Source organism: Homalodisca vitripennis, chromosome 3 (genome assembly GCF_021130785.1).
Source record: "Homalodisca vitripennis isolate AUS2020 chromosome 3, UT_GWSS_2.1, whole genome shotgun sequence".
Taxonomy (NCBI): Eukaryota; Metazoa; Arthropoda; class Insecta; order Hemiptera; family Cicadellidae; genus Homalodisca; species Homalodisca vitripennis.
In genome coordinates, this window is record NC_060209.1 from 135,080,157 (window position 1) to 135,152,245 (window position 72,089).

A 72,089-nucleotide genomic window follows, 5' to 3' on the forward strand; every position below is an offset into this window, starting at 1 on the left:
CGTTCAGCAGTCGACGTCTCCCTGCGCTGAGGCTCTCGTTGACATACACGACCACGGCAGCCTTGTCCGTCATCCCCAGATCGTGGCTGTTCAGATTACGCTTCACACGCCGCTTATGCAGAAGTCCCTCTGCGTCGATCCGTCGTACCATCTTGACGACAATGCCTGGTGGTCTGTCACTGCCGTCGCTGGTCCTCAGCCGATGACACGCGTCCACCATCATATCCTCCACTGGGTAGTCAAGTGCGCGGCCGACCATCTTCACCACTTTCAGTACATCCTCCCCCTTATTATAAGGTACGCAGTGGATCTCTACAGTATTCCGGCGAGAATACTGCTCCGCGTCGTCAGCCCTCTCCTCAGCCTGGGCCAACTTCTTGCGCAGGATGATGTTTTCACTTCTAAGCTCCTCAACGGTATTCAGCAAACTCTCCAACTGCTTCTTCTGCTGACTTACAATACCTTTTGTTTCAGATATTTCTTCGTGACACGCGTTTAAAGAAGCTCCCAAACTAGTTTCAACGCGTTTAAAGTCATCTTTCAACTCAGGAAACATCTTGAATATATCATCGTAAGAAACTTGTCCTCCAGTAGATTCCATCTTCATACTTTGGCATCGGTGGACATTCTCAATCATGCTCATTCTAATTGAAATCTGCAAAATAGGAATTGTTATGACAGTTTCGCTGCACATAGTTTAATATTTAAATCTGTGTAAATTGTGTCGACTAACAGATTACGTACCTTAATGACTTAAACAATGAAAAACCACACTGTATAATTCATATTTTTTTGCGATGTGGCATTGATTGTGGGATCATAAAAGTTAAAAATTTCAATCTCGGCGTTGATAACTTTATTTATATTTCATCGGCGAAACCACGACCACATATACATGCACGAGTTAATTTTGCAAGAAGTGATAAAAAGTTTTAACCAAATACTTTAGAAACTGAACATTTAATATGAAATACACGCAAATCATGCAACACCTCTAACGTATTAAAGTAAAATAAGTACTTACAGTTGAATATGTATGTTTGAAAATGCAATCGCAATTCATAAAAACAACTCCTCTCATAAGATCATCATTTTTATGTGATTCATTTATAATTCTGATTTTTTAAAGTTTTAAATGGTACTCTTTGCTTTTGTGTGTAAATCCAGTACAAATATCAGAGCATTCATTAAAAGTGAAAAGGTAACGTTTTTAACACAAATTGCCATTAAAATTTTATAGTATTTTAAAGTCTGTTCTCTAGGGAATATGTCAAATAAATAGTAATATACTATTATTCGTACCTATGTTTATACGCGTAAAAGTAAAAAATTCTATAATATTCAACTATGTTTTTGTGCTAAAATTTTTTACCGTACATTTCCTTAAAACTGATCAATATATACTCAAAATTTAAAATGGTATCCATGGGTTCCAGTTTCGCAGTGCAGGTAATTTTAGTCAACTTTATTGAATTTAAATTAGGCAAATATATGATAGGAAGATCAAATATCTGTCAAATAAATGTTTACATTCAAAACGTTTGTACAAATAGAAACTGCCAGTTTTGTTTTCAATAAATTTCGAATCACCAAAAGTACTTGCTCAGCCGGATCTCCAACTTGGATCTATCACTTACCGGATGAGCGTGCTACCACTACACCACAGTATTCTTCTAATAAGAGAGACAGAGAAAGTCTCCCGCAGCGATGCAGATTAAGAATACGTCTTTTACTTTTACAAAACATTTTGTCCGTAATTCTTAACTTTTGGTCTTTTCTTAATTCCTTTATGCAGAATTTAAATCCCGTTTTTTTCAATAAGCATTAATCTGTGCTGTATTGTGTGTATGCCACTGATACTGTGTAATGGATAATTCCTAATAATGAATGGATATTGTCTTAATGGGACAGATATTTTTCAGTTCGGAAATACATGTTTATAATCATATACTTCAGGGAATCTTACCTATTATTCTTGTTTCGATTATTGCTACAGATTGAACATGTTTTCCTAAGAAGTAAAATAAAAACGGTAGAATATATTATCTTTACTGTGTTATAAACCTTGCTTGCATCAAGTGAATACTGCCCCACGCACGAATTTTCTCATAATAATAATGATACTATCTTGCTACTGGCTTATATTTTTAGAAAAAACATATTTTAATTTACTATGTCAAGAGTTCCAAATCTTGTATATTCTCACTATAAGATTTGGGACGAACGTCATGTGTACAAAAATGTAAAAAAAAACTTGTAAACCCACGTAATTAAACTCACAAGTAAAAAATAAAAGGTAAATACGATAAATATTTTAAGAAACACATAACTAGTGGGGCTACCAGACACACACACACACACGCGCGCGCGCGCGCGCGCGCGCACATAACCACGAACACAAACCGGCCAGTCGGCACCCGAGACAATGAGGGCTGAAGGTTATATTAACTTCTTTTACGATACTCCCTGGTCCGTTCTTATCTACTGGAGTCTTATCAGTAGTTAAGAAAGTATTTCTGTGACCGAGGATCGTGGTAAAAATATAATGGGAACAGAATTGGAGCATTTCGTTTAATATTCCACAATTTATGTCTTAGGTTTGAAAGATTTTATAGATTTAATATTCACTCAATGTGTCAGCATGTTCGTGGTCGTGTGTGTGCGGTAGGCCTACCATTTATATATGTTTCTTAAAATATTAATCGTGTGTGTGTATTTATTTATAGGACTGTTACCACTGTAGAGATGACGTCCTTAGAAATTTCCTAAATATGAAAATAGTATACATCGATTATTAACATTTAATTTCGTTACTGGAAACAAAATAAATTATAACACATTTCTCCAACACCATCCTACAAAGTAATGCAAAATAGTAATGAGAAATAATAATTAAGTGTGCTGAAAAATAAATGTTATCTTATAACGTTTCGACTCGACTTCGAAATGTATAATTCAATCTGTTGCTCAAAAGTTTGTGGATTTAACGTACCTCCACTTCAGGAGAAAGTAAGAGCCACAAGATTATTTAATGTTTAGTTTGAACACGACACCTGATTTCCAGAAAACATATCACGTTATTCCCAAGATATATCAGGTCACACTGATCACACTGAGTTCTATAGAATCAGTGAGCAGTAACAGTAATCCTGAGATAGCGAGGCCTCACATAAAGACCCACAGGCAGCTATTACGTCACACTTTTGTCGAGTACTCTTCAGCCCCGGGCTAAATTGGAACTCCATTTTTAATAACCCGTCTCCCCTTTTTACACAGAGCGGCATTACCAGAGTTAATACTAAATACACATACCTATATTAACCAGTCGAGATAAACTGCGCAGAATCGGCAGTAATATTTAATCAAGTAAGCAGTGACATTAATAAAACATTATGAAATTTTTTATCAAAGTTATGTGTAAAACTAAACTCCATCTAAAATCAAGATTAATTATGATTCTATTCTTTTACTGATATTTTATATCATTATAACAGGACTGAATGTGTCTTATTATAAATATTACAAAAATGTTCTTAAATAAGTGATCTCTACGTGATTTTCCTTAAATGCTCGTAATCCATCCCTAATCATCAGGCACATTCGTCTACCTGATGATAGACGAACAGATTGTTAACAGCGTTTTAATGCCATTCATATCCCTTAAACTCGCACATTTTCAAGTAAAATATCTCTTATACTTTATAGGGAGGAAACTGAAGTGTTTGAAACTTATTGTCTTAAACTTTTTAACTTAAGTGATATTTAAAACATTTTAACCATAAAAAACTATTTGTGTATTTTTAAGTATAGGTGGGTGTTGTTGTAGCCTTGAAGTCATCGGAAAGTAACAAATCGATATAGGATCTGGTTAATAACAGTTCTCACCAAATTTTTCTACATACTAAGTCCTCCTCACTAGTCGTTAGACGTTTAAAATCTGACACTAAAAAGGTTACGTAATCATACATAATAAGTCATCATGTTTTTAATAAATTTTATAGTCGTAAAGGTGTAAATGTGTTAAACATTCACAACATGACTCAGGTTAGGTCAGATATCATGTTTGGGAAACAGAGAGTTTGCTTTTAACTTACTCTTATATAATATTTATAAATATTTTCATGTGATTTTTATATGTATTATTCTATGTATGTATATATATATATATATATATATATATATATATATATATATATATATATATATACATCAGGTCAGGTTAAATTGTAAGAGAATATTAAATATTAGCAGATACATTTTCTCACTCTTTATAAAAAACTGAAATTACCTACACGGATCGCATTCAATGTAAGTTTCAATAAAGGTACACAATGAACATATATAGCATTCTAAAACATCTCGATCGAAGTGACAGTCACTGACAGATATTCCAACCTCTTGATTAATTTTTTATTTAGGTAAAGATGGAGAGTGAAGTTTTTTTAAGCGTGACTTAAATTTCTCGAACTTATCTCCAATATATCATAATGTAATATTGAATAGCTCCAGCGATTTCAGTGAAAACTTAATTATTTTATTTCATTGTGGATAAATCCTAAAGTAAAAGTCTCTAAATTAAAGGTAAAGTCGAAATCCTTAGCTTTTGAATTGTCCGGAATAGATGTTTATAAATGAATAGGCCTATATGATAAACAAGCACCCTAACAATCTCCACGTATCCTTTGAGTACAATAGTCCAGTAGTTTTCACACACGCACAGTTTTGCACAGTAAAATACAGACCAGTGGTTAGACCTTGCTAGCAGGTTATAGTCAAAAACATATTCCTGAAGAGGATATAAGAAGCAATAGTGTAGTTTAATTTGGGGAGATTACTTAAATGTAAGGAACGTCAGTGTTAGCTGACTAATAACACATTTGAGGTAATTTATACATTATTTTTAAGCCCATGGTAAAGTATTACAGAGGCCTAAATTTCCTCTAAAAGACAATCTTTGACTTTTATAGTTTAATGATAACCCGGTAACAATATTTCAGTATAAAGAATTTATTCACAGATTCATAAATGATCTTTTACAAGTTGTTATACTCATTTTAATTTTCAAATGCAAGTAGCAAGCTAATGTAGGTGTAGAAACCGACTAAAACGTGAATGTATTTGGGATAAATGTGACCAAAGGACAAAGATAAGGTTATGAGTCAAGAACGTTATAAATAAGACTTAAGAGTTCGACAAGGGCGGCGGAGTGCAGCGGTGTTCACGCTTTACGCTCCGGAGAACAGCAATGTCGTGTCGTAAGCTATTTTTCTTACGATGGATACAAGTTCAGTAGTTTAATTTTGTAATAGTTGAAATGATATCACCTGGAGATAATATTAATTGGATAATACATTTTTCTGATTTATGTTCAATGTAAAAAAATTATAATTAAAACAATTTGAGACAACTTACAGAAACTCTTACTTACAAAAGTGACTTCATTATATTGTTAAAAATATGACGTGTAAAAATAATGAGTATCCATGCGTAAATGGTAGTAAATAATTTTAAACTATGACCAATAAAAACCAGTACTGGTTCTCTAATTAATACAATAATATGATCAGTAAGAATGGAATTACTATATTTCAATAGACACGTTTCTTATAAAACTTACACTAAAGCAACTTATATATGCAGGTAAAAATAAATACTGCATAAAAATATTAATATATATTTTACTATTTCTGTAGTTATTGGCCGGCTTACTTATTAGTAGTTTTCATGTCAATGTTTAAAAATGTTTATTTTACTATGCTAATTGAGGTAGATAAACATATAAATAATAAATATACAATCGACTTCAATGGTACTATGAATATTTAGCAAGACATAAATCTTTAAGGTCTGTAGCATGGCTTCATAAATAATAATTAGAGACTGTATTAGAACGATTCATTAAAATAATAAGATTACGTCAGGGATTAATAAATCAAATTTATAAATTATACAAGTGTTATTATAATTGTCGGTTTGTGGTCATATTTTAAGTAATTAGTTATCCTACAACCAACAATAACTTTCTTTTCACGTATTGTTGCATGACACGATATATTTTTATATGTAACCATATAATTGTTATGCGTTTTTACATGCATGTGTCCACTACCTGTTTAGCACCAATCACCCTATTTATTCCAAAACAGTTAGTGTCTCGATATTCCATGTAAATATGTGTTAAATTTAGATACATATTTCATTTTATTTACCAATATTTATTGCTATGCAACGCCCATTCTTGCATTATCGTACTGCTACACAAATTATACAAATTACTGACGATTTTGTATATATTCTACATCCAAATTACCTTACTTCTAAGTTACAAAAAGTGCCTAATGATCAAAATATATGTCAACATTTTACACTTTTTCCCGAGATATTTATCTTCCTTTGTCTTACGTTTGTAACGTTTTGGTATGCGTGTTTACTTCCTTATACGGCTTATATTGTGTAAAGCGACATACAGTAATTATATGTAACTATTTACAACGTCCGATCAGATCACTAGTCAGTATTATAAAATGACAGTCTTTACTGAGGATTTAGTTTTTATGGTTGCATGTGCGTTATATTAATATATCCTTGACTTTCACATTGCTAAACACTTACCAGTGTTCACATAAAAATGTGACATAGAATAAAAGTTTGCATGAAAATATTGGTATCATTTCAGTATGTTTTTAGTATTCTGATATTAAATAAGTGTGATTGATTTCCAATCGTAGAGTATGTGTTTTACTAACGACAAATAAAAAGGCCACAACAAATATTAGTGTATACATCTCAAACTACAGTATATCGCTATGGAACCATGCCTATGTTTCAATAAACTGTGGTTACCAATGCATTCTTAAATTTGGGAACCCGCAGGACTATATCATAAGTATATACAAATGCTGTAATATACAATAGATATATTTTACCAGTAGATATTCAAATACTGTAATATAAGAATTTTCTTTCATAAAAACGTATACAATATTCCATAACTATATTGATATTTATCGCTAAATGTTTTTATCCATTAATGTTTTACTATAAAGAAAATATTCAGTATTGAAGTAATTAATTTAAAAGATCGGTACAACCTGTATCAGTGCATTATTTTTAAATGTTTTAGGAGAGACCGTGAGGTAACAGCGAAAGCAGTGTTAGGGTTCGTCTTTATTATAGTGGAGAACAAGTGGCAACACTGCGTCGTAAAGCGTGGGAAATGTGGCTTGAGGGAGTCACGATTGTATGTTATGTCGGCCAATACACAACATACACTGTTCTTGGCGCATCACCAATTATATTTTGTATTGTGAAGTAAATGTGTATTGATACACAAAAACTATATCATCGTCTAAAAGTAATAAGCAGTACACATTAAAATACATAAACAGTTGAAAACACTTATTATAGTTATTGCTAAACAAAGATGCCAGTGAAATGTAGTGAGTGTTCTGGCCTCATCAACGATGAATGAATTGTGTATTGTAATCAATAAAATGTATTTCTGTGTTTGAAAGTGATGTTCTATGCTAGTCTGGGATATCGGGAAGGAATTGTGTATTGGAAAAATATTCAATTTAATACTAATTGTATAACCTGTATGATCTAAAATAGCAATAACTAGGAAAAGTAAAATAATACCTCAGGATCTGGCCATTTTCTTCGACACATTGCTTGTTGACACACAATTAATTCATAGTTTAAACCTACTTCATTATATTCAATATGTAAGTGTTACAAGTGAAATGTAATTTATCTTCATACCGGATAGGAGTACGCTCCACTAAGTTTCGCTTAACGGGCTACGCTGAAGTTACGTGCAAAGTTTCACGTCGTTATTTTGTTTGCGTATATCTTATCACGTATACTTATATTTTAAATAATTCGTGCCAACCTACGTTGGGTATTACCATTTAGTTGTACACATTCTGATTTTTAAATATTGCAAACACAAAAAGGGAGTTTCTTCATAAAACATATTAATAGTTCTTTCTAGTACAATTATTTTTTACTATAACAGAATTTGTATTTATTAGTGCAATGGTTGACGTTAATAAATAACTCAACTATACATCACGTCTCTGCACCAACACAAACAGCTCGTGTCATGCATTGCCGGTATTGTCGTTGTTGTTTACATGTGTCAAATCCTCCCGGTGGGTATGCAGTAAATCAACAACACGTTTCTCAGACATACTTTAACATAAATTATCCATATATTTTGATATTATTATTATTACCTTTATTAATAATTGTAATATTTTTCTTTTATTTCTAACTCAAGTGGAAGTAATTAATTCTATTTATTGCTTAGTACTTGTTTTAATTCATCGCATAAAAAGCACAATGACCAACCTGTTACATTAACGTCCAAGAGTTCACTAATTCCTTCTAATTGTGAGTTTTTATGGTTATTCAGAAGCGTTCAAAATACGTGAAATATTGTAAAGTAAGCTTGTATCATATAATAGTTTGATAATAAAGATTTTGATAACTGGTTGGCCACTCTAAAAATGTTAAATTTCAATATCTCAATATATACAGGTAATAATAAAGTCTAGAAAAATATTTTTTAAAGACTAAAAGGTGTATTGATTTTTTTTTTATATTTCCAATCCATAACAAGTATGATAACTAAAAAATTTTATTAACTACTATGTAAGTATGTATATATATATATATATATATATATATATATATATATATATATATATATAACACACACACACACACACACACACACACATATATATATATATATATATATATACACACAAACACAATAAAATTTACCTTTCCATGCAAGCCAAATTAAAATCCACTACCCTAAAAATCACCTTTGTATTAACCCCCAGATGCTTGAGCCATTTCCCAGAAATATCGACTATTCTAGGCTAGTGCGGTCTCCATTCCCTACAATGAGATTGAAATTTTGTTGCCGTTCACGAGAGTAAGGGCATTTAAACCAAGAAAATTGCAGATTTGTTTAGTGTAGGGGATGTTTAATTCATCGCCGCATTAATACAGTGTATGAATTCGTTCTAAGTGTTTGTATAAAGTGATTAGTGAAAACTCGCCTTTAAATAGTCTGAGACTTACAGAAAAAGCCGAAATATGGATTTAATAGGAGTGCTGCAGTACTGGAATTATCACTATGGAGCTAAGTTTTACACCTAACAAGAACAAAATATCATACATCACAAAAAACAAACATTTTAGAAATTTACCATTTACATTTACAAAAATTTTGCAAATTTCAAATTTCTTTTTAGAAACACTCAAAAGGCAATAAAAAACCTTTTCCTGTATGTTTTATTTTTATAAACAAGCAGGGTATTATAGTATTGTTTTTCCTTTCTTAATTGATAATTTATTTACCTTCATTATGATATCTGCCTTATATCATTTAATTTTAACTAATCGCCTGGAATTGACCAAATTTTAACAAATTTGTATTTTTTTAATTTATGTGTAAATGTTCTTTAATCAAACATTCTTATGTATATTAGACGTTAACCTTACAAATTTCAGACATACTTATCGACAATTAACCTATCCGTCACGGTCAATTATATAAAGTCGTCAATAAATTTATTGCCTATATCGGATATAAATTACTTTTTTTACAAACTCTAGCTTTTCATTTATCACAAAAGGTTTTTGTAGCTTAAGACAACAATATTTTAATAGCTTTGTGTCGTAAATGAATAACATATCCTTCCCCTAGTGACATAAATTATTATTGAAATCCGTCACTGTATGCAGCTAAGTTCTTGATGTCCACTTACCCATAAATCGTCACGATGTTCACTATGTACATGTTTCGATGAAAGATTGATCTACTTTTTGGATCTATACATTGTATGTATCTGGAAAAAGTAGCTATTTTATATAGTCACTGATGTATTTATGTTTTATTATATGTTTAACCGCTCCACTTCCAGCAAAAGAGGTTCCTTGGATTTCAGTAAATTCTCTTAGACAATTATAATCTTACCGTCCTCTTTTCACTACAGTTCTTGTAGGCGTGATTTAGCGACGTATTTTTGTACTCAGGCTTGGTAATGTATGTCTTAGAGATGAAAGGCTCGGCTGCTGTTTGTACAAGAACTTTTAGTGTCGCGTAAGACTTCCATAAACTGTGTCCACCCTATCAGGTGGTCGGCTTTTTAAATCTTACCTCGCACGAACTTGTTAATATTTGATCCTGTCAGAACCAAATTTATACCGACCGCTCAATCTTTGTTCCACTTTGTTAAAAACTTGTAAAGAAGAGTTCACCTTTAGTTATAAGTGCCTTTGGAAGTTTAAGTACAATCTTTTCTTGTAAACAGTGAGTCCTAGCAAAAATATATGGCTACTAGATGCTGACGGGATTTTGAAGAGAAATTAAATGTTTAGAAGGTAAATTCTTCCATAGTTCAGAGAGTGACGCACAGAATACACAAACCCAGACAGTCACAAAACCAGTTTAAAACGGTGCAGACAGTCAGAAATGTAATATTGACACATCCCTCCTGATACAACACTGATCCTATAAAAGTATCAGGTTAAAAGAGTGACTACATACATACTCATTATTGAAGACTACACAGGTCACACACGCAGCATAAGTCACAACAAGGTTAAAAGAGTGTCGCGCGACGTGTCTTGACATGCCCTTTCGAAATGGGCGTCTATAGCTTTCATGGAATATACAAGAGGCTTACGTGAATAGAGTCGCTCTTACCGCGGTGGCAGTGCATTAACTAACCTTGTTAGTGTGACGTTCTCACCTGGTAGAACTTTTGATACCATGACTCACTGACGGTAATGACACAACGTTACGTTAAAGCAATAATCTTTTTATTCAATGAACGGATAGGCTAAAACACATATTTATAATTATATTATTAATATTATTTTCTACATTAATTGAATTTAATTATCCATATACTTATAATTTTTCATTTTAATAAACAATTAAATTTGTCATAAGCTCACTTAATAAATTACTAAAATTAGTGGGCGGCGGTTGTAGATGTTCAATAAAAACGTAGAATTAAATATGTGAGAAATATGTCTATTGAGCTCAATTTTTTTTGCAGGTACGGATTTGTTTTAATATTTAAACCTTTGTTTTTCCACACAATAAATGATAACTATATGTATTATTATTCTAGGTGTAGGCCTTGAAATATCACTTGTACAGATTTAAACCTACTTGAATCAAAAACTGTAAACTATCAGATAAATCATAAAAATCTAAGGGTCTAGGAAAACCTTAACAAATATTTACAACGTGGTGCTTTTAGTACTGAAATAATATTTGTGATTTGTTTTTATAAAAGTAACAAGAAAATGCACGCCATATTTTGTTCAAAGATTCTTCTCTCGTGTATAGGAAGCCACACCATATGTAATTCATGACATGTCTTGCGTGTATTCTTGGGAGTGGCAGGAAACCTACTTATTTTACAAGAATATAATATACCTCGATGCCATATGAAGATTAGGGGAAAGAAAATATGTATTTTAATTGCAGATTCTGCGATGACTTCATATTTTTATAGTTTTTAGACTTTTAAGCGTTTTTCTGTATCTAAACTTTTAAAATTAAACCAGTCTGATAATAAAAGTCCATTCAAAGTTGTGTTGAAAATAAATTGTAGCGAATATTCCAACATTAAAAAAGCGGACTACAGCATTAGTTTCTATAGTTACATAATAAAATCACTTTAATTCAACTGTTTTTATCTGTAATAAACTGTGTTTCAAAAGTCAAGCTAAATAATATCGAATCACTATTTTAGTACAAAAAATAGCCAAAGTTCAACAATGTTTATACATCGATGTGGGATGTAATACCTTCTTTTAATCCTTCGAGATTTTAAATAAAAATGAGGTTATTTGTATACAAAGGATTTTCAGGCTCTATTTTTAGTCAGTTTCAACTAACATCTTGAAACGGGAATTTTTTATAAAACACTGCCGTTATTATTCTTTAAGATTATTATATCACTTAAGCTTTAATAGGTTTCTAAACAAATTGTGTACGAGTAGGAAACTAAATCAACTATTGACCATAATATAAAATAATGCAACAATAATATAATACAGGCGTACGTCGTTACGTGCCTAATTTAATAAATATCGTAATACATATTAGCTCTAATATAACAATAACTGTTGTATATCTAATAGTGCTTTATGGTATTTAAGTATTTTTATAAAAATATGAACGTTCGCTGTGAAGCGGTTAGAAATTCATGTTTGATTAACAGTCAAAATGCTTTAGTTTTGAATTTTCAGTTAGAAGTAAGTTACATGTATCTCAGCTTTATTATAGCCACAGATGCTGAAGACAGGATGCTGCCTGAAGGCGTGTAACTATTTTCATTATAAGAGATAAATTAACTTATTGCGGGTTGAATTGAATATACTTGTTACTGGTTTCAAATATTTCATGATATTTCGATGAAAAGTAAGCCAGTATTTATTTGTGATGTTTTATAACCCTAGCTACAGTTATTGCCTGGAGATGTGCAAATATAATCAAATTAAAGTATAACTTTCTCCTGCTGGAAATATACTTCCGAAGTAACTTCTACAATTATCCTTATATTTTATACAAAGTTTACCGCAATATTGTAAATTTAAAATTATCTCCAGTTTAAATTTACTTTCTGGAACTTAGTCATAAGTACCATTCAGTACCTCGTTTAAATATGACATGTGATATATAGTATATACTCTAGTTTATACTACGATTAGCTCTATTGTTACTTTAATAATATTTAATTTAATAAATACAGGGTATACAGTCCACCCCTTCTTCAACTTTATTAGACACTGCTGTCTAAGTTCTGTAATATTTAAATATTTTAACATTTTTCCATGTACTATCTTGAGAAAATATTACACGATTTAAACAATAGTACAGCGTATACTATTATTTTGTAACTAATTAAGAATTGTATCGAAAAGCACAGACATATGTTCCGGTACATCTTTAACAATTTAAAAATATTTCTTATGATTGTTTAGTTTACTAGAATATAGATTTTGTAAAAATGATAGTTCAAACTTCTCAATTAATTTATAGAACTTTATATTAATATATGAATATTATTACGTTCTTTGTACCATATTTTGATAAAAAAAACTACAAAAGTGTAAACATAAATGATATGATAGTTTTATAATCTAAATCAAGGTATGCGATAAGTTTTTTAATCTTTTTAAGAACACATGTACGGACTAAGTTGGTTTTTTCCCCAGGAAATTTACACAAATTAAAAACTTTATATTCATTAAAACCTTGTTTAATCATATGAAATTGAGTCGTAAGACTAAACAAATTCATCAAACAATTTTACACTATCAATAGTTGATATTTCATCATATGAGGTATTTTGTGCGCATTTAGACGATCACAGTTAACTTTAATTCTGCATTCTAATGTTCAGATGAATCTCTTTTTCAGTTAACAAATTTTGCCTGTCATTTTGCAATGTGTTTTGTCACTTACAGTCGCATTTATTTTTCTTTCAATTTCAATTAACTTTCCTTTTTGCTCGTCACACCAGCAACACGTATCTGTACGTGGATAGCCAAATCCGATATTCAATTCGGACACGAAAATCTCACGAAAAGTCTCATAATATAGTTCAATCCCAGAATTTTGACTCAGAAACATGCCTAGCAATGCCTTTGCATTCAAATCTTCAGGCAAATATACTTTCTTAGAGTCTTTAAGGCTATAGTGAACTTGGCACCTTTTAAAGAGCCAAGAAACCCCATGACTAAGGCTCGTTTATCCTCAGACAGCCTATGTGGCCGATTTAAATGCTTCCCTCTTTTTTTCTTTAGGTGCTTACCAGTTTCCATTAAGAAATCATTAATAGTATGCAACCTGAAAGGTTTGACCCCAAATATTGTCTCAAATCCCTTGAAACAGACTATAACCTCAACCGCTGTCCCCTCTCGCACGACCCTTACTTTGTAGGTAAATGAACCATCGTTTTGTTTTGCATCTGGTCCTCTAGGCCTTCTTCGGGCAACTAGTTGTAAACTTATCAGGCCCGCTAAGTAACTATTTTGGTCGTCCCGACCACCAACTAAGCCTAGTTCATTGAAATCTTTTATTAAGATTTTTCTTTCCTCAATATGTTTCTAAAACACTCATATCTTTTGCAAAAGCAATCAACGCCTGTCTTATGATTTGATGCTCTTATTCTCCTCATGACGTCTGTAAGCCGACCGGTTTTTTTGCGTTTTCTAGTTGACTTGACTTTATCACAAATAACCCCCTCATCGTCAATATCACTTTGCAGATCGCCGTCAATCATTTCAAAATTCACACAATACTTAATTGAAACTTCACTGTTAATGCTCAGAATTAAAGTAATTAACTACATCACTTAACCTCAAAAGAGCAGTAGCCACATCGATAACAAAACAAAACTGAAGCTAAACAAAACCATACAAAACAATCAGCTGTTGATGGACTTTGTTGGTTTTTATCCAGTACCAACTGGACTGAGTTGTTTCTCCCCTATTCTATAATATTTTAAATGGTTATATCTAGTGACTGAGTTAGTTCTTCCTCTGGAGCTTACAGCATGTTAAAATATCGACCATACAAAATCAAATGGCATCATAAACTGATTTTCGCTTTTTTTTTTTAGTTGTTTTTCTCCTGCACCCTTCATATACAAGAGATACTAATAAACATTAATACACATATATTATTTGTTAAAAAGAGATATTGTATTTATGGGGCCGTTTTTAATTATGTTTTTGCTCTTCTGAAAAATTTAGGTTTTGTGACTCAGTTGGTTTTTAACCTGAGCCCTTCAAATTTACTCTTAGGTAGGACATTTATTTATTAAATTTGGTAAAGCTATAAGGGTGGAAGCGAAATTCGGGGAAACTTTATTTGCCCGTAATGCATACAATATCCATCGCTAAACGTCAGCCACATCTGTCTACAGAAATACTTCCATATTATACATATATTTCAGCCTTACATTGCCCCTCAGATCCCTGGATCGCGTATCTAGTCACGTAAGAAACATAAATTACATAACAATCATTTTATTATCTTTTGAAAGATATGTCGGGAAAGTCAATTTCAGAGTGGTCTAAGACGTAGGAGTTTGAATCTGAGCCGGAGATGTGAAGGCAAAAATCTTGTCTGTAACCTTAGCACTTTTATTAAGTACCCGCAATATTGTACTGTAACGAGTCTCCCCTTGTTCAATTTGATGAGATACTCGCAAAGGCCACTAGGCCCATGAGGACGGCTAGAATAAGGTTATAAATGGTCTTTTCTTTAAATAATGTTTAAATAAATATAAAAGTCATATCCTGCAATAGAATAATTCTTATATCTATTTGTATAAATACACCTGTATGTGAGTGATCCCTATACACATAATACAATTTGAGATATAAAAAGTGTCAAAATGCTAAAACTATGTTTTTGAACTAATATGGCATTATCAAATTCGTTAACTGATAACAATTTTTAAAATTGCCCTAATCCTTATCAAATATTTGTCTGGTTGCGGTGCGGCACTAATTATTTAAATACACTTAGATTTAGGGGGTAAATATAATGTTGTGGTAACTATGAATCACAAAAGTTAGACATCTACTGAAATCTTTAAATTGCCCAGCAAAACAACCAACCTAACAATTCAGTTTAAGCCACTTTGAAATTGTTTATCTTACTTGCAGTCTTTGTAAATTTGTTTCGTACAAAATTTAATTAAAAAAAAAGAACACAATAAATATACTATACTCCTTAAGTGAAAAGCAGTGTTTCCTTATAGATGTTTTACCACAAAATTTATGACTAGAACGTGGTTAACCATCACTCCGAAGATGCTTGTGATACGATCTCTGATTTTAATCTGATCTGATAACAAACAAACTGCTCTTATCCTGAAGACTTTGTGTAATAAAAACGACACTAGTATAGTTTAACTATAAGCACTACATGACGCATTTGTTAACTTATAACTTGATCAAATTAGTAACTCTTGATCAACTCTCAAGCTATAAGCAGATGTAAAATAACTTATTATTATACAAAATACGATCTTTAAACCTTCAGAACCTTAATTTAAATGCGTGTTCTGGGTGAATTATGCAGATATAACATTTTAAATGTAAGATTCTGTTTTTACTGATATACAAAATAAAATATCATGATATTTTGAGATTTAAACATAGTATACTACATTCTTCTCTCATTCGTTAATAAATATCTTGTTCAGAGTTGAATAATACATTGAGCACGAATCACTTATTCATATGGAATTCAAGTGACCTACTTCTCAATCAGACATTGCTCTACACGCATCATTGACATTCCCGGGTGACTCTTAGTAGATGTTCATTCATGCAGTAACTTTTCATTCACATGACTTGTCAATAGACTACGTTTTTAAAGTGTATGTATTTTGGTTTCTAACTGAATTAACTTCACATTGCTCTATCATATTAAATCTAATAATTTTTTTGTTTTTGAAAAATATTATGTTTCAATGTCCAAAACATGATTACATATATTTATATCAAATCAAAAATTAAGACAAAAATATAAAAAGTTAAATTAATTTATATAGCCAAAGCCATTAAATTAAATATGTTTAGGTATGTCTAAGTAGAGGGACAGCACTCTATTAAAATTCTGATATTGAATGCGAGAATTCTTTTTTACTTTTAGTTTTTATTTCTGGTTATCGAGGTTATCCTAGGTTTTTATTTCTGGTTATCCTAGTTAACAAATTGTAATTGTCTAACGATGATTTTTAATTGGAATATTAGTATTTTATGTTCAAAGTTGGGGCAACAATATTCTGAATGGATAACTATTACATATCAATAAATTCTGTAAAACAAAATTAAATTAATATCATAAATTGACTAGTCTATTCTTCTATAAAATGCTCTGAAATTTAAGAGGCGGGAGTTTTATGAATACTCACCTTAGTTCTATTCAAATCGATAGAGCAATTTTCCCTCAGGAGGATTGCGATCGTTAGATACTCTAGTTTTGACGTGGGTAACTTTGTGAGTGTGAAAATGGTTGTAAATAAAAGCTATACGAAACATAAATAAAAGTTTAATCAGCCTCACTAAACCATGCACAGTACCAGAAAGAGGTGACTTTCAGTATTTATATCTTGTTGTCTTAGGTGATACAATTATTGTTTGTGTATATGTTAGTTTTATTTGTTAGAAGCTAAGAAAGAACATATTTATTCTGTTACATATTTGCTTTCTTATTTTAAACCGTTTTAATAGCCTTACATTTTTAACCTGAAAACACTAGTGTGGCGTACGAGTAATTTCTATCTTAGGGAAAATTGTGTTACTGATCTCGCGAAAATTGAGGTTGTTGTAATGCAATGCACATTGTCTCGCGACTCCTGTAGCAATAATTTTAGTTTTCTCATATTTAATACTGAATATTGAACATAATATTATTAACTTTTTTAATTAAAAATATTAAATACTTTATATTCTTTACAAAAAGTTGTTAAATCTAATAGTACTTTATTATACCGTTACTTTTTATATGGGAGGGAGGGATTCCCTTTGATAAAGGAATACTTGTAAATTACATATATACTAAACATTATTACTCATATTGGTGAAAATAAAAACAATAACTGCAAGGAGAAGTACGCCAAACCAGGTATGGTTACACACTTAATGTCTATGAAAATTTCAAATATATATCTCATTTCATTCTCAAAATTTTCAAAGAAAAAATAGGAAAATATACACAACATTTACATATTATAGATCTCATTCTTTTAGAAATGAATTAACATGCAAAATTTAATATCTACAAATAAAATATTTTTCATTGTTTCACATCTTGCGACGTGAGACATTAGGAATGTTTTCATGAAATTAAAAACCATCTCTGTTTAAAAATAATAACAAGTGACTATGAAAATATTTTCCATGTTGTGTTTGATCGCATTGGCTACACGTTTTAACATTTCACATGAATATCTTAAGGGTGTATTTAGTTAGTATACAAATTTAATGATTCTGCCTATTTCTGATTAAAATCATTGTTATCCGTAAGAACAATGTAAAAATATCCGCTAATAATCAGCTAAATCACGTATTAAAATAGCAGGTATAATTATTGAACTCAGTATTCTTGATACAGAAATTAATATTATGCTCAGTTTCAAGTTTATAATTTTGTGCTTTCTGGAAGTATCGTGCAGACAGACATGTTGACAGACATGAAATTGTCAGCATATCGAATGGTAGATTTTGCTAACACTCAGTCTTTTAACATCCTATTCATTATACAACTTGTAATTTAAAATTCGTAAACTATTTTCTTATAAATAACAAAGGTATAAATGTCAGATAAATTGCCTACAGTCAATGACCACTGATCTCTGATAAAATGCATGAATCAGATCAAATGCTTGACAGTGATTGCCGAACATTGCGTCAGATCACAGGATGTCAGACATAAAGTGTTGGTGCACATGACAGCTATATCATGCCAGACATGTCCAATAGTGTTTTTTGTTCATGTTTTCCTGCTATCATTAAGTGATTCAAGTCTCCAATATGAATAACAAAAGCATATCAATAAAAAGTAGGAAATAACTGTCCTTCACAACGCCAGTATTTGATTTCAATTTACATCTGTACCAAGAACATTGTGTCAGAGATATAACGGTGTGCAATGGGCTTATTTTGCTACGCATATTTTACTTATTTTGCACATTTGACAATCTCCTGAAATCACAAATGATTCATATACGATAAAAGTATGTATATTTTACTTTATATTGTTTTACTACATTAGACAGCGAAAACACTAAATCAATCTAAATAATTTCGTCTAAACTGTATGAATGCAGTGAACACCACTCTTTGCCTTTCTAATGTGAATTATATTTTTCTCGTGAAATAACTAATTCATAAACTTGAACATTATCACGATGCTTCATTTTTATAAACAACACTGAGGATGATAATGGTACATGTCACTATGGGATTTGGCTGAGCGGTAGAGAATTGGCTCACATGTGGCATAATAGCACATGTATCACAATGAAATGAGCTTGAGACTTAAATCATTGAAACAGCCTCAATGAAACCTTGTACGCCACACTTGGTTTTGAATACTCCTACAATTACATAGTAAAATATAAGATTAAGATTCTGTTTCAATTATACCATGATCAAGTATAACAAATCGTTTATGATGCAAAGATAATAACTGATAGCCGTGCCATGCATAATTTCCAACAACTACGTTTTTGGAGTTACTAAGTTGTATATAGTATTTACGATGAATACTCTGACGTAACTACTTATATTACATAGATCTGGATATGATATATCAACTAGGAGTAAGATACTCTAGGTGTGTAACAGGCTTCGCTGAGGTTGTACCTATACTTTGCCAATGGCGCAGTGTAGTGGGTACGGCGGTTATCGCAAGATAACCAGATAAAGCAACGCCGAGCGTGGCTGCTGCTTGGACAGGTGACCGCTGAGCGATCCTGTCCTTGCAAGCGGCCCGCCTGCCCGGTCATTGGTGGTGGTTCGGAAGTCACCTTTAAACCGTTGGTCCCCAGGTTAAGTGTTAGAGAGGGCTTCTTAGCCCTAACTTCGCCTGGTAAAATAAGACATTCTTTACTTTACTTTACTTTCAAATCAATAGTTAGGATATATGTCTTTGCTATGTCAGAAGTTATGATTATACTTAGTGTATTTAATTAACTTAATTTATCATGATGTTCTAGTTGCTATCATGATTACCAATAGAAATAATGTGAAAATGTTCATAAAAGTTAAGCCAAATCGTATGGATTGACTTGCACCATCATCAAATTCTTTGTTGCCTATATGGCTATGAATCCTCAGGCATATTTTAAGATTATAGACATAGATATCTTGAGATGTCGTGTGAAAAGTCAGACAGGCGAAAAGGCAGATTAACCCATATGCCATTTTTTGTATTTAATTTAAAATTAATTTACACATGTAAAATATAGTTATAATTATGTAATTAATTCATTAAAGTCTATGTTAGAATATTATTTTTATCATGTTGTTTTATATCTTAAGAAAATAATTAAGTAATTGATGTAAATATACATGATATATGAATGTTTAGAGCGAAGACTAGTTCAATCATGAGCAATATCGACTACTGCTTACTGCCAATAAACCCGAAAAGGAAAATCTATATTCTGGCAGAGTATCGGACTAAAACTTTTAGAAGTAATCGACGAGTCAACATAATAATATAAACTGAGAGTGAAGCCGTGAAAGTGTGTACATTAGTGTATCTAGACGATTTATTCCTTACAGCCCTCAAATCAATAAACAATACAAAAATAATGTTTGTAATACTACTTAACAGTAATGCTTATGAGTACTTCTTATTTATATATCTGTAATCATCCGTATAATTATTAGTAAAGTAAAGGTTTATCAAAATTTTATGAAACAAGAAATCGATTATTTAATACTGTTAGTTATAGAATATATTTTATTTTTAATGTAAGAATAAAAGTGGAATTGAGGTTATTTATATTTATATTCATAAAACACTACATTTATGTCATGGCTACAAAATTTGACAAACGTCTTAAAATTTCCCCATAGGTTAATAGGCGAGTAAGAATTATTTTAGTAATAAAGTAAAATCTGTTTTTAATCTTATATTATTGATCAACTAGTAAAAAATATAAAGCCTTGTAAAAACTTTGTCTTCATTAAAAATCCAAAGAAATGCTCGTGGTGAACAAATTCAGAAAGACTTTGTACGTATAATTGTGGTCAAAGAACAAGTTCTGTGGGTCTATGTTTCAATATAAATTACTTTTTTGCTTTGCATGCTATACAATACTTACATAATACTTTATTTTCTAAGGTAAACATATAACATAAACTCAATATTCAACATTAAGTTTATTTTCAGAGCGCTATACAAAACTTAATATAAAGTAAATTATATATATTATATATAATTTTATATATATATATATTATTTATATATATATTATATATATATACTTCCTTTATATTTATATATAGGCTAGATACTGCTGGAATTCAACTTTAAAATCTAAGTGCGGAAGTATTGTACCATTTCTGCACCCCGTTTCGTGACAACTATCGAACAAGATCAGAGATACAAAGCAGTTCATAAACACTAGGAGTTTCCGATTTTGATTCTGTTTAGGTTACTACTTGGCTTTTCAGTATTGAAGAAGATATTATAATCGGTGTGGGGCTGTCCTTAAAATCAAAAAGTTTGATTAGTAAATCATGTTTTGCATACACAATTGTAACATCTGATAATTAATAATTATCGAGCAAAGAGGAGGTTTGAGGTACTAACTACTTCTATACTTCTAACTATTCAACTTGACGCAATAACCCAGTCCTGATCTTTTTTTAACTATCCATACATATAAAACTAAAGGTGTAAAACACTAAAGTAAATTGTTGTACTAACACTACGTTGTAAGCATTCGAAGTAATGATTTACCTCTGTGCTTTCTTAAGTCCCATTCTGTTTGCTGTTTTCTTCCTAACACTAACCTGGACTTTTAGGTAGTATTAGGCTTCCCCTATGTATACTATAGCAAGCGGTTTGTACCAAAAAATATAATGTATAATGCAACATTATTCGTTTTAGTAATGGAATTTTCTAGTCTCTCATTGAAGTTTGCCTTACTGTCAATCAATACACAGTAGCAGACTAAGAATCGAAGAGGTATTAGTACAAATCCTAAGTTGAAGTGTCAGAGAGGACAATGTATATTAGATAGTACATCCTCAGAACAGATACATAACATTTCTTTATAAGAAAATATTAATTTCTTTTGGGAATGTTTATCTCAATTGTTTATGTAATATCATGAGGGAAATTGTAAAGAATAAAAATACTTACAAGTATTATTAACTATTAGTTTTATAAATAAAATTAATCATTTATGATTAGGATATTTATTCTGAAATATATCCTAACAATATGAGATTAGTAACAATTATGAATTGTTACGTAGAAATATGATAAAATATATTATATTAAATTTAACACTCCACAAATGAAGAAATGTAATAACGTATATTTTATATTCTCTTTGAAAGCCCAAATCATCCTAAATACACTGCAGAACTTCTTTGAAATAAATGGGGCCAAAGGACAAAGATAATGTTATGAGTCAAGAACGTTATAAATAAGACTTAAGAGTTCGACAAGGGCGGTGGAGTGCAGCGGTGTTCACGCTTTACGCTCCGCAGAACAGCAATGTCGTGTCGTAAGCTATATTCTAACGATGGTGCAATCATCTGCCTTTGTTTCCTTATACATGGAAAACTATAACTGACACAGGAGTGATATAACATTTATATCCAATATAAAATTTTGACAATTTTAGATAATTACAAACTAACAAGTAACTTTGGAGAATAATTTTCCAGTGGCTTATTACAAAATAAAAATGCCAACTGTAGTAATTAAATATATCTCAGCAATAACCGTAAAAATTGGTCTGAAATGGAAGAGTATATACTTATTCACTTATTCTTTTAAAAGTTTCCTATAAACAGAATTATGAAGAATGCTACATTTATTAGCAAGCACACAATTATTTACCTGTGCGATTGTCAGGACCTAAATAAATATTTTCTAAAAATCACATCTTCTTTATATAATATATTTTTCTTGACTTAAATTGTGACTAAATGTTTTAAACTATTTATATTTGTAATAACCCTTCTTTATGTTAAAGTGGCAAATGTTAAGATATGAAAAGTAACTAAAACCCGTTTAAAACATCTTTTTATTGCCATACACGTGTTTCGGTTTTAAACCATCATAAGTGTACATTAACCTCTAAATAAATAAATAATAAACCATTAAATATACACATGTGGACCTTTCAAACATATGTTAAATGTAAATGACACAGTTGTAACTTTTTAATTAGTAATCAGTATCTAATATTTTAATTTTTTAGAAAATTGGATTTGTCTTATTTTTCAGATTACTATTTAAAATGTTATGAGGATCTTTATTATAATTAAGATAGATTTCCAATTATTCTTTTGTGTTTAATTTCTTTCCTTTCCTTTCGATATCTAAAATTTTCATGCTCTTTTCAATATTTATGTAGTTATGGTCAGTTTCCATTAAGTGTCTAGCAAAATTTGATTTTATTGTAGACATGTTATTTGTTTTCAAAGCTTGTATGTGTTCTTTAAACATTTTATTACAATTTCTACCAGTTTACCCAATATAATAGCTTTCACAGTCACTAAAGTTAATTTTGTATTCTCCAGATTGTTTGTATAATTCCTGTTTTCATCATTTTGGTTCCCTTTGTTTTCAATTAGTTTAAAAGTATTATTCCTTGTTTAGTAAGTGATAGAAAATTTTGAATTTTGAAAGGTTTTTAGTTACTTTTCATTATATTAATATATATAGGTAACCCTATAGGTGGAATTAATAACATAATATATAATATAATATACAAATATATTACTATTATTATTTCAGAGGAATCGCCAACATCTTGAAGTTTACTAAAATGCTATGGGTAACAATGCGGGTAGTATAAATTCTGATCGCAAGGCACCTTTTTATAATAAGAACTTACAATTCTTAATATGTCAAGGCTAATAGTAACTTAAGAAACTGTATATAACGTATAGGTACTTCTTTAAAATGTCCTCATACTATTACAATATTTTAATAACCGTTCTAGGAATCATAGGTTAAGGAGACGGGTTGTATAATAAATAGTCAAGGAAACTCTTTTTTAATTGTTCATAATATACGTTATTATGTTTATTATACTTCATAGAATACAATAAAACATAAGCACGGGTTGTCGGCCATCTTTTATCGTACATTTCTAAGAGGAATACTTTAAACACACCAATAGCATCCATTACTAGCTCACATTTCATTAATACACGCCTGATCTGTATATCGTCTAGTCCACTATGGACGACATAATGAGTAAGTTAATAAATAAACAGATCCATAGGGAGAAAACACAAATTGAACTGGGTGGGAAGGAAAGAATCGTTTCGCTGTGCCAACAATTATAGATATTACGTATTTTACTTCAGTATTAGGAGTATTAATGTGTCAGGAAAGTTTTTTAAAACACAAAGTTTTCAATATTTTCGTTAAAGTTTACAAATGGAAAATTGGTAAAAAAAAAATTTCTTGCACAGATAAGAAGCTTCACAATTTTTTTTTGCAGTCGGTACCTACTCGTAATTTAGTTTGAAAATATTATCCCAATATAGATATGTACAAAACTAAGGGAAACACAGATTAATATAGAGAGGCCACATCAAACAATGAAATTCGCATTGTTTGGTTGGCACCCAGACCCATATGTGGAGCAGCAGGGGGGTAAATGTGTTCCGCGGGTGAGGGAATTTACATACATATTGGTATTTTGCTGTTCCTAATAACAAGAGACCTATACATAAATGAATGTAAACAGGACAAACACAGCAATGCACAATGCACATAAGTTATTATTGAATTGTTATTTCCATTCATTTAGCTGAGCAGTAATCTATAGTTCTACAAACATTTTGGATCTATAAATATAAATATACGATCAAGCGATGTTTTATTGTTACACTGAACATAGATAAGGTCTATTTTCTTATTTTAATATGCTAAGCCCAGACATTTCAGCTTTGTCAGTCTTTGGCCGAGCTGTTTTACTTCTCTTTTTGTAGGTTAATTCTGGTTTCTTTGTTTTATTGTTAATTTTTTTAATAGTTAAATGATTCTGTAATATTCTGTTCTTTTACTGTGTATTTTTCAGTGATTATTTTGATGAGGTTTTGATATCTTGTATTAAGAACAATTACAATACTAAACTTATGCTGGTTAATACCAGTTTTGGTATAAAATACTGCAAAAAGGGCTTACACATGATTAAACTTTAATTTGAACTACGTTTAAAAACGTAAAAGAATCAAATAAGATTGTATTGTGTAATATAATAAACAAGCTTAAACTTTTGCCTTCCCTAAAGACCGGTCCCTAAAAACATATTCAGCTTGTTTTAGATAAGGCTGAGATTTTGTAAAATGTTTATTGTATTTGGAATGTCAATCATCCTAAATTTAACTGCTCTTATTCACTGTTTATTAAACCTTTTTGGTTTTATAAGTAAAGGATGTCAGGAACGGTTTCATGAGGTCTTACAAATTATGTAGAATAATGAGAAAAGGATGTAATATAATTTCACTTAATGGTGTATTAAATTGACCATTTAACCTTTACTGTATTTGTGTAAGCACATTATAACATGCCCTTTTGCAAAAAGGGAAAGGGATATAAAAGAAATGTTCACAGATAAACAAATTTTCATGAGTTGCATGTTAATGTACCTCAAATTAACGCCCCTATTACGTAATTAATCTTACGTATTAATTAATCATCTGATAGTAATTATAATGTGTTGAAAAATCATCTCACTAATTTAAAACTATAAACGAGTTTATATTGTGAGAGAACTGCCACAGAGATTGAAATGAGATACTGTTTCAGCTTACACAAATACACACAATTCAATTGCACTGTTTAAGAGAAACTTGCATTATGCCGTAAGGTATTAAATTGATACAATACTAATGTCATTCTTAGTTTTTATTAATCAGTGCATACCTATTTTACTTTATCATTACCTCAATAAGACGTATTTTCATGAGTTTAGCTTCATTAGTAAACATAAAGTAAAAAGTGCCCAACTATAACAACGAAAATATAAATTACTAGATATTAATTAAGTTCTACATTTCAAAATTCCTTTGTGATTGAGATCGGTGGTAACCGATTGATTAATAAGACTACTCAATACCTATCAAAAGTAAATATAGATAATATACGATGTTTTTTGGCTAAATAATGACAATATTAATCTTATCTACGCATAATAGAAGTAATACATCACTAAGAATACTATATAGTATAAAATACTGTACATTTATAGGTTACGATATAAATAAAAAATACTCATTAATTTAAATGAATGAGTCAATTGCTTTTCATAGTGAGGTTTTGCAAGTGATTAAATATTATTTGTGACGAATATTTTGTAATACATTTTTAATGACAGTTTTTGTAACGAATTTTTATTTTTACTTGTTTTCGAATATACTAAACAGTATTTCTTTTTTCGGGAGAAATTTTAAACCTACAACCGTTTAAATAGGAGCACCGTATTGATTGTATGTCACAAAATATACAATGCTTGAAAATCATTAGGTATATCTTATTTGCTATTTCTAAACCCTCATCAAAGTACATACTAAACAAAATTAAAGAAACATAAACTATCGTTATGAAAATAGCTCCGAATAATTGGATAGTACATTTTTAATGCTACGGATAAAAATACAAGAGTGGAATATGCCTAGATTGATAAATGATTTAACGATATTTGTACATTAGCATGTAAATTGGCAATTTCTGATGAACTACGAGTAAAAGCTAATGGGCAATAAATTATCCCAGATTATTTCATGAATGCTTTAAATACTCTGTCACTTGTTATAGTAGACAATGTAAACTGGTCTACATAGAATATAAATCATTTTAAATCAAATTGACGTTTAAAAACAGAGTACCATTGATTTTAATATAAAATAGCATATAACAAGTTATTTCTTAATACTACCGAATATGATGGATGTAAATTTTAACATAAATTAGCAAATTATAAGAATTAATTATTATAGAAGTAAAATTTTTCCGTGTCATGATTTATTATAGTATCGTTGTGAAGTATTATTGGCTATTATTTAAATATGAATAAATATTTCTGAAATTCGATTATTAAATATTAATATTTATATACATTTATATTATATTTAGTTAGTAAAAAATCGTTTGTGTAAATGTTTTGCTAATGTGATTTTTATATAGACTTATAAAAACAACAAAAACACAAAACAACCAACAACACAAAACAAAAATGCAAATCGATTTTCACTGGATAGTTTGAACCAATTTCTGACACTTCTGAGGCCTTAAAACGTCTTCAGGTTTCAGAGCTTCATATGCCTTAACACTCATAATTACAAATGCTTAATGATCAGCAATTAAGGAAATCCAAAATCTCCTGGCTATTGAACACATTCCGCTAATGTCTTGTAGTAGGGTACTCTAGGGAGTAGGCCAATTCTAGCTTTCATGAACTACCAAACTTGAAGCTTCTAGTCACTGCACATATACTTTTCTAACTCCATACCCTCCAGAACTCTACAAATTCACATTTCCTTGAAAACTATGGAAATTTCCTGCATGTAGGAAGTTCTGATATATGAAAACTCTTATAAAACTCAAGATATCTTAGCATTACTAGTCCTCGAATTTTGAAGCCCGGAAAAGTTCGCTATATCTGGAAAGTTACTTAGAGGTTGCGTTCTGTGAGAGCTCACTGTAAATTATGTGAACGCTGATCTCTAAGGAATTTAATTGTAGCTATTTAGCTATTCTAGAAACTCCCATTATTTGATTCAAAGAGGCAAGAGGTTTAATTTCAATTTTAATTTTGTAACTTTATCAGGATATGGGTCTATAAACTATTACAACTCAAAAGTTAAAACATTCCGTTTATTTATTAATGTAAAAATAATTTTAATAATATAACGTGACGACTTTTACATAGCCGAGGACTTATACAGGGTGCGGCAAAAAGATCTGATGTATATAAATTAAAAAAAAAACACACAAAAATTAAAAGTGATAAAAAGTATTTTATTGGTTATTACATAAGGGTGTTGATGTAAATTAATGGAAATAACATCAGAACAACTTATTTCACACATTTAAGACCTGAAGATAACGTCCTTCAAATGATGTCCTTCTTTGGCCAAGCATTCTTCAAGTCTTGCACTGAAGCTGTCGAACACCTTCTCTAACATTCCAGGAGGCAGGTTTGCAATTTCTTGACTTATGGCTTCTTTTAGTTCGACCAGTTTGCGGGGTTTGTTTGTGTATACTCTTGCTTTAAGGAACCCCCACGGGAAAAAATCACAAATGCTAAGGTCTGAGGAGCGAGCCGGCCATGCAATGTCCCCAAAACGCGATATGACTCGGCCACGATGTCATACTTCTCAACTCAACTTACTTCTCAAGATGTCCATCACCTCATTGGCTGTATGTGAAGTTGCCCCCATCCTGCTGGAACCACATCCTCCGGCGCACTAAACGATTTCTCTGGAGTTCAGGGAGAAGGAAGTTTTTCAGCATCAGGAGGTAACGTTGCGAATTGACCGTAACGGTTCGACAACCCTCATCAAAGAAGTATGGTCCAATCACACAACTTTTAGTTACACCACACCACACAGTAACCTTAGGACTGTGCAGATGACGTTCATACAGTTCTTCAGGATTTGTAGGTGACCAATAGTGAAAGTTCTGTTTATTGACATAACCATCCAGATGAAAATGTGCCTCGTCGCTCATCATGACAATTTTGTCATCAGTCGTCAAATTAATCATTGTCTCTGTAAACGCTTGCCGATTTGCATAGTCAGTAGGCTTCAAATGCTGGACGATAGCCATCTTTTATGTGTGGAAATGCAGATCAAAACGCAATATTCGTCGTACCGAGCAGTCAGACATGCGTAAAGCAGCAGCTTGTTTACGGGCCGGCCGCCGAGGACTGGCTTCCACCGCTTCTCTCACTCGATCGATATTCTCTGGTGTCCGGGCTGACTTTGGACATCCAGTCGACTTACGTTTTAAGGCTGAACCGGTAGCTCTGAAGTTACTCACCCATAACATAATCGTGTTACGAGTTGGGACTCTTCCTCTGGGACCAACATTAAAACGTCTACGGAACTGCCGCTGAACAGCAACGCAGGAATCGCCACTTTTAGAAAACGCCTCGACAACGAACGCACGATCCTCAGCCAACCACTGCTCCATGGCTACTGAAAATGTCCACATATGGGGTCCCGAACGCGCTTATCCCTACCACCCCTCACCACTTCCTCGCTGTATAGCACGGTGGCGAAACCGTCAGATCATTTTGCCGCACCCTGTATCTAAGTTTAAAATATAATTAATATTAATCCTTTTTATACGTGCAACTCCATTGTTGTAACCCTGCAATGTGTCAATAAATAGATAATCTACGGCTTAATCTAAATCATCCTCAATTTTAAATGAAATTACTAACTAAATAAAACATAGCACGTATATCTCTTTTAAGTTTCTATTCATATCAAAATTAAAATTAAAAACAAGAATATCAAAAAAATAAGCTTAACTCAAATTGTAAAAGATATTCGCTTTTAGTTGAAAGAGCCAGGCGATGAATTTTAAAATTCAGAACACGTTTTAATTTTAATGCTTTTCTCTTGTAACATTATTCTAGCTCCAATGAAAAGTGCTACAAGGAATATTAATCTCTTTTTTTGTCCTAATTACTTTGATTATTCAATTCAGCTAACCTAGGTATTCTGAGATAGCTGTGGAGAACAAAAGACGTATGACAATTTGACAGTGTTTTCGTGCTTTTACGAAAAGATGGCTGATCTTGTAATGAAAATGCAACCAAATATCTGTCTTTTCATAGAAGATATACAGACAAAAAACCGCTCCTAACACAGACAAACTTGGAATTGCAACAGTTTGCCCAAACAATAGGTTTGTATTGTACCATTTATATATATATATATATATATATACGTGTGTGTGTGTGTGTGTGTGTGTGTGTGTGTGTGTGTGTGTGTGTGTGTGTGTGTGTGTGTGTGTGTGTGTGTGTGTGTGTGTGTGTGTGTGTGTGTGTGTGTTTGTGTGTGTATTCCTACGATTCTACTTTACAATGACGTTTTAGAAATTTATATTAGGAAAACTTTTCTTTTATCCACAAATTTATCAACAAGTATCGATACAACAATGTTCAATGTTATTAATAAAATTGTAGTTCGTAATTAAAATTGAACCATCAGGTAGGATCAAGTTTTCTTTCCTTTATATGCTTCCACTGATGATATTTTAACTAGAATAATAGTTACTGTAAACTACTACTAACAATCCTCAATACTTCTCATATCCTCACACTACTGGGAATCGTTTTGAACTTGTATGCAGTTGCAACATACCCACACAGTAGCGAGACATTACTATGATCACTACTTATACCGCAAGGATGGTCTGTCTAAACCTATATAACTAAAGACATAATATAGAACATCTTAAAACCTATCTTTCTTGAGTTTTTTACTAGATTAAATTTATTATTATAAGGAAAAAGTAATTTAAATTGTTTACAAGAATTATCCAATAAATAATTTGTTTGTATACAAAATATTCAACTTTTATTGCGAGAGCGGTTCTGTCACTTTACTGGAGCTAATCCAGACACGCGGATGTGTAGCTGCCACACAATTATGTACTTGTCACGCCGAGGCCACACAATCATGTCTGCGTTGGGCCAGAGCCTTGGTCACGTAAATTACTGGTGCGGTGGCAGCACAATGGCTCTCCGTAGTTAACATGTCCACCTCGCCAAGCCATTAGAAACTCTGTAATTAAATAATATATGTGTTAATATTTTTATCGAAAATAACTTTCTTAAAATATTTAAACACCTTGGTTCTTAGAGATGTTCGGACAGAAGATTTTTTTCCAATTTTTCTGATTATACGGTGTTATATAGGCATTACTGTTGTAACCGTAGAGTACGCATTATATGATTTTTATCAGAATTTTGTTAGTCTTTGCTATTACTATAATTTATATTAGTATAAAATAGGTTCTTACAACTTAAATCGTCCTGTTATTTATTCAAATATTATCCCAAATCCTTGTTAAGTACGTATACGATATAAACAAATGAAGTCAACTCCACTGATTGTTTTAAAAGTTAATATACTAATAATTTTATAGGATCTCTCTTTATTTCTACAGCCATGAATATATTTTAACTATCCACATTGCTTTGACTCTATTTATGCTCCGTACAGTTTTTTCTTACTATTATTTTTTTGGAGAGCTTAGTTAAATGCTAAAACACCCGTTCAACCTACCAACACTTTAAATTAAGAATGACTAGTTCATCAAGCTTTCCTGGTTTTTACTTGTTATTGTCCATTGCTCCTCCTATTGTTCCACGTACAGAAATATTCCCCAACGTTGATAATTTCCTTTATCTTGATTTCATAGTAACAAGGTACCTTTTTTACGTATTTGTTTGAATAAGGACTTCTGTGAGGATTCTTTTTTATTGTTTTTATTAACAAATGTCCATTAACATTTATTTATTTCTATCTGTGTATTATTATCCTCATTGCTGTTCATTTGGAGCCAGTTATTTGTTCTTTCACAGGTTTTATGTTCTATAATAATTTTTACGTGATTGCCATCTGTAATTTTGAGAAAAACAATTGTTCCCCATATATTTTATCACCATACCGTAATTATTGTTGTATGTACCGTTATACTACAATTACTTCATATTTAAAGTAAACATAAGTGATTTTATTTTAAATTTTATACTACCTGGGCTATGAGTATTTAGTAGATATAGTTAATAATAATCTGGAAATGGACTGTTATGATCTATGATAATTGCTGCAAATCATTACGTCAGACTTCAGCTTTGTGTGAGACATTATATAACACTGGAAACCAGATTTTATATACTTTTATAGAACATGAACAGTTCCTATTTTAATAGAAAAGACATGTTTTAGTCTTCCACAATTTCTATTTATTCACCGGTTAAAGCATCGTCTGTTAGTTAAAGTTTACGGAAAAAACATATGTATAAAATATATAAAAAACATACGACAAAATATAATAAAACTTCAAACTAGTATTAAAGACCTAAAACTAATACATTATTAAAAGAATTATTTAGAAAAATATAGTTTGCCATTCATAATTTTGGAATGAAATGAACGGCTCCGTCAATGCTAATTTAATGCATTGTAGCGTTGAGCTAGAACCAAGATTTTGCACTCCTTACAATTAAGTGTCAAACAGAAGTTTTGGAAGTTTTTCGCCGTTTTTTATGTTACAGAAGGTGGCAAGCGGATGTCAATTACAGAGTATTTTCCTGTGCATGTATTTCCCAAGGGTAATTTTGAAGGTTCGTCTCTAAGGAATTTAACAAATCATTTCACAAGGCATTAGTGTATTCCCAGAGCTTAAAATCTTCCCTGGAAAAAAATATTGTTGATATTACTGACCAACTCATACTAACAGCTGCTTGTTACTAAATAAAGTTTTTTTATTGATGGATATAAGCACATTATTAGAAAATTTACTTGACTGCTTCTACTTTTATTCTTATTAACTTACACCAATTTGGAATGTGTTTGAGCCTTAGTCATTAATTTACTTATTCCGTTCAATAACACTGTTTTCGTTTGTGACCATCAAAATTAATGAATGGAGCTAAATTATTAAAACCTATTATGAATATAAATAGACAAATATTATTTTAAAATTTGCAGTAGATGTCTTGTACTAAGCAGTAACCTATTCTGAGTCCCTTAACTGCAATTAATGGTTTGATTGGTCACAATAAATAATAATTCGTCCCTTACTGATAAATAATTGCATGGAGTCATACTGGAATCCTAAATTTTTCACTGTGGTATACAGCAAGGGTTTTACGTTTTTAAACTTTGCACATCAAAACGGAATAAAATGTGTTTCCGTTTCTGAGGCATTACATCCACTACACATCTGTAATTAAGATCTATAGAGTTTATTTTTACTTTCTTATCATCTATTAAACGTTTTTAATAAACCTAATATTTCAACGTAAACCGATTATGCGTAGTAAGTACAATTTAGTTTTTTTATATAGGAAATAAAAGTGTCTACATTAGCCTTTTATCACGCTTAATTTAGTGATTTTCCTGAAAAAATTTAATGAAAACTAAATAATATTAAATTAAGTTGTTTAAATAATTTTCGTTCAAACTCCCACAGTTACGATGTTACATAAATCTACACGAAAACCTAGAAAATGTATAATAGTAAATACTTATATGTAAATATATACCCTAATTTGACAGATAACGTGGGCATTGTTTCAGAGACATTTGTAATTTGTTAGAACTACAACCCGTTAAATAATCGTAATGTTCAAAGACGTATTTGCCAGCATACCAGTTTTTGACAGTACAGCGAGCATTATTGCGGACCAGTGAGGTAGAAAATCGTTCTGAAACAGCTAAGAGAAATAATGTATGTTACTTTCGGCTTAACTCATGTACCTGCACTACATTCATTTACAATGTATTTGTCGCGTACATCGTTCTTATGAAGTGTTTACAATGTAAAAATAAAGATATAAATTTTTTCCTTTCATGTCTTCTGTGGCACAACATAACACGTTGTATTGCTCATATATTGTATATGCAATTTATAAAAAAAACATTTTAATTAACAGTTAAGTAATAAAATATTATAAGTATAAAAATTAATTAATCAATTATTTCGAACATAGAAAACGAAAAAATAAGTTAGTGAACTGTGAAACTTACCTTCTTTTTAAATGCTTAATAAATCACGAACTCAAACTTCAATCGTCATTTTCTAACATGGCAGTCCACTTCGATATTTCTTAGAAACGTACCTGCTTTTCTAATGAATTTGGTTTCACCATTTACTTATTAGACTTTTTTGTTCCTAATGTTATTTTTTAAAACTTAAACTTTTACCACCAGGAGCTCTGATAATTTCAGAAACTTTTTTTTCGAAATTTAAGTTGTTTTATATACATGAAATTACTAAAATCATAGTATATATAAATAATAAAGTCAATATAACATGAACACTTACAATTCTATTTTAAAAAACCATCAATAACCTTAGAATATTGTTTACGTAGCGTGATGTATTTGTTTAAATAATAATTTCCGTAATATTGAATGAAGAGCAACTGATCTAAGGCTATGCCAAAATCTACAAATACAGATATATTTAGAATATTGCACATGCAGATGGCTAATGCTCCTGAGTCTTAATAGTATATATTTGGCTTTGTCAATCACACTGATAAATATTTTTACTCAAAACCGGAACGTAAAATGTTTTATTTTATAACATAAACATGTGTGGTTAATTTACTAACTAATATTAGGAAAGTTCACGTAGTACTTCATAAATAACAAGTATTTACGACAAGACTGCCTTTTAATGAAGTAAAAAAAATTAAAAATTAATGTAAAGTGCATAGGAAATTGTGAATGTTTAGTTTAGTTCTAGTTAAACATTATGAGTGTTTACATATGGATTTTATATCAAAGCGTTAAAATAATCATTGCAGGTACTAACGGGTTTTCCTTTTAAATCGGGTTGTGAAATCGGTCCTTTATTTTCAAGGAACGGGTTATCACAGCTTGGAAAGAGATAGGAGAAGAGTAATTAATTGCTAACACCTTACAACATGACATTCAAAACAATACAATATGTGCGTCAAATGTGAATCAAAATATATTATTTCCTGTAGAATCCAAGCCTACAAAACTAATCCTATAATTAAACCTACAAAATCTATTTAAATTTGAACTATAACTTTTGAGGTTAAATGATATTTTCACACACTTAGTTCAATACTTAAAATCTTGTAGGTGTCTATTACATTAATAATGCTAGTATACGATGATTGTTGTTTGTTATCATGCGAATGTTGTACTTTGCAATGAACTCCTGACATACACCACATGTGAGAGAAATGTTTAGAAAAAGCCTACCTTTCATTAGTGAAAAACGGACAAACATTAGCCGTGAGACACAAATAGTGAGAAGGACAACGTGCTCGGTTTGGCTCTATACAGGATGTATATATGATGTTTTTTTGTAGGATTTAGCATTAATGTAACATTTTAATCAAACTATGCATTGGTATCTACACTTCAATACTTACCTTTACAGTCAAAAATAATTTATCTACTCTTGGCCGAAGAAAACTTCAAGGCAGATTAAGCGAACGTAACAATTTTAAAATAATTCTCAAAAATGGACGTACCGTACTTTCCACGTGACACTATACGATAAGAAAGAACAGATAGTTTTACTAAGATCAATAAACTTTAACGTTTAAAACATTAAATTTGTACATTACATACATAAAATTACTATAGAGAAACATGCTAATGCACATTGTGATAGTTTCTAACAATAATAATTGAAGCACTCACAGAAAAGCTGTCATATAATTTGATTTTAAGACTCCTTTTTTAAATACGCTTAAATTAAATAGGCCTACAAGACGGGCCATATTATTTTTCTTTATACGGTGTCCAAAAAGTCCCGGGTCGGTTAAATATTTTTCAAAATATTTAAACTAGAGCTATAAAACCTTATACAAAGTTACTGGACATAAAAATCTATTTTATCAAATATTCAGTGACCCGCTACTTCCTCAGGGGGGCGGCCCGCTAGGAGTCAGAAGAAAATCTTAAATGTAAGCATAGGTTGATATGCATATCAAATAAAAGGTCTTTATTAGTAGAGTACAGAGCCGCAAACCCGATCTCAAACGGATAACCGAGTCAAAAATGACAGCCGTTCAAAGATTGCTTGAGTTTTTAACTTAGGTTAATGTAAAAAAATACACTGATGAGTTTTTTTTTTATTTTAACTTTACTAACCCAAACCTGTTTAAAATTAATTTTTGTTTTAGAATAATAAGTTTCTCTATTTCTGAGATTGATCGGAAATAAAACAAACAAGGAAAATTAATGAGCCATGATAAACCTAAAATAGAAATTTACGTATTTGTGACTGATAGTGGGTATTCTCGCAGGCAGTAACCATTCTTGCTTTAGTTAGATGTTATTAGTGTCATTCTACGCGTTAGTAAAGACAGACCACAACAGTTTTTAAACTCTTAAATTTTTAATAGGCATATTCGTTGGAATATGTTACTTTAAATTCAATTAGGTACAAAGTATTAATTTTTATGATTTCAGTTTCTTAGCATAAAAATCGGGGACATATTATTAAATTACAATATATTTGTATTTGGCCCATCATTCTGGGAAAACTTTTGTTCATTGTTAAATGTTTTAATAAATAATACTGAACAACAATTTCAAAACTTTGTACCATGTTACACAAATTTACATTTAAATTATAGTTGTTGTTGAAAATATTCAAAGCAACAATAATGATAATTTTATATTTTTAATCTTAAAAATATGCTTTTATTCATCACTACCAATATCATTTATTATGAATTCAGTCCATTTTAATTACCCACGACTTGATGTACTCATCTATTTACATGGTTTAAACTACACAAATCTTAGTTTTAACAAAATATTTAATTTATTCAGTGACAAGTTTTATTTTAATAAGTTCATGGGACATATAACCCTAATATAAATAAAATCATTGCATAAAAGTGTTGCCAACCACCCTTACGTATTAATAAAGGTGTGAAATTCATAAAATCCCTTTTTGTGATGTTGTGTTTCAGGTAATTTTTAACAAAAAAAAATACTTTTCAGTTCTATTTTCTCCAACTGTTAACTTTATAAATTTAATATTTTAATACGGAACCTATAATCTTGGCTCATATTATATATCAACATACATTTTGGTCTTTTGATAAAGTTCTAATCAACCTCTCATATACGTTTAGGAAACCTTACCCATATCACCTTTTATGTTGGCTTGACAAAGGAATATAGGGTTGTATACGAGAAGGACGATATTGACAGCTTATATGTGTAACTGACGTAGGAGATGTTTCTTGATGTTGACCGGAAGTTGATAGAACGTAAAAACTTTGATAATCTAGTAATCCTAACAATGGATGCAAATCTTCACTATTATATTGTTTTATTCAATAAAATTATAGTTAAAATAGTGTATTGCGGTTAAAAGTTTTAAAGAGTTACCTCAAAACAATAATTTAATACTACTTTAGTATAACAACTATTGTTAACACATAAATAATTAAATATACTAGATGTTTCAAGTAGAAACAAAATAAAGTGCAAAACAATAATTAGTCAAAGAGCAGTAACATTTTAAAGGGTCGTAAAATAGTTACATATTTATAAAGTTAAGAAACAGACGATGTATTTAGGTGAGGTTTATAAAGTTGAAGAGTTAATCACCTTTTCACTTTAGGGATAGCCATAGTAAGATAGTGTTTAGGTAGGGGATATCCTAAGTACACATTGTAACTTCATGTCTTGAGTAGCGACAGGATTGCCCTTTATAGCTCGTATAAATCATGCAAGAAAGATACGTCTTGGAAAATGACACCAATAATGTATGATTGGGTTTAGTATTTATGTAAAGTATCTTCTTCAAATACACAATGTTAGTAATTAGGCAAAACAATCTATATAAAATATTTAGGTTAAATATTGGACCAAGTTATAAATTAAAAAATTGATATGTAAAAACCAAAATAAACAATTAATTCAATAAGATATTTTTATCTTCACAAGACCTGTGAGGTGAAAACATTTTAAGAACTATATAATTCTGATTAATTGAAAGTAGAATAGAATATGGATTATTATTTTGGGCAGCTACATATAAAATAAATATAAATATTATATCAATTCCCTAAACACCTTTTAAAGATTAGTTGTAAAAACGTCAAATGAGGACCTTCATTGTCCTTATCCATAAAGTACCATATTACCCCTGAAAACGTTTTATTTAAACACTATGAGAAATCTTTTACAATAAAAGTGGGAATACTGAGTTTTCAATATATCTTTATGAGTTTTGTGTCATAAACATTCAAGCTTTCAACAAAAAATCCACTTTCAAAATTTATCCATTCAACTTTAGAGTCTATGAAACAATGTAAAATAGTAATCAATAGTGAATTATATAGAAAGCCTACAATATCAAACCCTATTCTACCTCGATTATACTGTTTACAGAAAGTTCACAAACCTGGAAAGTAAATGGGGGCTATAGTTTCATCAATAAACTCTCCAACGTATTTACTGTCTAAATGGTTGTACCGTTTGACGATAACACATGGGGGTGGTGACTTCTGAGGTCGTAGTAATAAATACTCGAATTGCAAAGTTTACTTATAAGTTCAGTTTAATTATTAAAACTTACAAGCACCACTTTTAGATGGTAAAGGAAAAGTATGTAATGCCACGTTGCTGCCATTTAGAACTATAACTAAAAATGCATATCTTCCAGGTGGGCCTAAAATATCCAATGTTCTATGGAATTATGCCTACGATGTTCTATTTTATAAAACATAAGATTATACTTCCCTTCGCAATGTGTAGATTCACAACCCGGGTGTCGGCGTCTTGGCACGAGACAATGGCGCTGTAGTCTAAGAAGGGTTATGTCTAGTCGGTGGTTACTAGACGATGAGTAGAAGTTAAGAAACTGGTAGCCATCTACTCAAATAATATGTGCCCTGTGAGCCGTGAGACACGTGGGACACGTAAACTCGCCTAAAACAAATTCCCGACGGTATTAGTCATTTAATGATACAAATTACTATTTATAACAACGTGCTAGGACGACGCCACCACTTTTATCTATTTCAATCAAGCAAATAAAAGATCTTCAAGTGTAAGTTACTTTACTATTCACATCTTTACTTTACGTTACATTCATTTTTATATGTTTGGCATCAAAGGGCTAATTTAATAATACGAAAAGATAAATTTTACTTACGGACAAAGCGCGCGAGGTCTGCTCGGTCACATAGTTGGGCTGCTACAAAGGGTTAGAAGAAAATATTTATACGCGTGCCAATTAGGTAGTGACTCCACCCAATAATTTAGTTCCGGAACATTGGATAAAAATAATATTAAATTATACTGGCTGACTAGGTTGTGAATTTTACATATATGAAATTTAATTAACCAATTAACGGTACATGGTTGCAAACCAGACTTAAAGAGCTACCACAATTGCCTTCATTGGCAATAAAAAGCAGATATGAATTTTTAATTCTGGTACAAGATATTAAAACTGAAGATGATGAATACTTAGTATCTTTTGATGTTACTTCTGTATACCCTAACGTACCTATGAACACTACGGTTAGTTTAATTCAAGATTGGCTTCAGTCCATACATTTAACAAGCAAAGGAGTTGTAAAGTTCATGCTTCTAATCAATCTATGTATGAATCAAAACTCTTTTCAATTCAAAAACTTATTTTATTTTCAAACTCATGGAAAAGCAATGGAAAATCCCCTATCTTGCTTCATTGCAAATATTTTCATGAGTCACTTCGAAATTTTAGTTAAAAATCTCTACCATACTTTCCTACAATTTGGATTCGATATGTTAACGATATATTTGCTGTGTTCAACAAAAATGAAAACCTTGATAACTTTATAAATCAGCTAAATTCATTTTACTCCGGCATTAAATTTACTCATGAAATAGAATCCAACAAATCACTTCCATTTTTAGATATATTAGTAATCAAAAACACAATTTCAAAGCGACTGGAATTTGACATGTATCCTAAACCAACCCATACTGATCGTTTTGTAACAAATGAATCAAATCATCCACCAACACAAAAACGAGCAGTTTTCCATTCATTGATGTATAGATTATTAAACACTCCTCTATTACAAGTAAGATTTAAAAAAAATAGCTCCAGTACATAAAACGTTTTTCTGTTTTAATGGATATAAAACCAATTTAGTCGAATATATGTTTAGAAAAGCTAAAAAAAAACATGACGAAAAGTTAAAGACAACACTTTTATCTATTAAAGACACAAACCATATCAAAAGATATATATATATATATATATATATATTCTTATCCTTATTAGGTTCGTTCAAATTAAAAAAAATTCGTAAAATAATTTCATTTTATTTTAATTCTTTATAAAAGAATCCATGGAAGCTATTTTTATACAGAAATATGCATTTTAATTCACAACACGAAGTAATATTTGGGAAGTGTACAGTACAATATGATTTTGTATGAATATAACTAAAAACAAACTACAATAATAAATAAATTACTTATCTGTATATCTAATGTGAAATATATTAATTTCTACATATGATATATGAAAAGTCTAAGAATGACGTGAGAAAAGAACATATATATAAGTAATTACGTTATTGATGTCTTAAAATATAATAATACCATAGAATATTAACTCGCTCACTTGTGTTACAAAGTATTTCTTAAAATATATGGAAAAACTAGTAGCACTGTTAGTGCGAGAAATAAAACAAAGTGTATTATGGTGTGTAATGTAATAGATGTTTATAGGTTAATGTATTTAAATATGAATTGATAAATACACATATGTAATCTTAGTGGAGTATGTTCTTTATATGAATTAATATGTATTTACATTAATCTAGACTATAAGTACATATACTTTTTATAATATAAATAGTCGTTTGGTAGTTATTTGGTCTTATGATCACATGTTTATTTGTTTATTGAACATGTGCTACAGCCAATAGCAAAATAATTTACTCGCAAAACGTAAGGACTCCATGGTGTTGTATTTGCCCAGCAAGTAAGAGATTCGTGTTCTAGTCTCGGCGTAGCAAGTAATTTTTCTAAATTAATATTTATTGCAGTTAATTTAGGCTATTGCTGTATACATACATTAATTGTAAAAATTGGATATTTTCTATAACTATTATAATCTCACCAGTGATGAAATTGTAATAATTCACTTTAGTACAGGATTTGTTCTAATAATAGACGAATACAATTGAATTATACACTAAATACATGCTGAAGATAGGAGTAAGGAAATAACTCTTGAATTTATTTATAATAGAATCAACGCACAACTTGTTTATGTTGGTATGCTTTTAGTTTAATTAAAAATGTAATATAAAAGGTGGGCTGTTTTAAAATTATTAAAGGAGAACCCATAAAAGTCTTAACCTAATACGATAAAATTCCAAGAAATATCAGTTTCTAGTCTATTGCAGCTGCAAACAGAAGAACACTGTGCTTTATCCTGATCAGAGTGGATGCGATGAATGAATCCCTCAGGAACCAACCCCTCCAGGACATGGTTCGGAACTACCTGGGTATATTCACAGCCAACACTGTACCTTTCCACAATCTTTACCCATTTAATTAAGGTATAAAAATCCAAACAAATTAGATCTCATATTGACGCAGTTTTTGTAAATACAAAGTTAAAAACTACGCGTATTTAAATGATATAGTACCAAATACCAAATTTGGCTCAAAGGTTTATGATAGCAAGGCCAGTTACTTAAAATATATCATAAAAGTATCTTTGTTATTTTTAAAAGAAAAAGTTTTAAATACAATACAAAAAATTAGTAACACATATGTTTATAATGTGTCATTGTGTTACAGATTTTTTTGTATCACTGAACGATGGCAAATGTCCGGAAAATTCCGGTGTCCTTCACAATCCTTCCATCGTTAAAAACAACTATCAAACATGGTTATTTTATGTTTTAAATATACAAATTTGCAAATAAACACAATTATTAGGTGGATTATCGTGTCGGTGATTAAACCGGAGATGGAATGTCACGAGCTGGTTAGAGACATTCCGCACATTTCCACGGTTACCGCCGACAGATCCGTTTTGGCAAATTCGGAAATTGCCTTTAATGGAAGTGGTATTATTTACGTCCCGACCTGTAATGCTATTGTGTCATTTTAAAGTTGGAAAATTGTAAGAACTATTATTTGCACTTGTTTATAGAATTACTCATGTGTGCTACACGTAGAGACAGCCGTATTTAAATGTCAATTACCTGTAATATTTTCATTTATTTCCTTTGTAATATTAAAAGTTTAAAAAACTCATAATTTGTTAATTAATAATAACTAACAATAATTAACTATCAAATAAGAAATAAAGAATAATTAATTAAAGGTTTAAAATACGGATACTCAAGCATAATATTATAACCTTATATTGGGTACAAGAAAACCCGAAAAAAATTAGAACATTGTTTTTATGCGAAATAAATTTGAAAAAATTTAATATAATCAATGGTCAATCTCAGTGGCTTACTCTCAGCCAGATGTTAAAAAGTACAATTAATAGAAAGAGTTTGGGGGAAAATTTAAAATGGAGCTTATATATATATATATATATATATATATATATATATATATATATATATATATATATACAGTATATATATATATATAAAACTACCAGTTTTAAAAGAGAATTACTGTATGTAAAATAGTTTTCAAAAATAAAATGACCAATTTAAAATGATTTGAAATCAAGTAACGAATAACTTAATTATTGAACTTTTACTTTTCATGCAAGTAACACTTCCACGTTAAACCAGTGTGAGCAAAGAGTAATTTTTATATGTTGTTTGTTTTAAAATTAAACAGTTTTTCCATCTCTATGATATTAATAATAATAATAAAACTTCACAGTGCCATATGAAGTTTTATTCGAGAATGATCATCATTGCAGTAAGCTTGATATCATTAACCGGGCAACGAAATGTGATGGATGCAGTTTGAACATTTATTGTGCATTGGTTGAGATCATCAAAATACAAAAAAATAATGCCTGAAAATATATGCCAAAGCTATCAAATGTTCGATAATCCCAACTATAATCATTTACATTTAAAATAAAATGTGATATAAAACGAAGAACTTTCTTTTGTCTTTTTAGGCGTTGATAGGATTATATCCACTATATTAATAGGAAATATTATAAGTAACAAAACTAAGCGATAAGTTACACCTCATATTTTGAAATACAAAGCAAAAAATTTATTCGTGAGGTTTGGAATGAGTCCTACTGTCCCTTGAGTTTAGAATTTTCAGACCGATGAACACTTATTTCCCTTCTGTGTAGTTTTCTGTATTGACTTTTAAATTTCACGTGAAAATAAAATTAACTATACATAATATAAATATTTTAGTTATTTTTAGTAAATAAAAAATAACACATCTAATACAACTCATTTTAACTACGATATACACAAATGAGTAAGTCTGATCAAGGATTTTTTTAAGTTTAGGTTCATTAGGTTAGGGCCATAGTGTCATTAAATCAGTCACTTTTAAGTAGTGTTATAGAACTGTTAACTTTTTGTGATCGTTCCACCATTAACAAATGTATTCACTCCAATACCGTTGCAGGTACTTTTATGTACTTTAGTGCAGGATATACATTATTAGTATAATACTAGTGTAATTTCATCTAATATATTCAATGAGAATAGTATAATTATTATTAAAATTATAAAATCACTAGGTATTAAAATTACAACATGTGATACCGAGAAAATTGCAAGCAAACTGGTGTGCAATTGACAACAATAATTGTTTTAAATTGCATACCATTTTGCTTGCAATTTTATAATTATTATATTTTACAAATATACCAGTTCTTGGCCAACACTATTGAGGCTAACTAAACTACTTACAGGCACTTAGCCAGTGCTGAATCAACATCACTGATTTCTTGCCTTTAGCAGACAGAATCAACATTATCAGGCTTAGCCTTTGTCACAGACAGAACCAATCCCTCAGTAGTGACGTCAGAGACGGTCTGTGGTTTTGTGTCTCTGGGAGAGGTCAATATTACCGTTCCGTGCTGCTTCTTGTGTCTACTGATGAGTACTAATTGGTTACAAATGCATTACTAATACAATCACCGTGTGCGGAAGTTAAACGGAAATATCTTTAGATAAATTCTATATTTCGTACTTTGAACTTGTATTAGTGATGGTTAATTGATCGGATATACTTCAAATATTAATTTCAACAACAAAAAATTACTTACCATAACATTGAGCAAACTAAAAATCAGTCAAAAACGCGTGTGAAATTTACCTGTAATGAAATATAACTGCCAATTTAAGGACCATACAAACGTGGAAATAATATTTTTCATAGTTTTCTCAACACGAGGAAGTTTCTTCATCCTCAAGTATAGCTTAACCACATAGTTGGTGATGGCTAATCACAATGTTAAGCATAGTCATACAGAAATTGTGCGCTATGATCAGGATCAAAAATTACATACACCTAAGTCTGATCCGGAAAAAAGTCACCCGCCTTACCACTATGCACTTAAATTTGACACTGTTTATGGAGATGTTGTTCTTTGTGGATTTGGATTTATTATTTTTTAATATCCCAAGGTGAAACCCATTATATGTCACTTCCTTCACATTTATTTAGTTACTTTTTCACCATATCACAGGACATACTAAAAAAATCTATCCAAATGACTTCGATTCACGCTAATTCTTTATACACAAGGTATTACTTTTGATAGCGATGCAATATATTTGTATACATACAGGTATTTGAGCAGGATAGTGATTTCTCTTGGAAGCACTTTTAATTGGATTTAAATGATTGCAAGATGAAAAGTACTATGGGTCTTAGCCCCCGTGTAGCGCATTGGTACTGCTCATATTAGAGTTCTTGTCATAAGTTGCTGTCGTAGGAAGGCAGCTGCTTGAAGCCAGGTGTCAGCAGTCTCAGTGTGGTGAGTGGCTTACAGAGGAAGTATGGTCATGTTACACGAGTAAAAAATTAGTTAAAAATAGTTTAGTCATAAGTAAATGGTCCAAGTAAATCAGTATTAAGATATCCCATCACAATAACATGACTGTATTAAGCCAAATAAACTGAAAGATCATGTTCGAACTCAACTATGTAGCCTAGGTGAGGAGCTCTGTAACAATTAGCAATTAAAATGCGTGTTCCATTAACACAGACGTCCATAAACATATATTCTAGCCGTCCATCTCTGGATGTATCAAATGATCTTTGGAGGACAGAGAGAAGGAAGTGTTACCTGACGTACACAGTTACCCCGCCACTACCTTTGTGCAAGCGATCATTTCTGTACAGGTTAAAACCTGGAAGTTCAAAATTTCTGTCACTTAGGTAAGGTTCCAGCCAGGTTTCTGATAGAATAGAACAAAATTCATCAATGAAGTGTTAGTGAAATAATAGGTAGTGTTTTTAAAATTAAAAGAAAACTAATAAGTACGAAAGTAATTGATTAATTACCTATTTATTATTATTATTATTATTATGACTTTCTGTTTAATCCCATAAATTAACACAAAACGCAAAACATTATTATTTCATTATCAAAATAAGCTAAGATGATTAGTTTTCGCATTAGTTTATAATAATAATATAGAAGGTTACATCCTTGCGATTTATGTCATGGTAATGAAACCTAAAACAACTAGTATTTTTTAAATCTGTAAAAAGCTAATGTAGATTCATAATGCAATAAAATGTCTTTTGAAAATTTCGAAACATTATTCTTTGATTACCGTAAATTCCCTACTAATTAACTAAGATATTTTGCACAGTTATTATTTAATTAGAAAGTTTCTTAATATTGAAGTTTAGCTTGACCTGGATAAATTTCATTTAGACTGTTCTGTGTGCAATAATGACCTGTGATGATGTTCAAGTAACGAGCCGAGAATAAAAATGCCTTAGGTTAAGCTTCTTACGTTTCCCAAAGTTAAATGCAGCCTTTCCTCAATAGTTCGTAGAATATATTATATTTCGAGACTCAGATCAAGAATCTTACATTGATTCCATGATATATTTAGCTGCAGGATGTGTGGAAGGAGATCGAAACATATGGTAACTATAATTATAAAACTTTGTTTAACTTAGTTTATACCGGCTAGTTCGAAACAAGAAGTAGAATGTTGAATCAAACCGATGCCAGGAATGTATAATTTCGCGAGTCACTTCACCAAGTACTTTTAGATGAAATAAATATATAGTTAGCATCATATTTACTTTTAAAGGTTTAAAAGGATAACAGGATTTCGGATATTTACCATCTTTATAGGTTATAAAAGGTATAATACAACGTTTCGAGGATTGGAGGTATCCTCTTCGTCAGGTAGAGGAGGTATTAATACATACAAAAATAAAGAACAGAAAGAAGTAAAGAAGGGAAAGGGTTCAAACATATCCACCGCCTGGACTCTAAGCAGATTTAAGTTCTGACACTGTACGATATCATATTATCCTTTCAAAAATTCCATCGTCAATAACAAACTTTACATAAAATTTTAACTTTAAATGTTTAAAAATTCAAAACTTCCCTATTAAATAACGTAATACTATAATTGAATACTGGTATTTTACGGAAAATGTGAGTTCAAATCACTATTAAAATATTTACTCACAATCATGATTATTTAGGTGTGTTTAAATGAATATTTCATTGCAATGCATTTTAATTAGAGATTACCTAACCTGACACTGCTGTATCACACATACTAGGCAAACTGCTTTTTGGGGTCAAAAATGTGGTGAAATATTTAACAAAAATGAAAAATTATACTCAGCCCATAAAGGAAATAAAGAACTACAAGAAAAATTGTAACTAAAAGAACATCAAGTAAAGACGAACACATAATACATAATTTTAATTACATAAAGATAATTTTCCCTCCGATTATGCAGCTAATCTATTCAATCTGTGATGATAACAAAGAAACCGTGTAATGCCAACCAGAACGTCTTACTGTGGCAATTGGTACCAGCCATTATTATGATGAACTGCTAATAGCGTGCATTTGCTCACCTGTTATAAATCACGTGGCTTAACATGTCTGTGATTGGCTCCAACTGGAACTAGACCATTTTGGGACCGAGGTTTTTAGACTTAGAACGTTACCTTACTCTCTGACATGGTTACAATTAATAATCCTTTCACTAGATTCTAAAATCTGGCGGAAGTAGGTACTTTTTAACAACTAAAGTATTAATACGGTTTGGCTTAAAAATACAAAATTCAACAGCAACTCTAGTTCCATTAATAAAGTGATATTATCAAAAGGTTAAAGCCCAGACGATCCAAAAGTGTGTATACAATTTTGCGTAACTATATGATAACTATTAAAATTAATGTTTTAGAAATTTGAATTATATTACATAATTTAAAGCGTATACATTTAAATATATATATATATATATATATATATATATATATATATATATATAATTTTAATTTAATATAATTTTAATTTAATATAATTTAGATACATAATGATCTTTAAGATATTGCGGTCATATATCACAATACAGTCCACCCATCTGTCCGTCTGCCTATTTGCCTATATGTGTAATAACTCTCGACCTAAAGGTCCTAGACACTAAATACCAGGTAAAAATTAGCCATTTTGGTTACAAAAAGAACTCTACTAATTTTGAGGTAAAAAGATAGAGGGAAGTAAAGTCTCTTATTTATTAGGTTATTTTAAGTTTCTCGGGATCCTGTTGTAAACTAAGACATACTATTTTCATCATTTCTTTGGAATCACGAAAGAAAGGTAATACAAACGAATATAGGTAACATGCTTTATACATGTTGTAGATTATCTATTCCACTGTTCAAAATACAGAAAAAGACTATTATATATCTCTGGAGTTTTAAAATTAATGTACACAAAAATTGAAACCAATTCAAATTTTGGACAACTAAACGCTCAGAATCCGATTTCCAATTGCAAACAACTTGATTCTATTTTCGCCAACTTCTAAGAGGATTCTTTGTGAAGATCACATATTGCCGATTCAGTGCAGGATTATCAGGTTCAATTAACAGGATAAATTGCGGCAAACGGAATGGACCACTGGAATTACTGCGGATAACTATCCATAAAGCCCGGTAAAATAACATAGACAGCCGTTTCGTGTATTTGTGTGGAACAGAATTCTTTTGGGATTTATTTATATATCCAAAAAAATCGCTAGATTGTTCTATGAAATAGAAATATTGAGAACATAATGTCACAACAAATTGTGTAATAAATAAAGTGTTACTAATATAGTTTATGCTTGTATGGGTTATAAATGAACAATCTTTATAAAAAATAGTTTTGTCTTATGGCCTGGACAAAATAAACAAAAATGAATAATGAATTACTTTAGGAGCATGGCTAATAAATTAAATGAGATAGCAGAAAAGGCAAGACAGACACACTCCTAACGTCTTCCCTATTTATTTGGGTGGTTATGAATTCGATTCAACATACAAAAAATTTTTAGTTATCATTCGAACTGCCGATTGGCCGATTGTGGACTGTATATATTTTAAACTTTCCTACACTTCATGTAATAAGTTTTTAATTGGCAAAGGTATTATCAAAATCTAACATTTATAATAAATGATACGCGCAAAGAAAATAATCTAATGTAAATACTAATCCCTATGTTAAAGCTGTTAGTAGGCTACATTATAAAAAGTAAAGGCAAATAAAACAGAAATATTTGAACACGTGGCAAATAACATCGCAGTATGTCAATGTTTATTTTTTTTTGGTCAGATTGCTTTTACATAATGTTTGGATTTTACAGTTTTAATTGATGACAACTAGAATTCTACCCGTTTATGACGTTCCTAGATTCTCTGAGAATTTAAACTACTTTCTTACAAATATAAGATTAAAATGTCAGTGAAATTGCCTACATTCGACGTCTATTGGTTTCTGTTAAATTGCTCGAATCAGATATAATGCTTGACAGTGATTTGGGATCATCGCGTCAGATTACAATATGTCAGACATAAAGTATCGATACATGACGGAAATTTTACGCCATACATGTCCAATAGATTTTTTGTTTGTTTATTTTTACTACGATTATTCCAAGATTCAAGTCTTCCACGTAGGTAATATTACAAAGTTAATCGAATGTTTCTCCTTCAGAACGCCAATATCAAATTGTAATATATTATACTCCTGTACTTAATATTTCAGAAATATAGCGATGTTTAAATAGTGTTGTTTTATCACGTATATTTTATTTATATAAAACATTTTTAATTCTCTAAATAGCTTTGGATTTCATTAATTTTTGTTTTATCAAATTAAACATACTTTGTTACACTTTAGTTCTTTGATTTTGGTACAAATATTGAAGTTGTTTTTTTATATAGCATTGTTTCGTAATAATAAATCACTATTCCCAATGACAGTACAATTTACCACAATAACTTTGTCAATATTTTGTTAAACACATAGGAGTTAATTTCTTCCAATGATCACATAAACTCGTATGTTTGCAAAAGTCTTATTATACATAAATGGATACGAAAATATCAATTTTGAAGACGATGCAGTTACGGGCCTCATATTACCGGTGTATTGGGTATTGACCTAGATTGGAGCAATATACCAATCTATAATCACATGAATAATCTATATTACTATGACATGGATTACATCACCAGTGATAATACTACCTTCTCATTGATTAGCTGTTACTTGCTAATTCCCAAAAGGGTTACTTGCTGGTAGCACAGGGACCCTATCTCTGGTGCATATCACAGAAACACTTGAGTCGCAAATGGCACTATATCGGAACTGCACAGATTGTGATCAGATCCAATTACTGAAAATAATCTATCATTGAGAAGATTTCACCATATCAAAAATAGCTTCCAAACAATCTCTTATCGGTGGAGATTAGCTTCCTGATCGGTGTAGTTGGCAAGAATATGTGGAAACATATTACGATTGAATTAAAAGCATATTCAACTTTTAGTGCAAGGTATCCAGATTTTAATGAAGTCATATTAAGTGAAACGTGATTTAGGTAAATAGGTAGACTAATTTCTCATGCAACAGATAATGTTGTCCCACAGAAATGTATGAGAACCATATCAAGTATATAATGTTATATTTTACACAATTGGTATATGCTGAAGTATTTCGCTTCTGAAATTGAACGAGGGCAATTTCTGTTGCCTGTTTATGTCTGATCAACGGCTAATATAGGGTACCAAACCCAATATAGAGAACCTCACTGTTTCAAAAAACGAGAAATATTAAATACACAAATAGCTAGTTTCTTTCAATTGCAATACAAAGATAATTCCCCCTCTGTTTTAATTGTGCCAGATAATGATTTTTGTTAGTCAGAATTTTTAGAGCTCTCGCTTCATAGTATAGAACATTAAACTAAGAAATTCCTTCTTCAATACCATTGATCTAAAGAAGTATGATCATGCGAGGAGTCGATAACTTCTATCGTACACAGGTAATTAGTGTAGTAGTGTAGTAATTATTATTATACTGTAATTATAATTAACACGTCTCTCATTTCCAACATCAAATTTTAAAACAATCATTAATATGTATCAGCTCATTGTTAAAAGTAATATCGTATAAGATAGTAAAAAGAATAGGCTGTAAGGTGCATATTAAAAGTATTAATTTCAATGTGTCCTTCAGTTACTATGAAATGTTGTTTTATTCTAGCAAAATACTTTTCTGATCTTTATTCTTTCTTCGATTACCATGCAAGCTTTAACAATTTATATTACATTCAGTAATTTAACTTTGCGTACTATTAGTATAACAATAATGGTGAATAGAAAATATTTATATTCTTCTGAACAAATAAAATACACAAATCGTTATTGAAAATAAGTTGTTTCAAAGTCAAACACTAGGCAATTCCAAAACATTTGAAGAACTGGATGATAACGTAAAGTTAAGGAACATATCTGAATAAGTCAATGTAATATATAGCAAGGTATATAAGTAAGTAAGTAGCATATTCTTAGGCGTTTTAAGTAAACAATATATTTTCTATGTGAAACTTATCATTCGGGTTTGTCCATTGTCCTTTCCTTTTTTATTCCTTTGTTTTGTCATCATTCCTTTTTTTATTTTTTTACATTTTTCATCCAAACAAACACACGTATCTGTCAGTGTAAATTAGCATCATCCAATCGTCATGACGTAACAATTGACGTTAGTTATAAAAAAGTACATATTCATATTCTTTAAAGTTAATTCTGAAAAATAAAACGTTGCAATGATTAACAACAAGAATTCAATATCCTGTTTGGAAAAACACAACGTGGTTGCCGAATGTGAGTTTTAAAGTTCAAAGTTGAAACAAAATGTTAAACTTTATCGGAGAACACAGTCAACTGGAAATAAATGAAGCCCCAGGGAATGTGATTTGAAAACCAATAAGTCTTTACATTTTCCCTTTCAAAATAATTTATTTTAACTGAGATATCTTAGTAAATACACTTAGGTGTAATATTAAAATGTTTTTATTCAATACTGTATTCAACATAAGAGGCAGAAATGTAAATTATAAACGGATGATTTTCATATAACCTAACTAGGTTATAGAAAAATGTGTACACCCTACATCCTCCTTACATTATTATCAGTTATAAAAGTGCTCTTATTATGGTTTGATCATTATCACCATTATTAAACTTTACAAGAATAAAATGACTAAACTGACCATTTATTTTTAATTATTTCTTGTGTACTAAATTCATTATTATGGCTTAGTTTGTATTTTAATATCTGACACGTTCAAATACCAGAAATAAATTATTGATGGTGGTATAATAGATTTCGGGTTTTGAAATTGTTGAATGTATTTCTCTATAGGACCACTTCCCATAATACTGAAAAAGTATAAACAGTTCTTTACAAGCTGAAATTACGGGTATTTAGTGTTATTGTGGTATTTGTATCCAACAAATAGAGTACATTTACACCTACAGGTATTATAATACATTATTACATGTATTCAATCATATAAGCTTTTTTATACAATAGACGAAATGCTTTCTTGTAACGTAGATACTTTATTCTTTTAGTTTTTATGCTTTGCGACTTGTACTATTTACCATCAGAATGTAGTATGTATTATTTTATTCCTAAATTTTGGTGTTATACTGTGTATATGTATAAACCATCTGATGACATTGTCAATGCAGTTATTGTGGGTAGACAATAAAGATTCTTGATTCTTGATCATTCAGAATTATCTCAAGAAATCTTCAAAGCTCTCAACATTTAAAACGTTAAATAGAACGATAGTATTACTGAGTAGGATTGTTTAAAGAATGCTGAAAATAAGATTAAATACTGTCATTCTTGTTCCCTAAAATATATTCAAAACTATTTTGGTATAAAACACAAATAGAAAAACAAAATTTGTTTTAATATATGTTTTATTTTATTTTAACTTTAAAACTAAATATTAAATATATAATATTAGAAAGATTATGCTCTGTTTTCAGTTCACCTGGTGAAATTAAGTGATTCTGAAATGTTTTATTCTTACTTTTGAACTCAAATAAGGTGGATTAATTAATAAGGAAAACCACCTGAAAAATCAAATAAAACCACTCTAGAGGTTGTACAGTGAACAGTTTTTGAGAAAAAGTATGAAATTTGTCAAAAATCTAATAACAAGAATACTGTCTTAAATGTTTGATGTCTAAAAACATTGTTAAATGACCAATAAACAAATTGTTTTTCATAATACAGATTGTAGATAATTTAATTCCGAAAACAACCATAATAAGCAAAGTTAACTGAATGTGTAAAAAAGTTATGAAATTGACTCCTCACGCATTACACTACACAGCAAACTTTTGCTGTTTTATAATAAGGAATGAGTATCTGATTGGACAACAGCAATCTTTCGCCAGCCATTACTCACTAATGGAGCGTTTCCGGACCTATCTTTATATTACATTTTTTTCTTATTTTTAGCTCTACAATCACGTCTTAAAATATTTTATCATTGTTCTGACTCACCCTGTATATATAAAATAAATGCTCTCATAAAAATTTTAATAATTCAACCAATTCTGTTAAAATTATTTACACGACCAATGATGTGCCTGAATAGTGTATTAGATTTTTATATGTAATGTTTAGCCTTTATAATCAATTTTGTTTTAAATATAAAGTATTGCGTATACGGTTTTACATTTAGAGTGTGAACAATGTTAAATGTTGGTGTTAATGTTGTGTTATTGTAAGGAATTGTTTATAAAATAAAATTACATTCAACAAAGTAAATAAACAAACACTCTCTAGTCTAAATTAATATAGATTACCGCAGTATTACTTACCTATTTAGCAATATTTTGGGCAATATACACCTGTTGTTAGTATTGTTGATGATTTTAAAATGTTTTAATCTTCTATTGCAAGATGAACCCCCATGAAAGAGGGTGAGGAAATAACAAGGTTCTGGGGGTCCAGTGTGTCACAAGCATCCACCACGTGATAGCGCGCGTATTGTGCACACATCTATATGTTTCACTCAGCCATTCACTCGGTCACTCTAAGGCGTTAATTATATTGGTTCAGTATACACCTATTATGTGACCTATATATCAGTCTGTAAAACTTTACCTACGTTTGAATGCTCTAAATCAACATTTCTCTCCACAACGTTAGAAAGATATCACTCTATAGCATTGATAACAATATTTAAATAGAAACTATCATCATGAACTAACCATATTTTTTAATCTGAAAATAAGTTTAACAAAAATATATTAAAAATATTGTGACTAAGAATATATACAAAAATGTACCCTTAAAAATAATCTTAAGAAATTTGGGATAGAACATAAAACTTTTGGTAATCAGAGTTAATAACTTTTAACTATATGTAGTATTATATTATCTCTCTTACATGTGTGTTTCATTTGAGGAAAATGGAAAATAAATACCACAATCAAGAGTTAAATCCCTTATCACCATACATACGCTTGTTAGCAAATTAAGACAAACAACTGTGCTAACAACAGTCCTAGAATAACTCAGAAATATCTGGTTCAGTATTGAGACATTCCGAACAACAATCATACCTCTCTATTTATCTGAAAATGTATCTATACAGGGTGTAACAATAAGGTTGGTCTGGCTGTGCATTTTAATATTCTATGTGTGATTCTAAGCTGAAAGTGAAGAATAATGCTTTTACAATTTCAATTTTGCTAAACAAAATCAAGCACTGAAAAAACACTTCATTACAAAGCAACACTGAAACTGACTTTTGAACCTTCAAAATATAATAACTAGTTATTTTCCATTACACTAGCAATTACAAACTGGCCTTAAAAAAGTGCTTATTTGGTCATTTTTACATTGATTATATGTTAAAGATTCAATGGTCAGTTTTATTGTTGCATTTTAATTACAGTAACAGCTGTTCAAATGCTGCCAAATTATAGAGGATTTAGTTTGTATGTATAAAACAAAACGTTCCATATTATAGTTATTTTTCAATAGATTTTTACAAAAGATTGATCCTTGGAAAGTAAAAGTTCGTTAAAAACGTTTTTGTTTCTAATAACATTGTAATAAAAACTGTGGATTCTTATATATTTGATAAATCAAAAATTAAATGGCTGCAATTAAAAAAATTTAAATCATTTTAAAATAATTGTTCTAATATAATACCTTCGGACATAGACCCGTTTACCAAGTTTTGTAACAATCACAAGGAAAATAAAGTACATACAATTTTTTAATACAAAAAAATGGCGTCAATCTGCTAAGCAAAGTGGAAATTTAAAAACATTATTATTCATTTTTAGCTTACAACCACACATAGAATCTAAAAATGCATATCTAGTCCAAACCTTTTTATTGCAGCATGTATATAACCTGTACGTAAGATAAATATTAAGTATGGGTTTCATAGTTACCTTAAAATTCACAATCTTTACAGACTAACAAGTAATTCTCGCTCCTAAATCTTCAAGAATGAAATATGAGAATTAAGCTAGTATGTTGATTGTCTAGTTTAGATGTTAAGTAACAATTGCAACAAGATAGCTTAAACGATAAGAAATAAGAAGTCATAGCCTTAATTCATAGAGCTTTAAATACGTATTGCGTGAAAATTTAAAACGTGTTTAAATGTTATAGGTAACTAAGTGAAAACTTGTTACAGTAATTTAAACAGAACTCACATTTGCCATTTTTAAAACCATTGGGACCAATGTAAATATAGATTGTATTGGTCTTTGTAGTGCAGTAACTATAAATGCTCAAATAAATACTTGTTCACTTTATTAGTGCTGGTCATGACAAGCACTCCCACGAGTGGTTATGGATAAATTGTTACGAAAAAGTCAAATATCATTTCATGGAATATATGAAAATAGTTTCAAAAGCTTAAATACTTGTGCTTATGTATCCATTAATAGTCCTAGCCTTTATAAACACCGGTATATGCAAAACTTTTGTTTTAATTTCTCAATTTATTTGTCTGATAGTCCACTTTACATCATTTATTCCAAAAAGCATGATTATTTTCTTACAGAAGTTTTTAATAGCATATGGTTAGGGTATTTTTTATCTTAACAATGTTTATTAATTAGAACCTTTTAATTTACTATCATATTTTTTGCCAAGAATTCTCACCTTGAGAACGGATCTGAACCACGTAGTAAAATCCCTGACATTGGCTATAGTATAAAACCATGAGACTCGTTTAAAGATCCTAAAGATTAAATCGTCGATATGAAATATTTTATACTGTCTAATAAAACAACTGCGGTTACGTAAAGCAATAGGCGTTGTAGTATCGTCAAGCACAATCACTTTTGTTTGTTCTTTTGGAACAAGTACTTTATAAGTCGCACTTAATCCAAAAAGAACCTTATCGCTGCTTCCAGAGAGACAGGATGTTCAGGATGGGTAAGGTTAGGGTGTTGGGGCCGCCTCCTATCGAGATCAATGAGGAAGAATAAAGGCACTAATCTCAAAGTCATGTCTCCCCGGAAGAAGGGGAGGCCAGCTCTAAACCAGCCTCTCCAGTCAAAGAAGGCAGGGGGTGGCACACTCTTGTTAAGGCTAGCAAGAATCTCTGATACTTAGGGAACAGTCCTTGCAAAATAAAACCCATGTAAGTCATGTAAGACAAAAAAAAACCCAAATACAAAGCATAGTATTCAATAATATTAACATCCTTTGAAATGGGTTCGAAATAATATATAGGTACTCAAGGTAAATTTTGGACTGTGTCTACTATAAAATAGGCAAGAGAAGATAATCACTAATATTTTCCAAGAGGCAACTCCATTTTATTTTGTTCGAACACAAATGTGGATTTCCCTAAATTCACGGAGGAAGAAGGATATTTTGTTTATCATCAACTAACAGTTATCCACTGTTGCTATTAAGATAATTAATGATAATATACACTCTCCATAACTTTAAACTATAATATCATTTACCTGACAAAATATAATCTGCAGACAGGTCAACCTATTAGTATTTCATAGCAGAAAACAGAGAATGTACAGCTTTATACTGATCAGAGTTGGTACAATGAATGCATCCCACAGGAATCAACCGCTCCCCGGATATAGAGAAACTACCTCAATGTATTGTACAATCTATACTGAACTGTCTGTTGGTCTTTGCCTTTGGCTTTGATAAATTTGTAATTTATTTCATCTCAAATTTTACATTACAACAAACTAAAAACAATAATCCTAATGTTGATTGTTGAAAATTGTAAAAATTATTTCAATAATTATCTTCCGAACCTTTTTCACGACAAATCTTTTTTTCCATTCATACTACATTACACATTGAAAGCCGTATTATTTTATAATTTTATTTATTTATTAATCAATTAATCCTTAAAAAAAATTAAAATAACTTTATATTTCGAGTAAAAATATTTTAATCCTTGAACGTGCACTACGACCTAAATTTTTATCCTTTATTGAAAAACCAATTGTCGAGTTACTAAGTATCAATATTCCAGTAACGGATCAGTTAATTTGCTGGACTATAATAATCAAGCAATCAGTAGTATTTAAGTGTCTACCATATACATTATTGACGTTTACTGCCTTGGATATAATCTATATTCCATTTCCATTATTATTATTGTAGTACATAATGTTACTGTTCTATTTCTATGCCAAAAAACCTGGTCATACGTCATACTGGGTTCAAATTGATTGGAAGTTTTAATGATTCAGATTGTAGTTTGATAGCTGATTTATGCATTTGTATGCATAATACAGTGGCTCAGGATCGATTGTTAGACAAATGAAGATGACATAGACTAAGCCGGTCAACCTACGTTGGTTCAGCTGTTATGCTGAACTCTTTATTATACTGTTAGTCCCGTAACAATGGAGATGAGCGAGAAAACCTTTCCTGGAAGGATGAGTGCTGGATAAATCAGAGGGCGCGGATATTACGTAATCTAAAAGTTAATTATAACTTAAGGTTTTCATCGACCATAGTTCCATCTACAATATAGTCGTTATGAAAAACATATTTTAACATCTCCATTTAAAAATCACAATAGTAGTTTTGTAATAATTTGGCTTACGGATAAACGTTTGGATAGTTTTAAATCCAAACCATGGATTTAAATCTTATTTTTATAATAATTATTCAAATGTTATAACAATTGAATACACTAAGTTTTAATTTACTTTTTTTTATTCAATATCGTTCTTTTTACCATCATTATAGTATTAAATTAATAATCGACTAAAATCATGAGTAAACATAAAAATATTACTTAAAATTATAATTAAAACGAACAACCATCAAGTTCAAAAAATAAGTATTACTAAATTATTTTCACAAGAAGTAAAAAAGAGGTTTTGTTCGCTAAATGTTATTAATAATTTGTTTAATTTGAATTTTAGCGTAGTACCTAATTATGAATCTTCAAAATTGGATAATAAATATAATAGCAAAATCTCTATTGCCATATCCTCTAATCGGGTTTAACCCTATTCGAAACATGAAACACAGCGTGAGAGATATTCACAGTATAAGCATGTAATTTATGTGCACAACATTACGGATATATACATGCAAATAAAATACCTTGTCTTGTTCAAATGGGCATTTGTTAATAATGTTTGTTAGTAAATTTTGTTTAATTTAAAACTTTAAAGAAATATGTTTTACTATAGTTTATAGAAGATTATTTTACCAAGCGGAATCTAAACGTTGAATTGCTAGAAATGGAGACAAATCATTATTGCTTTATTATCAAATAAATATGTGTATGGATACATGATGTATGGCGATTAAAGTATACTAAGTTTAGTCTTATAACTAACCTTTTTGATATTTAGGCATCTTTTGATCTAATGATTGACGATTTTGACGATTTTGATATTTAACTGTTTTGATATTTAAAATAAATAAAATATTATAATATCTATTTACATTTCAGTCGTACTACGACTTTTCATTATCTGGTAAAACCTCAGGATTTACTTGGCATAAGTTCATTCGTTTTCTTGCTTTATCCATTAAAATACTAAGGAAACCTGTAATGCAAAATAACACCTATTGAGGCCTGAGCACAGAAAAACCTTGATAGGCCACTTGCTGCTATTTAAGCTTTATATTATAAAGTGTGATATAGCAATCAGCTTATAAATAAAATGTATGTATATCAAATAGCAGTTATATTCGTAGGATGATAACAAGAATGTGTTTAATTTATTTTATCTATCCACACGAAAAGTGGTTTTTACTTTGCATTCATTATCAGAATAAAAATGTACATTACGCTGAAGATATTATACAGATGTTATTTAATATTTTACGACGGCTATTTTTGGAGTAAAGTTAAAGGAAGTTTATTTTAAATTAAGTCAATTTAAGTAAAATACCCGATTCCGCCTTTGTTTCGTCACTATACATGTTAAGAAAAAATTATTTTAAGAACATTTTATAGAAGAAGTTTACTTCTTCATTTACGCATGAAACACATGATTTACACAATGTTTACAAGATTATAAATGCTCGCAGTTTAAAAAGTTCTTCTTTTTGTAGATTTTAAGTAATGTGTCGGAATCTATTTAGTTAAAACATATTATTTCTATACCGTATAAATGTCAATTATTCTGCAAACGTCATTCTATTATATACTTTCTAGATACAGATTTTTAAACTTATTAATTTATAAGAATTCAACAAAATATTATTTAAATAAGCATATTCTTTAATTCACATAATTTTTTTTTTCATTTCAACTAAAATACAACTTATTATAAGTATAACTAGGTACAGTATTTTAATTAAGTATGTACTCATTTGGTTACGCATATACAACAGCCTATAAATAATTATAGAACATGTATTTTACATTTTTAATAAACAAGCTCCTTGTTACCTAACAAATATGCGTTTTATGCGTAAGGAAAAATCATTAGTTTCGTAGTACTTTTCAAAGTAAATAAGACACGACATGTGTTTATGAAAACCTATCATTTTTTTAACATCATTTATTTTTGCAACCGACCTGTTTTAGTTGGTTGTTTTGTTAATTATTATTATGTGTGAATACATATTGTTATACATGGCTTTTCCCAGAAAAATTTAAAAATTGTTTTATTTGGGATGAAATTATTCTGTTCATCGTCCAATACCTTTCAATGCGATGAGTGTGACACAAAAAAAGTGTCAATGGCTCACACAGATAACTTCAAATAACGCGGAAACCACCGGGGGGACGTCACCGCAACTTTTACAATCCTCTAGAGCTTTTGCACCTGTTACACTGTTTCCAAATGGGCTCTACTACTTACTTTTAATCAAACTTTTAATTTTCGTTGGACTTTACAACACCTATAAAAATGTAATAATAAATTCCAATCATAATTTATTCTCTTATTAAATACAACCCTAGTAACAAATATAGGTTCTTCAAACACAAAGTGTGGTTATAATTAAATTAATTCTCGTATTGGTTATATTATTAAAAATGGATTTTAATATATGAGATTCCAATTTTTGACATGAAAACATGCTCATATATACCAGTAAATATTAGCACTAGCAAATCGGTTTATAAAGAAAAGCTGCCTGTGAGGAAACGTTTTAACCTTAAAGTAAATTATTTGGAAATAATGTTTTTACCTTGAATTAATCTGTGATTTTGATTAACTGATCTTAATCAGTAATGAAATATATTGTATTGTAATAATTGATAAAATAAATAGATCGCTATTCTGCTATTGACTACTTATGACTTACAAACGTATGTAACTGTTAGAAACTAAGTTGATTTCAGGTATTCAACATTGATTTTCACCAATCCTCTTCCTATATCTCGGATGGTTTAAAATGATTTTTTTATGTATGCATTGGGAAAGAATCGATGAAATAAATGTTGATTTTCAATGAAGAAATATTTCAAGAGTTATAGTGACAAAGTGACATTACCAACAAATCTGTTTATACCCAGTCTGTTGTCTTATTCTCGATGATTGATGTAAGATTTTGTGTACACAACTACAGCTTAATAACGCATAAAACTAAAATGTGTACAGATATTTTATTTATGTATATGCACTCGTTACGTTACCTTATAGAATATACAACGTATTTTATGGTTTAGAAACAAAAACAAGGTAACTCATACTCAATAGACTCACGTGATATATAATCAATACTCATGTCAATAAAGTTAGAGATACAGTTTCTTCACCTCCTTAGTGCTGGGGAAGAAGTGTTATTTAGCTATAGCATATTAGCTGAAATGCTTACTTATTTACTTAATTAGAGTTTCACCGCCATATGTGTTTTATATAAAGCTCAAAGTTTTATCACGTTTCAGCTATGTATAGTTTGGGATATACACAGATTACGTGAAACAAGATTCGCACCAGATACTGAATGATAACTTTACCGGACTACCACTGAGTCTCGTGATTGATATCTGAATAAAACGTCTACAACTTATCATTGTGCATTTAGAAAGTACCATAAAGAGAGCTAATAATAATAATAACCTCAAACGTGTTATAGTGGAACACGTTTCGACTTTCCCTTAGTTCATGACTGTAACTTCTCAAATAGAGGTAATCCTAAATTTTTGTCCTCTCACTCCCCTCTAAACGACCGGAATAATCTCCAGGCACTTACCTATGATCACTTCCTCAGAAGTGGTCAGCATGCCTGATCCCAACCTGAGTTATTAGATAAAGAATTGATTATATTAATTAGAAATATTTGTTTTGAAATGAATCTTCAACGTTTAAAATAGTCAATAAGCTGGGGTGAGTTGAACAACGAACCTAGATGTTAAATTAAATGATTGTCCGTATTGGCCAATTAGATGAAGTTAAGTGAAATAGCGTGATTGGCATAGCGTCCCCTGTAAACTTGCCAGCCAGAGAGTGTGTTCAAGTCTTCCAGAATAAAGCGACTTATCTCTTGCCATATTTTGTCTTATTTTGAAGCTGTCTCTCTCATCAAAACGTGGGACACTGTAAGCCGCTCTTACCTCTTTAGTTTATTAAACTGGTTAGGTTTGAGATGGAGCTTTTTTGAGTCCGAGACAAGTGAGTTTCTTTGTACCATGTTTCCTCTTCGATTGCTAGTGACATTTGTGAAGTGATGTCAGCGTTTACAACCTCCCATCCACACACGGACAGCGAGTCGAGCCCACGGGATACCCGACATGGGAAACCACGTCAGTGAATCGACATCTATTGTACGACGCCTCTATCCTTAGTTTATTTGTCTGTTTTAATTTTTATTACAGCACGGATCTATTGTTCTTAGTTTATCCTCAATTTCTCACAACTTTGCAGTGCTTATAATTTAATTTTTTCAGTAAAACCAATAAAAAAGGTTATAAATTTGTAGTGAACCTAATAAAATTTATGTTTTATAACAGGTAAAGTTTTTTTATTGGGGCTCAAGGATCGGTTTGTAGTAGATGCCATATATTTATAGAGCATAGTAACTAAGTGGTAAATGGTATAGGTAACCATAAATCTAATTCTAACAGCTTTCTTAATATTAAATCCATAATTTTAAAATAAACATTCTTAAATGAATATAACATAAATAATGTTCTCTATTATTACAGTAAATATGAAATAATTATAGAGGAAGCTTTAAAGATACGAGTATACAGTAGGACAATATATGGTTGATAATGCAGCTTGATAATAGGTAAATAATAAATGTATATACACATTTTATAAAGTCTGAACTAATTCACTAATTAGTCATGAAAGTCTGCTTTCATGGTACACTGAGAATACAGTATGCAATAAGCTAACCTTTGATTCACTAGCAGGGGCACAACACCAAGAAATCCATTAATATTCCGGTTTACTCTATACGCTAGCGGCTTTTAGAATATTGCGCTATATTAGATATTATCACAATGCATTTTAAGCTCTGTTACATGTTATCGATTCAACACAGATTATTATCTTATACCAAAGAATTAAACAATTGATATCCCCTATTGCGTAGCGACAATCCATTAAATACTAGAGTTAACGTAAATTCAATAAAACTTTGTTGCTACAACTTCAACAATGTTTATGTTTAATAGAAATCAAAGCGATAGTTATGTTTTTTTAAACATGGATAGCACACAATGATATATGGTTATTTATTTCTATAATTCTATCCTTCTTTAGCGTAAAAGCCTAATTAACCTATAATCTTGTTAATCAGCATTTTATTTAAAATTATAGATTGGCTTTTCTTTTAACAAGGAATGTTCTAAAACAGGATAATTTTGACAAAGGTCGAAATTAAATGGCAACGAAATTTACAAAATTACGAGTAAAAGACAATAGCAGTCCGTACGATTATTTCTTAGCAAGCCACTCTCAGTGGCTTTTAAATGATACTTATATCGTTTTATATCAGCATAAAAATAATTTAGATAAATTAACGGGGATTACCAACTTCTAGGATCCAATACTCACCTATTTTTAACAGCAGGGTTGCAATATTTTATTACAGGAGGACTACAGTCTCACAGTTATACACCCTGTTGAAAGGCTCTTATACCTAGGGTACAGGCATAATAATTTAAAACTCGTTTCAATATTAAGAGTTTAAAAAATTTGTTATACGACTACAAATACGTTACCTTTTAAAAATGGATTTTAAGAAAAAGACTTTAGTGCTAATAAAACTTAAACTGAACATTTCTTACTTTCATATGAAGTGCTTATTCGTTAAAGAGTCTCGTTTATCAATCCTAAATAGTATGTTAATCTATGAACTAAGGTATCAGTTACTTATTGCACTTTCAAAATAAAACCTTTCCCAATTCGTTATGTTTAAAATTTTAGTCTATTTCAATGGATATTCTATTCTGGAGAACCCTATAAATGTTACTGTGATTAGGCAATGTTTTCCTGCATTTCTCCGGTAATTATATGATATACCCAAAATATATATTATGACACGTTGCACCCAAGAAAGTAAAGTAAATCTGAACTTATGTTTTTAAATATCTACTAAATCTTCTGTCATATTATATATTTCGTATTTCTTGCACAGACAGTCTTATTTCGTGAAGAGAGGCAAATATCTCACAATATAAATTGTTTACATTTGTAAAATTTTTTAATTATATTTTATACAATACATATTTTTGCAATGCTGTTACTCATCACTGGTTAATACAAGTTACATCCGATGTTCTTGGAACAATGTTCTTGGCGGATAAATACCCAAATTGGCACGAATATAAATTTTTCTCTCGTGAACTTTGTAGCTACTCATCCTGCTGTCGAGCAACACCTCACATGCCTTTTTGTTTAATGTAAGAATTAGTAATTTTCATTCTCTCTTTTTACGTTTGCATGATTATAAGACTAATTTGTATTATTTTTGTAGTTATTTATGAGAGAAGACGTTAAACGAACGAAGGGCTATATCGATAAAACAAGAGTATAGTAAATTTGCCTGCCGATAAATGATATTCTATTGTCATTTAAGATATTAATCATTATGTGTACGAAATTTAAAAACAAATACAAGACTCAAAATATTAAAAACCAATAGATCAAGATCCAACTGCTAAATTCAGTGATGAAAATTTAGTTACAGTAGAGATGTGCGTCCACCACATTAATGTGTTAAATATCACACATCCATAACTCTTTGATATAAGAATAAGTTTTAATTTGACTTTAGTAACTATATGGAGTATTTTAGGTTTGTTTTCATACAATACAACTGAGGTTACATATGTATTTCAATTCTTAACAAAAAATGTATTTACTAAATTTATTGTTTGGATTTAATCTTTAAGTATTGTAAAAATATGTTTATTCAAAATAGTTTTTAACCAATATTAATAGGCTTTATATAAATGTATATAATTGTTCTGTAAATGTACCATTACTACAATTTCCTAAGCATCTAATCAATCTCATAGCAGGGGGATGCTTGTTATGCCGTACCACATTCAATGTACGAGTTAAATTCCATTCTACAGTTCCAGGAACCAGTCCATATGCGTATTAATATTTCAAGCATCAGATCAATATCTAGAAATCAAAAGATTTGCCACACCTTAGTGAAAAATAGTAAAGAATAAAAAAATAGTTTATGAAATTGATATTCATGCATTGTTGTTGTCCAGTGTGTTAATTGATTCTTCTAGATATAAAACTCAGTGTTGTTTATTTGAGAAAAGAAACGAATGAAACACTAAAATTGCACATAGTCCTAAAAAAGCTTTTGTTATATTTCCGGAACGACAGGATAGTTAGGAGTTATAGGTTAGTGGTAGTGTCATGTTAAGGTCACTTATTACATTCACCATGGAAAGATAAATGGCGCAGTCTCAGTCATGTAATTTCGGAAGTAGCAAGGCTAGCTATTTTGTAGCCTCCTCTGGTCAGAGCGGAAAGAATGATGATATTATTAACATAGTCTTATTAAGACATTCAGTAACCCTTAACGCTAAGCAAGCCCATCCCAACATCCGCTGCAATAAACCAGACATAGTAACCAACCACAAGAATATGTATCAAATGTTCGTGACAACATAATGGGTTGTCCAGATGCTTTAAAGTATTTACTGGAGGTACATTTAAGTAAACCATCCTAAGCTAAATAAACAGCTACTTGCGAATAATGTATTGTTAAATGTGTTCAGTGACTAATAGTCTTCGTATCGGAACTATTGGTCAGAGATCAGTTACCTTTGGGAGCAACTCCAGTTTTTGCAATGGAATATCAGCATAAGAGCCGTATTTAGCTTCAAATATCAGATAGTTTTTTCAAAAATCCTGAAGTGTTTGGGCTATAAAGAAATACAAAATTATGCACTAATATATATTACTTTTTAAACTAACACTGTAATAAGCATTCTTTTCTTGCTGATGCAGTGTTTAATATTCAATAAAAATACTTGTAAAAATCTCAATAATATCAAATATAAGTGTTTATTTTTCTAAACTGCATATTACATTAATATTACATTAGGTAAAGAAATTAGCAATAGAAGATTATCTTTCATTATTAATTACATTATTATGTGCCGATATTTTTAATCGGTATTGGCTTAGTTGGCTTTAGCGAGATATTAATGAAATAGCTAAATAATTTTGAGAAACATTAAGTTATGAGATTTTTAAACTAATGTCCTCCCTCCGATAATGCAGCTAATCTGTTCAGTCTAGGATGATAACATAGAAACCGGGTAATACCGACCAGAACGGCTTAGCTGTAGCAATCGGTGGCAGCCATTATAATGAAGAACTGCTAATAGCGTGCATTAGCTCACCTGTTATAAATGACATAGCTTACGACTCCGTGATAGGATCCAACATGATCTGGCGCTAGACCGTTCCGTGACTGGAGTTAATAGATCGTTGCTTGTGTATCTCTGACACTGATACAATACAGGATTATAACTGTATAAACCTTTCACTAAATTGCTAAATTTTGGAGAAGAAGATACATTTTGTAATGAATGAAATATTAATATATTATATTCTGGAAATAAATAGTTTAAAAATAACCAGATACATAAATATATAATAATATAGAAATATTAAAGGACTGTCTGTCTCTATCACTCTAAACATTTGCACATATGTGCGATAACTCTTCATAGAAAGGGTCGGGCGATTGGAAACAAGGTTTATAGTTTGTTTTTGGTAAAAATTAACTCTATTGATTTTTGTAAAAAGATAAGATGAAAGTCCGTCCGTCTACTGTTCGTATATTCGATAACTCTGTATTTGAGTCCTTTGACTGACCGCTGAAAGTAAAACCAATAGTATTTCTTTATTATTTGGAATCAAAATCAAAATCTTTCGGATCAGCGAGCAGAATTATCGGCTCAATTTCATATACAGGATAAATTGTGGCAGAATAAATGGACCTTTAATACAATTAGAACAAATATCCAACAAATTTAAGATATCTCTACTAATTCTTAACTATTTTTACTTACTTAATTCTCTTAGTTTTGGTTTCAACGTATATTTCTAGAAAGAACATTTTCTTGTTTTTATAATAGTATATGGGATACCATGTTACTCCATCTGTTACCATCTTTAAGCATTTCTTGCTTAGGCATCTTATTTTTCATGTAAAAATGTGTTTGTCTACCTTATTTTGTTATGCTACATGAGTTACTATGTGAAATGTTAAATTGTTGTTATGATTGTAAACATTCTATTTAAAATTAATATGGTCTGCAATTTTCCTTTTGACACTACTTATCTATAAAACTTTTGGCTAATTCTCAGCAAAATCCCCTGATGAAATTCACTATAATCGAAGAAAAGAAGCTTCATGCACAGTTTCAGGTATACTGTATAAGTCAGTTCGTTTTCGAAATATCGTATGAGACAGACAGAAATGCAATTTTTCGGCTGATCGATTTATATGCTACGATACCACTCTGCAAATTTAATAATTTACGTTTGATAAAACGTGTAATTTAAATACCATATACCACTTTCATATAAAAAAACTATAACAGTCAGTACTATTCCATATAGTCGATGTCCACATGTTTGTGATGAAATGCATGAATCAGATCTAATGCTTGACAGTGATTGCCGAACATTGCGTCAGATCACAGGATGTCAGACATAAAGTACCAACACATGACAGCCATTTCATGCCATACAGTTCCAATATAGTTTTTGTTCATAATTTACTGCGATAATTACGTGATTCGAGTCTTCCATGTAAATATTAATAGAGTATGAATCAAAATCAAAAGTCGATAACTTTTTTCCTTCAGAATGCCAATAATAAATTACAATATATAATGCTTTACTAAGGACATTATTTCATAAATATAACACTGCAATTGGGTTGGTATATTTGTATATTTTATTTATGTAAAACATCTGTAAATCTTCTGAACTAATAAAGTATTCCAACGTGGTAAATTCATTTATATAACTTAAACACTTTTACTAGATTAGATGACGATAATACTATGGCATCAAACATCACGCGAAAACTGTGTAAACTCAGTAAATTCTACCCCGTGACTTTTTAAAGTTAAATATATTTTTAAAAAAACCTTTAGTTTTATTTGTAGCATACACATATTCCTACAGAGTTCCTGCCTGGCGTTTTATTTTAAAATAGAACCATGATTAGCTTGAATAGGACTTAAATATTTTTAAATATCTTTAGAATAGCTTATGATACAAATATGGGTAGAGCAAATGTTTTCCAGGACCATTCACATAACTAAATTTAATTTAATTTTAACAGCTTTAAATTAATATCAGAATGGAAGTTCCTCCTAAATAATATCAAGTGAAAATAAATAAATTTACTTGTCTGAAGAACGGTTTCAAAAGACGAAAGCTTATACATATCGTTTTCAAAACTTCAATAAACCCATAATATATTTAAACTTTTGAAATATTAACACATGTCGTCTACTACTCAAAAAGCATACATAATTTCACACTAACGTTTGACCAACGTAAAAAAACTTTCCGATTCAATTATTTTATATTTGGCCGTATCTGTCACATATGCGTTTAAATAAGCAAACTAAACGTATGATCGGAAGACCAAATACCTGTCAAACGACTTTTATTTACATGAAATTGTATAAATGGCAATAGCCTTATTTAATTTCAATAAACATTGAATCACAAAAAGTACTTGCTCCTCCGGGAGTCGAACCCGGATCTCTCACTTGCCGGGTGAATGTGCTACCATTACACCACAGAGCGCTCACTTTTCCGATTCAATTATTTTGTATTAATTATATATATAATATATATATATATATATATATATATATATATATATATATATATATATATATAATTACTTACAAATCAACGGGTATGCGAAATATATTAGAGTGGTAGTAAACGACGTTGACCTAAATTAGATGGTCTTTCACTTTCAATAATACTTTACAGAGGTTGATCATGAGAATGGTAACATTTTATACTCTTTAGCACGTAAACTTGATTCGTATAATAGTATATTACCATTTTTACTGATGTCTCACAGAACTGATCCATACATGCTTTTACAACATGTAAGTTTCTATTACTCTTTAATTTTTGAATGATGATCTGATTTTTTTGCAGGATTTTACACACAAAAATAAAAAATACACTTACTACTTTTACAAGAAAAATAAATACTTAAAATAAGTGTATAAATTATAATCTTACGATAGGAATGGTATATTTGTAACTATGTATCACAATTTAATTTTTCTAAGTACATGTTTATAAAGGCCGTAAGTATTTATATTTACTATAATACGTTATAGGCGTTGTGTAATTTTCATGTATTTTGAAATAAATATTAAGTATAGATAGTATTTGGTTAAATCTTTCATCAGTTCGTGCAATAGTAATTTGCGCATGCAGATGTGGTCTTGGTTTCACCTATTAAAAATTAATAAAGCTTTTACCGGTGTGATTATCAATTTTAACTTTTATGAGCACGCAATCAATGTCTAATCGCAGCAAATCACGCATTGCGCCGCGCGGTTTGTTATCGTTAAAACATTATGGCACGCAAACTGTCAGTATCGACATAGTATTCATAGCTTTATATTAAACTATGTGCAGCAAAACGGTTACAATTCTCATTATGCAGTGCAAGCTTATGATTCAAAATAACTATACGATTTTTATCTTCTAGCCTTACTTAAATTTGTTGTAAAGTTTGTGTTGAATTATTTAATACAATACACCCTATATATTTTGAAAATTAATTCACATTATTTTTCTAAGTATAGTTGATTTATTAATTAGTAGGCTAGCACAATTCTTATTTCATCTGCAGGTTGTTGTAAGGCTTTTATTTCTGTAGTACAACAAAGAGATTTCAGTCTTAATAAACATATATTTTAAATAACATACTTTATGGTATAATTAATACAATATATTTAAATTATATCAAAATAGCAGGAATAAGTACATGAATTCCTAGTATTATGATGAAATCCAAAAATTAAAAATATACTTAATGATAAATGTAGAAGAAGATACAGTTGTGATAGTTTACAGGAACAAAATATAATGATGACGACAAATATTTCAAACAAATGTACTTCGATCCATTAGAAATCTCTAAAGGTATACTGTGATAGTACTACACATATAAAACAATTATTCAACTCAGGCTCATGTTACTTTTGTTAATACCCCTTTTTCGTGATTTCTCTCTTCCTTCGATGGTTCAAACCTGAAAGTTAAAAAAAATGTAGAAATCAGATTACAAATTTAAAAGTGTTGGTAGGTTTATTTCAGAATGGTTTTGTTCCATTTTTATTCAGATATTCAGAAACAACTTTGTTTAGAGATTAGATTTCCAACTAGTTATCTTGTTTAAACGAATGGTAAAACATTTAACATGGATTACAAACTCTACAGTTTTTAGTTTTCACAACTATAACAAATCTCGCTATAAAAAGTCAAGTAAAGTAAAGAATGTCTTATTTTACTAGGCGAAGTTAGGGCTAAGAAGCCCTCTCTAACACTTAACCTGGGGACCAACGGCTTATAGGTGACTTCCGAACCACCACCAATGGGAGGCGGGCCGCTTGCATGGACAGGATCGCTCAGCGGTCACCTATCTAAGCAGCAGCCACGCTCGACGTTGAGTGATCTGGTTATCTTGCGATAACCGCCGTACCCACTACGCTGTGCCATTGGCTATACAGAGCTTTTTAAACAAAGCCTATAGATACCTAGGGCTGTGATTTGATTGGAGCATGATAATATTAATGATTTCGTAAATGTATTTTAATAAACTTGATATTCCAAGAAATTCCACGTTCTATACACTTACACATACTTAAAACAAATTTATATAAGTATTCGACTCAAAATCAACGTAATTTTACAAGGCTATAAATTTTATTGGCATTAAATTTATAAATAGGTTCTTATACACCTTAGTTACAGTAAAAATATATCCCTTAAAATGTGTGTTTGGCAATGAACAAAGTCATGCAAGCCTGATTGAAAAACATAGGTTTTGGAATTAGGAAAATAATGGAATATAAAACATAACTGTAAGTTGTGATCTATTTATAAACATTTATTAAATACAAGTTATGCGTGTGTGTGTGTGTGTGTGTGTGTGTGTGTGTGTGTGTGTGTGTGTGTGTGTGTTTAATGCAGGTGTTACAAAATGAAGAACACTACACTTTTTTAGTGATTGGCTCAGCTTGCTACTTCACAAGTTTAATGCATGCTCGTTAACAGAGCAGCTACCTAATTGTAAAATATTAATACAGTTATAATTTTACCAGAAGAAAGATTTTTGCATGAGACTTGGAAACTAAAATAAAATGTACTTTACCTGAAATATATTGTTGGCCCCACGTTAATGTTCCTTTTGAGTGGCGTAAAGATAATGTTTTAAGATGGCGATACTATTAATTTTTATTATGACAGTATGATTATGCTTTTACCTGCAAAACTTTCCTAAGACAAACTATTTCTATAGATACTGAATCTAAAGTCCTACAAACAATAAAAGATTGTTGTAACCATTATTTAACATAGAATCTATTAATGAATCTTAAAAAGTTCGAACAATGTTACTTCACAACAAACCCTCTCTGGTAGCATTCCAAATGCATTAAACACGCCATGTAAGACAATAGACTACTTGGGGAGCGAGGAATTTTACACTTCACAGCGCGAGAACCGACGCGAGAGTTATGTGGCGATAACAGAGACTACCTGGAGAGACATTATTGGAATCCTATTATACTTGGTTATGTACTTCTTCATTATAGTAAATATACCTCCTAAGTCTAATAACGGCAATTTATTTTGAATTATATTTTACATTTTTATTTAATATCTTAACACAATATTGCATTTTTATTTATCAATAATAAGTAAAATTTTGCAAACAAATTTATTAAACAATGGGATATTACATACATATACTATATATATATTTATATGTGTGTGTGTGTGTGTGGGTGTGTGTGGGTGTGTGTGTGTGTGTGTGTGTGTGTGTGTGTGTGTGTGTGTGTGTGTGTGTGTGTGTGTGTGTGTGTGTGTGTGTGTGTGTGTGTGTGTGTGTGTGTGTGTGTGTGTGTGTGTGTGTGTGTGAAAATTGTTATTTATTTAATTGTAGCTTAAACAACAAACAAACTTCTAGCATTATAGGAAACACTTGTTTGCCAAACAAACATATTGACAGTTCTAGCATTATATACTACATTACTGACTCGTCATTAATTTCAAGTGTATTTTATTGCTTCGTGGCATATTCTACGTTTTTACTATTCTAGTAAAGTTGTAACTTGACAGGTAGTGGTAATACTATACTGCAAATTAATTTACAACAAAGATAATTAGAACTATTTATTTACCTACTACAATGATGATTTTACATTCAAGATATCGTTTTCATGCCACACCATAAATATACATATTTTTTAAATTAAATACGTTGCAAACTAAAGTAAATATGAGCTCACACAGTACTACCCATAGATTAGCTAAAGCAGAAAGAGTGAATTCACTGTGAATGTTGAGTTTAGCTCCAGTTAAACTTCCTCTTAGTATAGCGTATCAACTCTGACGCTCTCACAGACATGACTCCTGTAATATTGAGTCATAATCATTTGAAGAGATAAAACAAGTCAGCAAACAAACTTTTAAATACAAACTCTTTGTACAATTTCGACAATAGACTACGAAATATAGTGTAGTTTAGGAGAAGAGATATTCTCATTATCTTATCAGGTGCACACTTGGCTGCACTATGATGTTTACAAAACGATTATAAAGCACGGTGGATCCACCAAGTTTTCTAAACATAACATAGCGATGGCGGCAGGGGTTTATTCAATGTTATTGTTTAAGTCCAGTGAAACTTCCTTTTGGAGCCAACGAATGCATAATCGAAAACAGTATAAGAGCATTTAAAGACTTTGAAGAACTAACTAGATTCCAAGACCTACTTGAAAGAGATGCATAATGTTTAGGCTACACAACAGTAAAATAAACTTGGTTAAAATCGGTTATTAAAAGTTTGCATGAAATCCAAGCTAGACGT

General features: G+C 30.5%; 1 protein-coding gene and 1 long non-coding RNA gene across 2 annotated transcripts in view; both read right to left on the reverse strand.

Moving 5' to 3' along the window:
• Nucleotides 1-637, reverse strand: part of LOC124358362 — a 768-nt gene extending 131 nt beyond the window's left edge. The window contains exon 1 of the mRNA XM_046810664.1: nt 1-637. This exon is cut by the window's left edge and continues 131 nt beyond it. Within this exon, the coding sequence (XP_046666620.1) occupies nt 1-637 (637 nt within the window).
• Nucleotides 638-30,034: 29,397 nt separating this feature from the next.
• Nucleotides 30,035-49,354, reverse strand: LOC124357548. The gene is made up of 3 exons (XR_006921954.1): nt 49,232-49,354; nt 33,176-33,239; nt 30,035-30,576 (listed from the first exon to the last, which is right to left on the reverse strand). It is a non-coding gene; the product is annotated as an uncharacterized LOC124357548 (long non-coding RNA).
• Nucleotides 49,355-72,089: the final 22,735 nt, after the last annotated feature.